The sequence below is a fragment of the Hemiscyllium ocellatum genome, chromosome 17, assembly GCF_020745735.1.
Source record: "Hemiscyllium ocellatum isolate sHemOce1 chromosome 17, sHemOce1.pat.X.cur, whole genome shotgun sequence".
Lineage (NCBI taxonomy): Eukaryota > Metazoa > Chordata > Chondrichthyes > Orectolobiformes > Hemiscylliidae > Hemiscyllium > Hemiscyllium ocellatum.
In genome coordinates, this window is record NC_083417.1 from 39874673 (window position 1) to 39935620 (window position 60948).

At 38.9% G+C, this 60948-nt stretch overlaps 1 protein-coding gene across 3 annotated transcripts; it reads right to left on the bottom strand.

Annotated features, from left to right (window-relative positions):
• Positions 1-26248: 26248 nt before the first annotated feature.
• shcbp1 (SHC SH2-domain binding protein 1) lies at positions 26249-57093 on the bottom strand. Of its 3 annotated transcripts, none has more exons than XM_060837690.1 (13): positions 56885-57093; positions 53662-53805; positions 51072-51187; positions 46225-46433; positions 44781-44873; positions 42134-42373; positions 40087-40261; positions 38821-38941; positions 37687-37725; positions 34408-34526; positions 31379-31465; positions 30311-30458; positions 26250-27588 (listed from the first exon to the last, which is right to left on the bottom strand). In XM_060837690.1, exons 1-13 carry the CDS (start codon positions 56952-56954, stop codon positions 27236-27238), a joined length of 1914 nt encoding a protein of 637 aa, XP_060693673.1. In that variant the 5' UTR covers positions 56955-57093; the 3' UTR covers positions 26250-27235. The 3 variants fall into 3 exon arrangements, with proteins under 3 accessions (XP_060693672.1, XP_060693673.1, XP_060693671.1); XM_060837688.1 differs by having other exon boundaries at positions 26252-27588; positions 37594-37725; XM_060837689.1 differs by lacking the exon at positions 31379-31465 and having other exon boundaries at positions 26249-27588; positions 37594-37725.
• Between the last annotated feature and the right edge of the window lie 3855 nt (positions 57094-60948).

A 60948-nucleotide genomic window follows, 5' to 3' on the forward strand; every position in this document is an offset into this window, starting at 1 on the left:
CATTCATTGCTTTGAGGAACAGAATTCCACAGAAATATCAATCTCTCACCCACAATGTGCCAGCTGTGAACATGGCACAAACACTGCATGTGATTCAACCAAGTGGTTATGTCTCAAAGTTGAGGGAGAGTGGTCTTCAGTTAGACCGAAGAAGACACCCTTCAGTCTGGGGTCCTGTAACGTAACTGAACAAGAAATTTTGCTAGACCTCATGGAGACAAACCCTCCACGTAACTCGACAAAGATGAGACTTTGCTGATTTCTGGTAATATTCAGCATCAAGTCAGAATAAATGGATTATTTTGACATTGGTGAACTTTATGTCATGGAGGGGCACAAGGTTCAGTGTCAGTAATTCATGATTTAGATGAAGTAAAACCAAGCTCATGTGGACAGATTAGTCAGAGCAGAGAAAGCTAAAGGGCAAATGATGGGGTGAAAAGCCACAGGGAGCAGCTGTCGGCTCAGTGAAGCTGAGATATTAGTCTGCTCTGTGAGGTTGGGAGGTGAACACTCTGAATGCTCCACTGAGTTTGAGTGCTGTTGGCTCACCAAGCATGCAGGAAGTGCAAGCCTGTGGGCCACCTAGCTGAATTGGAGCTGCTGCTGTAAAGGGAGATCAGTGGCCACATCTTTGAAAGCAATACAGCACTGAAATTCCTCATGAGAAAGACAAAGATTGAAGGATTTTATACCCCATGGTGATCAGTAAAACCTGATTAGACTGTTCAATTAGTTAGTACACATAGTCCTGTTGTTGATCATAAATGGCTTGTGAATTCCTTGTTATGACTGAGATTGGAGGGGTATCCCTCCTCCACTGAGCACACAAATTGTAAATTTAACCTGGTTAGTAGTGTGACTGATTCAGTATTGTCAAATTCAGTGTTAAGAAAGTCAGCCAGGACTCTTTGGTTAATGACAAATAATTGGTTTATTGACAAAACAAATTTACTCAAACAAAGATTTGAAGATTGTTGACAAACATTTTGGATTGTGCAAATATATATCTACCATTTTTTAAAAATCTAACATTGACATATGTCTGAGGAGAAATAAAGACAGGAACACACTGTTGAATGCTAACTTAAAAGTACCTTGAACAGATAATAGAATGGAACAAAGGATAACTCTCAGATAATCTCAAATGAAGTTCTGATTCTGAAGTTACTCTGCACTGGTATGTCTTTCTGGCTAAATTGCTGGAGATGGAGGTAAGACACCTATGAATCCTTTCCAGGGATCCTAAACAAGTGGCGAAGATGACTTCAGGTGGATATTCACATCATATACTTTGCTGAGAGGATTTGCAAAGGAAGAGAGAGAGACTGAGGGACAGAGGCAGAGAGAGAGTGAGCGACAGACAAGATATAGAGAGAGAGACAGACAAACAGACAAGTGACAGAGAGAGAGAGAGAGAGAGAACAATTGACTGTTGCTTCATGGGTAATTTACAAATTCTCTCTTCCTGTGGCCCAAAATGCAATGGTCTTATCCCAATCTTGAACTGTTGAACTTCTCCCTAAAGGTTCTCCGGATTGTATGACTCCATCTGAGCACTTTGTTGCTGTTGTACTCAGAACAATTTCCTTTGAAAAGTGACATTTATTTAAAAGCTCAAGATAAATTTAAGTGCATCCACATAAACTGTTTAAAAGTTAAAGTTTGGGAGAAGATTTGTAGCTCGGGTGCTCGTTGTTGTGGTTCTGTTCGCCGAGCTGGGAATTTGTGTTGCAGACGTTTTGAAACGGAATGAGGACATGCCACAACCCAAAGGACTAGCCACACTACCATACATCAAGAGCATTTCCGAACTGACAGCCAGACTGCTGCAACCACTAGGACTCATAACAGCACACAAAACAACAGCCACTCTCAGACAACAACTTACCAGGACAAAGGACCCAACATGAGCAAAACCAACGTAGTGTACAAAATCCCATGCAGGACTGCACAAAACACTACATAGGACAAACAGGAAGACAGCTAACGATCCACATCCATGAACACCAACTAGCCACAAAATGACACAACCAGCTATCCTTAGTAGCCACACATGCAGATGACAAGCAACAGGAGTTCGACTGGGACAACTCTACTATTATAGGACAAGCCAAACAGAGAACAGCCAAGGAATTCCTAGAGGCATGACACTCATCCACAGATTCAATCAATAAGCACATCAACCTGGACCCAATATACCGACCACTGTAGCGGACAGCTGGAACTGACAACTGGAAGCAGCAGAGACAAACCATTATAAATGCCGGAGGAAACATCACAGAAGCGGCACAGTGGCACAGTGGTTAGCACTGCTGCCTCACAGCGCCAGAGACCCGAGTTCAATTCCTGCCTCAGGTGACTGATTGCGTGGAGTTTGCACGTTCTCCCCGTGTCTGCGTGGGTTTCCTCCAGGTGCTCCGGTTTCCTCCCACAATCCAAAGATGTGCGGGTCAGGTGAATTGGCCATGCTAAATTGCCCATAGTGTTAGGTAAGGGGCAAATGTATGGGTGGGTTGTGCTTCGGCGGGTCGGTGTGGACTTGTTGGGACAAAGGGCCTGTTTCCACATTGTAAGTAATCTAATCTAAAGCGCTTCACAGGAGGCTCCCAAGCACTGAGGATTTCACCTAGACAGGGGACGAAACATCTGCAACACAAATTCCCAGCTCGGTGAACAGAACCACAACAACTGTTTAAAAATATTTGAATCACATCTCTTGCTAACATTATGTTTGATCCAGTTATTTCTGTATGTTAGATATAGGATAGATAGTATTCAGAATTTATGATGTTGACTCTTGTAAACATTCCTGTTTTAAAACATGGAAATTTGTGTCTTTATTCCTTTAGCAAATAACTGGAATTTCTACACTAAGACAAGTCTACCAAGGTTATATCAAAAGGGATAACATGAATGTGTCAAAATATGGCAGAGTACAATGAGGGAAAATGTGAAGCCATCCACTTTGATGTGCAGAGATGAAAAGTAAAAGATTACTTAAAAGAAGAAAGATGACAGAATTCTACAGTACAGAGGGAATTGGGCATCCTTGTACAAAATCCTATTGAGTGGTTAGCTCATGAAGATAATTCAGTATTTCTCTTGCCCATTAAGGAAGGGAGTAGTGTAGCACATGGTGAATGCCATGGTTCTGACTTCAAGGCTATCTGCTCTGAATCATGAGTGCAGTAGTTTCTATCCTATTGGCCTGCACCATGAGAGAAAATGCAGTTTGTTTACCATGTGCACACTCATCAACCATTTTCTCTTAATGGCACTTTGTCTGAGCCACCTTGTCTTCTAAGGAGCTGATGTCTGTTCTCCTGGCCATGTGGTACTTCTTAAGAAAGGTACAAAAGTAGAGGTCATGTTGAAGTAATGGTGGAGAAAGGAGACCCTGTGCAACTTACAAATGAAAGAAGACCTTATGAGGAGGAGCAAGTGGGTTGCAAGAAAGAGTACATCTATGTAAACAATCATGTTCCCTGCTTTCAAGCCTCCTGCTCAACACAATCTTTTATATAGCCATTCTGATACTGATGGGCACCTTCTCTTTTATATATAAACAGCTGTGTCTGTCCCCCATTGATTAGACGCTGCTCTCTATGGTTGTTTGACAACATATACTCTGTGGTAAAGTGAGAAATGTGTCAGTAACTGTGTCAGTCTGATGTCATGATTAAATGGTTAGCAATATGTGTAGTCTGAGATGCTGGTGTAAGGCTTACAGCATTGTTATGTTTGTAAGAGCGAGCTGCAAACCTAAATGCAAGGTATAGGTTGTGTTGCTAGATATTACTGGTAGGTACATGAAGCTGGGCAACGAATTAAGCCATCTGTGAGTTGGTGAATCATTTATAAGAGTTCAACATTTGAAGATGCCTCACCTCAAACACTCCTGTGAGATCATTGAACTTCGTTGTGCAACGCATCCAAGTTTTCCGAGTTAAACTGGTGACATTGTTTACAATTGACTATGTGCTCCCACAGCCTTCTCAGTTCTACCTGGAGAGCATCCTTGCTTGTAAACATTCCTGTTTTAAAACATGGAATCTTGTGTCTTTATTCCTTTAGCAAATAACTGGAATTTCTACACTAAGACAAGTCTCTACCAAGGTCTAGATAGGGAAACTTTCTACCCTATCCACTGTCTGCATTAAAACTTTTAGTGCCACACTGGAGAAACAGAGTTCCTATCTATCTTATTGCATTCATCCTTAATTACTTTGAGCACCTTCTGCAATGAGAATTTCCCCTTTAAGTAGTTCTAGCTACTTTTAAGGAGTTGATGATTAGTCTGACAACCCTTCAAAGCCTGTGTAGAATTACCCATTAATCTCCCTCTGGAACTCATTCAGTATAAGTTCCCTTGGTAACAGGCAACGGCCTGCTCAGATGGAACTCATCACCTGAGCCCTTTATAAAGCAGACCCAGGGATGGCTCTACTTTGACAATAAATGATGTTCCTTTTAGTCGGTCTTCCAGAATTATTGCGGTGAGCTTACCTCTCTCACACTTGGGTCTCTGCTAAAGCAAGCAGCCGCTCAATGATCCATTTAGCATTAGCTGCACACTACACTCATAGTAATGAGCAGACAACATGAATATAAGAACACTAGCTTCAGTTCATTGAATGAGTCTGGAATAGCTGTGGTGTCAGAAATGCCAAACATGTAACTATTGGATTCACATCTTTAAAAAAAAATCGAATTTACTAATGACTTTTAGGGAAGTAGGTCTTCCATCCATCCATGTGTGTTCTGTGCTATATTTGACTCAGAATTCACAGCAATGACATTGACTCTGAGCCACATTATGACATGGCCTGACAAAGCCAGATAGTTGTCAAGATGACAGATCACCGTCCATTCTTGGGGCAATTAGGGACAAATAAATGATGCTACTAGTGATGTTCACATTGCGTGAATGTTTGAAAGAAGACAAAGTCTTTTTTTCACATTGCTTTATGGATGAGAGTATTGCCGGCACGGTCAGACATTGTCACTTCTCCTTGATTGCTCTTGAGATCAGGAATAAGCCAAATCATCCCACGAGTCTGCTCACTGTTTAAAAAGATCATGCTTGATTTTACAATGCAACTCCATTTTCTCACCCTTCTCCCTTTACCTTGACTGTAATAATATCTTAAAATCAATCACTTTCAGTCTTGAACTTCTACAATAACTGAGCAAACACATAACCCTGTGGGGTGGAGATTCCCACTAATATTGAGAAAAATATTAAGGTTCTATACTTGGGTTGAGTTTTTGATCATCTGTACAACCAATTTTAATGATCTGAACACCCGGAGATATTTTTCACAGGTTTCCTGTTCACAGAAAACTATTAGGCAGAAATTTACCTTAAGATACTAATTATATGAGCCGGGTGCTAGCAGGTGGGATTAGGTTTGGTTGGGATATCCGGTTGGCATGGACAGGTTGGACCGAAGGGTCTGTTTCCGTGCTGTATCTCTCTATGACACTATGGCTGTAATGTGAGATCGCCAACAGGCAAAATTAATCCCTCCCAATTCCTTACTATTTTTCTTTATAGTGAAAGCGATGTTTAAATCTTATCACAACAAATATGCAGATTTGTCTGCTGCAAAAAGTGCCAGAAGGCATTTGTACGAATAGATTTTGTACTATTGTATACTCCTTTTGTTTTGTTATTCCACATTCAGAGTAATAATCATTATACATACAATACGTAAGTCAAAATAAATTTTCTATTGTGAACAATTCTAAGAAAACTTGCCGAGAGCACCCTTCAATATAATAATTCTCAATCTGAATATTTTTTTTCCCGATAGTACTCAGCTTTGTAAATGCAATGTGTCATTTTTGGACTGTGAGCACAAATCTCAAAGGCAGTACAAAATGACATAATTATGAAACAGACCAAAAAGGCTCATATTTGAATAGCTAATGATTGATACTAAGTGAGCTAGTGATTTCACAGCTTATCTACAAGGATCACTATCATTAAATTTCTAAATTTCAACACAAATTAATAACGTGCAACAATCATACATGCCAATATGGCAAACCCCAATTTTCCTTAGGAGTCAATTTCCTTTGATGTGAAGGATATTAATTTGTGATGATTAAAATTAGAAACACTGTTGAAAAAAGGAATGTCCTAAAACTTACATCTACTGATACTTTTTAACATGTCAAGGGCATGCATAACTGCAGAGCTGAAATCCCCTTGCATCCAAAGAACATTGCACCTCAGCCCCATAGGAACTATGTCCATCCCAGCAGGCTGAAGGACTAGATGCCAACTCGAACTGTTTCGATGTGAACTTGTAGCTCACTAGGGAGAATTGTACTGCAGCCTGAGGGCCAACTTGTCCTGGCTGCACTTGTAACATCCTAGAGTCACCATGCCCTTTAACAAAACCTGAAGTAACCCGTAACTTTCCGAGGTACTCACAACACTGAAGTTTCACTTTTTATGAGTGCAGCTTTGGTCTAGTTATTGTGCAATGTGCAATTATGCAACTGTCATAAAATAAGATTTTCTATCAGGCATTTGCTGATTTATTGTAACAATGTGATGTTTTGCAGGGGCACGATGTGCATCAGCAAGCTCCCAATCTTCCCAAATACACGAGAGCATTATGGCTTTATTAATGTTCCATGCTTTAAATTGAGGGGCAAAAGTGCCTTGATCTACTTAATTATTTTTGATGCATTACAAGTTTTAAAAATATTAGCTGCTGTCGAAGTCTGTAGCATCTCTTGGTTTTCCTCCTCCCTTCACTGCAATCTCACTGTTGTGCCTTCTCCTTTAATACCCAAGGAGTCCATGTTATATGAGCAGACAGGTATGAAAGATAAATAGATGGTAGGAAATGATGAAGATGAAACCCATCATTCATTCTCACAGCCATCGGCTTCGATACTAACCCTATACATAATGTGGAGGGGAACACCATTATGGAATCTACACACAATGAGATACCAGTCTGGGGAAAGGGGTAACAATGTATCTCTGAATGAAATTACACAAATTCTGCTACTGAAGGACTTTGAAGAGGCAGCCTACAGAAAAGGATTGACCGGTATACACATGGAAATGCATGGTACCTGTGAAGGACTGCGTGAAAGTCTCCAGTCACTGGGAAGGACCATAGAGGACTGTGGCAGCAAACGTAGACTAGGCTTTGTGTAGTTTGGAACTCATCGTGTCCTGCACAGAAGTTCTGTCCAACCCCATTAGCAAGACATGTGCACTCAAACATGATGTGTTGTCTGATGACATTTGAAGAGCAGGAGTTAGCCAACATATGGGCACTACAGTAATAGCTCCGGCTGAAACCAGGCAATCCAAGCCTGCTGCCCTGAGTACTCGGATTGCAAATACCAGAATGCAAAGAGTCTCACAATATATCCAAAAATCTGTCTTCCATCATGTTTTTGGGGCACTCAGACATGGCCCAGGGAGTGTAAGTAGGAAAACAAGGCCCAAACCTGCGGCCACTGCCAACCCAGACCTCACTCCCTAAGCCGAAATGATACAGCTCAAAGCTGAGTCTTCTAAGGCTAGAGTTGAGGGAGAAGCTCAAAGTTTGTGAGAAGATTTGTAGCTCGGGTGCTCGTTGTGGTTCTGTTCGCCAACCTGGGAATTTGTGTTGCAGATGTTTCGTCCCCTGTCTAGTTGACATCCTCAGTGCTTGGGAGTCTCCTGTGAAGCGATTCTGTGATGTTTCCTCCTGCATTTATAGTGGTTTGAGTCTGCCGCTTCCGGTTGTCAGTTCCAGCTGTCCATTGCAGTGGTCGGTATATTGGGTTCAGGTCGATGTGCTTATTGATTGAATCTGTGGATGAGTGCCATGCCTCTAGGAATTCCCTGGCTGTTCTCTATTTGGCTTGTCCTATAATAGTAGTGTTGTCCCAGTCAAACTCCTGTTGCTTGTCATCTGTGTGTGTGGCTACTAAGGGTAGCTGGTCGTGTCGTTTCATGGCTAGTTGGTGTCCATGGATGTGGATCGTTAGCTGTCTTCCTGTTTGTCCTATGTAGTGTTTTGTGCAGTTCTTGCATGGGATTTTGTACATTACATGTAGTACAAGGTAGCAAAGAGTACAATAGGTGAATGGGGGTGGGGATGAAGGTGATAGGTCAGAGGGGAGGGTGGAGTAGAAAGGTGGGAAGGGAGATTAGCAGGTAGGACAGGTCATGACAGTGCTGAGCTGGAAGGTTGGAATTGGGATAAGGTGGGGGAAATGAGGAAATTGGTGAAGTGCACATTAATACCCTGGGGTTGAAGTGTTCCGAGGCAGAAGATGAGGCGTTCTTCCTCCAGGTGTCGAGTGGTGAGTGACCGGCGGTGGAGGAGGCCCAGAACCTGCATGTCCTCTGCAGAGTGGGGAGGGGGGGAGGGAAGAGTTGAAATGGTGGGCCACAGGGCGGTGTGGTTGATTGGTACGGGTGTCCCAGAGATGTTCCCTAAAGCACTCTGCTAGGAAGCATCCGGTCTCCCCAATGTAGAGGAGACCGCATTGGGAGCAACAGATATAATAAATGATATTGGTGGATGTGCAAGACCCAGGTTGACTAGTTGGTGGTCTTCAGAATATTGGATGGTTTTATTCATAAAATTGTTTTGGAATGTGTTTTTATGGTAGTTTGTATTTCATCCATTGTGGCCAAGAGGATGAAGCACGGCAAGAACTTAGAGAAAAGATTGCATGAGCAGCTGATGGTAAGTAAAAAAAAATGGAGATTGTGCTTACAAGCACCATAATTGATGAGGTGATAACAGACTAACCCCTGTCGGTTGCTCCCTCTGATCATCCTCCTGTTCCATTTCTCCCACTCCTTCTCTTCTTTCACCTTTAGCCCTCTTTGGCAAATTCTCTGCTGCCATCAGGGCTGTGTTCTCACAATGATGGGATTCAGAAAACCATGAAAGGTTATGACACACATACTGGTGAACATCACAGAGCAATCGAGCCTTTGGAAGCATTGCTCAAGTACCCAAAGAGTCTGCTCAGCGGGATGTCTTGTAGGAGCAGGATTCTCACTACATTGTTCTGCCATGTAGGTTTTGGTTATGCATCACAGCAGAGCCAGGGAGAATAATCACGTGGCCTAGTGCTTCTCCTATGTCTGAGTCTCTTAATCTCCCTATCCCCCCAATTAACTCTCCTTCTCATCATGCATGTTTTTCCCCTTTTAAGATTCCCTGATCAATTCACAAAACAACTACAGAAAGCTCCTAATAAAATTACATTCTTGAATGACAAATGGTTATAAATATCATCCAATAAATGCAACATGGTCACTAATATTAGGAACACCAAAAACATAATGTAGTGTTAGTTTGTGTGCACATTATAGATGGTTCCACCATGACTATTAAGCGGAGGATACAAATTTTACTTTAGCAACACTGTGCAATATTATTTATTTGACAAGAAAATATTCTATTAGCTTATATCATTTTGCAGAAGATTTTATTGCCAATGATCTGAAGAAGAGGCAGCAGACTTGAAATTTTAACTCTGCTTTCTCTTTACTAACTTTGCCACACCTGCTGCATTTCTCCAGCAATTTCTGGCTTTGTTTCAGATCTTTAGCATTAAGAATTTTTTTTGTTTTGTTTTAGCCAAATTACCATGTTGTGCACATTGCACCATACGTATGCAGTGGGAGACTGACTGCAACCCAAATAAACTGCACAGGATCTAGAAGATTTCCTCTCGCTGGACTCTTGCTATTTTTCTCTTTGATTACTTCATGTAATGGTGTGACTGGATTTGGTTTTATCAGAAGTCTTACAGGTAGGCAGATAACGGACACCCGAGCAACAAGTGGCAATGATTGTCTAGTGAATATCTTTAAGGTGAAGGACTCAAAACATATTGATGATCTCATTGAATGGGAAAGCAGACTTGACGGGCTGCATGGCCTACTTCTGTTCCTAGGTCTTATAGAGCTCGCCAGTGTCTTTGTATGTTACAAATTGAAAAAAGACGAAACAGTATTATTCACAATTCTATCTGTGTTTTCTTGATCAGGAAGCCTGAAGACTCTACTAAATATTGCTCTCAGGTGTGTATATTATCAATATCTTATCTGCACAATTTTATCCCAATATTTCAATGTCATAATACCTCATTAAAGCACCAACATAGAAAGCAATAATGGGTGAGTAGAAAGGAGAACAAAATTTAAATCAATGGAAAAGACTCTTGGAGAATCTAACACAGTGTAAAAAAGTTGCTGACTCGTTGAGTTGATTATGCACTCCTGTGCTGCATCTCCATTTCATAAAGCCTGGTCTCATTCCAGGTCTTATCCTATGAAGTTTCTCAGCCTATCACTTTTAGTTGTCTCTTTAAATACATGCCAATACACTTTCCTTTCCTGCATCCAGTAAGAGTACTATGGATGGAGAGAATCAACCCTTTTCATCCATTTTGAGCCATCCAACCTCCTTTAGCAAATATCATCAATGTGATTCAAATTTTGTTTTGGATCTGGTTCTCCAGACAACCACACACAAAAATAAGAGTTTGAAGGTGACACTTGTACTACTATGGCTTCTAGGGTAGACAGGTTTAAACATGCTTTTTATAAATGTAACTTTTGTACTCAATAATCAAATATGGTAATACTTAACAGATCCATCTTCTTACTTTGCAAACAACTTGAGTCGTGCAATCCTGTCAAAGTAACCAGTCAGACAAAGTAAGGCTTTAGATGTGCAATCACGATATGTAGCATCCAAATGGAGACTGGGAGAACTGCAGTTCTATTTGGATAATGCTCCCCAGCTGGGACAGAGTGCATTCAGAATACATTCAGCTACACACAGTCATTATTCATTTGTAGACTTCTACTTAATATCCAAGACCCTGGTATCTTCTTTTGTTGCACTGGGAGTTGATTTGATTAATGCTTCAAACGCTGCTGTCGGATGGCTGAACCTTTCCTTACTGCCTTCAAAGGAAAATGCAAGGAAGAAAAGGAAGTAGGTAGTTTTACAAGCCAGCAGTAAAACTATACATACATTTAAACATTTAAAATACTACTTCACTCATCAATTTGAATTAGACAAAGTCACAAGAAATGAACTATATAACACGATAAGTTGTTAAACAACACATTATCCAAACCTTTGATTAAAACCTAAGGATAGGTTTACTGGTATGAATTCAGCTCTTGTGTTTCACCATCATCAATCCACCCTGTAAATAATACAAAGTACCTTACTTACAAAGGAGCTGACACACTGGTTTCATTCTACTTGTAGGATAATGAGAGTCAATCAACAAAATACCCCTTTGACCTCAACTTACAAAATGCACATACAAAAAAATGAATATGCAAAACAAGTCAATTTTAATCAGATACCTTCTTGAATTTAAAGAAGGTAATATATTCATCTTCCCTGTGTGCTTGTAATTTTCACCAAAATTCACATTGTTCTCTATCCTTTGAATTCTGCACCCTTCCAACCTCCAAATCTGGGTCAACTCTCCCACCAAATTCACAGCCACCCTCTTCAGCTTGCAATCTTATGTGGTTTCTCTACAACTGCTACATACAGTCATTGCCCACTGTCTCACCACTTCCCTAAATACTTCATCATCTAGCCAATTACTTCATTGAAACTACTTGCCTCCCCCTTTTGTTTATACCCTCATTTCCCAGACACCACTGGTCTTTGTCAGGACCATGCTCTGAAATACAGAGGAAACTCAATTATCTGAATACCAATTATCCAAAAGTCAGATTATCCAAAGGAGATCTCAAGGTCCCAGTGGAAACATTACATCAAAGACGTGTTTCCAACCGTGATCGCGTCCTTTGTTTACAGGCACCATCTCCAAATGACTGACTGCCTGCCCTCTCTCTCCCCACACTTTCACTGGAGTTCTCCACAGAGGTGTACCCTAAACCCCCTTTCCCCAGATAATCTCTCCAACATTGTCCTATCAGGGCAAAGGTGGAACCTGTCAAAAAGAGTGTGTGTGGTATGTTTTTTTTATTTGGGGACTTACCCACAAAGCGAACTGCTTGTTGTTGGTGTTGAGTCCAGCTGTCCCAGAGAGGGGGCAGGTGGTATTGGACGGGGTTTGGGGCAGGGACAGTGTTGCACAGGGATGGGGACGGGGGCAGTGTTGCACAGTGATGAGGACGGGAGGGCAGTGTTGCACAGGGATGGGGGGCGGGGTTGGGAGCACAGGGAGGTTTTGCACAGGTTTGGGGGGCGGGGGCAGTGTTGGGTGGCCTCGCACGCTGTGTGCTGCTGCAATCTCCTGAACGGGGAGTTGACTTTTAAAAACTCTCAGTCCCAGAGGAAAGACATCTAATCAATTAACCAAATAATTGATTATCCAAACAAAATAGTACCCACCCATCAAGGTTCCCCTGTACTTTGTCTTAATCTCTTCACTGTCGCTCCTTTAATACCTTTGAAGCTTTTTGCTTTCGATAATTTTGGAGCCATCTTCCTAATGTCCATTTTTTGGTTCAATAACTAGTTACTTTCTCTTATGCCTCTGGAGTGCTTTGGAAGGTTGTTCTGGACTTTCTAAATGCAAATTTTCCCAAGACGTTTGAGACAAATAATCAAAATCCTCAGGGGTGACATAATGGTGCCAAAAAAAAACAAAAAAATACAAAATTACTCTGAGGTGATATGGGGAAAAAAAACAAAAGAGGGCTTAACTTGCCTCATCACCATCAACAGAATACCAGGAAATGATGAAGCAATTATTATGATCATGATAAAAATAGAATAATAAAAGCAGTATACGGGGCAATACAGCTCAGCACAAATAGGCAGTTACAAAATCACCGAAACCGAACACTAAATTCAAAATGCTCTACAAATCCTTGTGTCAACATGCAACTCAACAGAAATATACTTGAAAACATTTCTGAGTGAATTAAACTATAGAAATTGTTGACAGATTGCAAAAAGTAATTAGCAAAAATCGACTCAAAGGGAAAAAATCTTAACAGTCATCCAAACACTCGCAGGGACAGGCAATAAATTCTGGCTCGCCAATGACGCCAACACTCTGCTAAATAATGAATAAACAAAACCAAAACCACTTATACATTTGCCAATACCACCAAATCCCTCTTAGATTGTCTGATTTAATACAAACATTGAGGTTCTACTCCAGTAAGGCAATGACTACTTAAACCTTGAAAAAAGAAACTAAATAGAACAGAAGAACAAAATAATCCAGCAATATAAATGAACATATTGTTTACAGCAGCATTACAAGTCAGCAAAATGATACAAAGAACTGGAAGTTGATCTTTGGGTATAGAATTCAAAAGCAATGAAGCCTTTTTTTTAAAAAAAGGAAGTTCTCCATTTGTGGAAAAATCCAAAACGATGAGCCATAAATAGAAGAGTTACTAATACATCCAACAGGGAAGCAAGGTTTTTTAAAAAAATTCTAGGTGTAGTTAGAATGCAGAACTCTCAATAGAAAACTGCTGAGGAAAACAGCTTAGATGCTTTTGAAAGGAAATTTGATGAGTACTTGAGAAATAAAGGGAATAGACACATAAGTTGAAAAGCTGATAGGACACCAATGAAATCGGAAGAATCTCAAGTAGAGTCTTAAACACTAGTATAGACTTGTTGGGCCAAATGCCATATTTCTTTGATGTATAGTTAAATAAAATTTTAAGTAATATTAGAGCAAATCACATTAACTGAAATAGATGTACACCTAAATAGAAAGGAACTTGTGTCGGATCCAACTCCTTCTCGCTCACTTCAAATTATTTACAAGATATTACCAAAAAGTGCCGCTTCAAATGTAAATAAAATATTATTGATCCACACTAAATCATGTGACTTACATCAGGAAGAGAAAATGCATACAGGTTCTAAATCCATACTGAAATAATATTTCAATAACTCTGGCATTACTTGATATATTCCCTTACCAGCCATGCTGAAAGGAGAAGGAATGTAATAAAATAGAAATTAGGTTTCAACATCTGGGTATTCATATTTAAAATCAATTGCAAACCACACTGATTTATCTTCCAAAGATATTTTACAGATCGCTTTTGCACAAATTGGTGAATTTTAAATTTATGAAATACGATGGAAAAAGTGTTTCAAACTTTTCCATGTTAAGAAGCCAGTGTCCATGAAGTACTTCTTTGGAAATTAACAGGACCTGAGAACCACTGCAAATACAGGTTCGTTCTCAAAAATCTTTGGCATCATTTCTAAAAGGCAGCATCGCCTGCCCACAGTAAAATAGTGCTATTTTTGCAGAAAACATCTTTATAATATAGATTACAGATCACACCCTTCTGAGTCTAATGGACACAGGTTAGACCTGGAGGGAAGAGGAGACAGGTCCACACCATATGATTTACTGAAAATTTCTGGACACAGAAAGGCAAAAAGGAAAGATTTCTTCCTGATTTAGCTTTCAGGCATTTAGTGTGGAACCTCCCCAATTGTTATTCTTGCCAGATTACACCAACCATTTAAATTTTGTCTGACATTCCTGTTAGTAAAGTGCACTGACCTCAACTACTTGTCAACATCCAGTACCATAAGGCCCAGGACATCACAAGTTCCTTCCGGTAATGACATAGCTCCAAATTTATTTACTATAAAATTTATGGTTCAGGGTCTCCACTCTGTACGTTGGAGAAAAAGTGTCCCTCGTCTCTGCTGGCAGTTTGTGGACTAAACTAGTTTCTCCTTGACAATGTGAGATTGCTATCAGACTGCAGCAGGTTTTTGCAAACTCTTTCATTTACACTGAAACAAAACACAGAAGGCTGGAGAAACTCAACGTGCCAGGCAGCATCTGTGGAGAGAGAAACAGAGTTAGCATTTCAAGTCCAATTTGATTATTTCATTTACATTGTTGTATACAACACTATTCTCTGTAAGTACCTCTCTCACAAGGACAGACAATTTTTGTCCTTTCTTCACAGTCTCTTGCACATGGTTGATGTCATTGCTGCATCATGACATACATCACCATCTCACGATTGTAGCTTTTCTCATTATACACACAAACATTTTCAACTGCTTCATCAAGTATCCTCACTCTGTTAAAAGGTCAGTAGTGGCCTGTTTGTCGATGATTGTTACACGTTCAGCAACTCCTCAGGTGATGAAGTAGATTCTTCTAACAGGCAAGGTGACCTGCACAACATTCAATGATGCTGGTACCAGATTATTAATAACTTCAATAATAGAAGATCTAACCATCAAATCTTGTCATTCAAAAGACATCATCACTGAATTCCTCCAACATCAACATCCTGACTGTTAGCATTGACTAGAAATTTAACTGGATCAATCATAAGAACTCACTGGATACAGCAGCAAGTCAGTGATTGGGAATTCTGCTGTGTATAACTCACTTCCTATTACCTGTCTGTCTATCATCTAAGAGATAAATCAGGAGTATGGTAGAATATTTCCATCAAAGTCAAAGAAAAAAGAAATTCAACACTATCCATCATAAAGTAATCCATTTAATCGACTTAAACATTTACTTCTTCTACAGCAAGTCGACATGGCAGTGGGCATATTTACATGTTGAAAGTCACCATGACTCCTTCAACAGCACCTTCTAAACCCACAGATTATACTACGTGGAAGAAGAGGGTATCTGTTGCATTAGAACATATCAAGTGCAAGTTGCCCTCCAGGCCCAGTGCATTGACTAACCAGAAATTAGCAGGGAGGTTTAAGCTTCCTCCACCACTAATTATTTTGCATCTGGAACTCTCCCAACTCCTAGTGAGTGTCAAAGACTTTGGTGAGTTCTGACTCATTTGTCTGAAGTTACCCAGCAAACATTACTGGGATGAAAACTTGCACCAACTCTTGTGTCATGATAAAACTGACATCACAGGCTTTCGAAACTCCCTTTGCCTCCAAAATTCCTCTAACCCAACCTGACAAACCTCTTCCAACCCCTACCAACTTGACTTTATCATGTCACACCTATGACCTGACATCCTACACCTTCACCTACTTACCTGGCAATCTTACCCCCTTATCCATCTGGCATCCCTATCCCTTACTCACTTTGACCTTTACCCTGATACCCAGCTAGCACCATTCTCACACATGTATCTTTACACTGAAGCATGTTAAAATGTCTTTGGGACCATCAAACCCAAAATATAGCAGTTATTGCATGACTTGGCCTGCAATGTTGATTCTGCACTGTGCCAAAAGGCTCCCAGATCAAGTATGCTATGCTTGTCAAGAGGCCTGTAGATCCAGTAAAAGGGAACAAAGTGGCCATCCAACTGTGATTGTTGCTGCTTAGAACATTTGGCCCATCACTGATTTCAGGATGCTTCAATAACTGTTTAACTTTTAATTGTCCTTGAATTTTCAAGTTCGACACATAATGGCCATCTGTTATACAGACAAAGTTGGTTACAGACAAAAAAAACTTCAGATGCTGGAATCCAAAGTAGACTTCAGGAGGCTGGAAGAACACAACAAGCCAGGCAGCATTAGGAGGTGGAGAAGTCGATGTTTCGAGTGCAGCCCCCCCTACACCTGCCCCCAGTCCTGAAAGGTTACACCCAAAACGTCAACTGCTCCACCTCCTGTGCTGCCTGGCTTGCTGTGTTCTTTCAGCCTCCTGCCTGTCTAATTTGTTATACAGACAACAAACCATTTCTAAAGCAAAAAGTCATGGTAGTAAGTGTGGGAAGGGACTATTTTTAATTCTATTCCTGCTTTTACTATTAAAAGCAGAATTAAAATACTTCAATATGTCAAAACAAAGAATTAATGGGAATGAGAGTTTGAAATTTGCGTGTGGTCTTGAAGATCCATGTACCCATGTAGGAAAAGGTTTGGCACCTGAACTTGAGGATGCCTTCATCCTTATTAAAACTAAAAGTTGTAACATGTGATTTTCCCCTATGCAGGCTCATTCTAGATTCTTTAATACAGCAAAAAAGAGAACAAACTGATACAAAAGCAAAAATACCTGAAAATGCAAATACAAGAATTATCTACCAGATTTAAAATACATATATGCATAGCAATGTGGATAGAGATTATCATTCTTGTCGTTTTCCATTCTGCTCTCATTTCCTTTCCTGCTGATGGTATTTTATTTTGCTTGTTTTGCTGTTCTTTGTCTTATCACCACTCTCGGTCTATAGTCAAATCACCTTCATTAAACTTTCCTACTAACAACCTCTAATTTATGTTGGTCATTTTAATTTTTGATGGTGTAATTTTGGTTTTATTTAATAAACAAGAAAGCAGAAATTACTACAGCAAGGCATTCCTACTATCAGTGGTTACAGATATGCTTGGTAAGTAAGGTCAATTAGTTTCGCCCCTACATTGCCTTCTCTTTCCTTCTCCTCCCCATAATACAATATTAACTGAGAACAATCAGAACCCAGCCAGCCAATGTAACTGACCTTTAGTGATAGACAACTCAGAACTTCTGACATGCAATATTTCATCTGTAAGTCAAGGGCTCTGTTTTTTAAGAAATGTCAGGATGTGTTGAACCAAATACCTTTGTTTTCTAAAGTCATTCAAATTTAAAGAATCGTCACCCAGAAACGAGTTTAAAAATGCCTTTCTTATTTTCCATTCCAAAGGATTGTCGATAGAAGTTCAGGCAGCTGCTGGACCCTTCACAGTTGGCCAGAATACTGTTTGTTCTTTATTTAATTATCCAAGCTTCAAAATAAGATAGCTTGTACGGCTGCATAAATTACAGACTCAAAAGCAAAATATGATAATGCCAGAAAACTGGAGCAAAAACAGAACATTCTGAAATCACTCAAGAAGTTAGGCAGCATCTATGGTGACGGGTTGAGATGTAAGATGACTGGCAGACGTGCCACTGACCTACAGTACAATTGAACCACAATAGTATCCAAAAACTGGCCTTTTCCCATCTCTCTGGGCATTTCACTGAGAGCAGGAAATCTACTGCAACATGGGGGAGACCCAGCAGTTTCCCATTGGACTCCGTAAGGGAGCATTCCATAGACCCTTCGAAGGCACCCTGTGGTAGAAATGGCCACACTGCTGGCAATGCCACCACTTTTATAACCCCCCTGAACCCTGGCCTCAGCTCATCCACCTTTGATGCTGCAACTAACAGCCTGCAGATACTGCCATTGCAACGGCCACCACTAGTGATGTTGCTGCTGGGGCCGTTGAGTTGAAAGTGTTATGGACTAGGCCAGACCACTCAAAACATTCTTAAGCAGGCAATCCAGACTTTAATTTTGTAATTTGTTTCGGTAAACGTACAGTGAAAATTACCCGGAGTGAGGTAGCTAGGTTGACTACCAGGTGTTAAAACAGAAAAATTTATTCACAAAATTACGCAATGAAACACAAAAAAAAAGAACCCCTACAGAACTCAATCTATCCAATTTAGACTCAATTGTGCTGTTCCGAATATACACAACAGTCCTAATAATCAAAGCCCCTTATTAAAACAGTAAAAAAAAGGAACAAATGCTTACAAGTTAAAGTTAGAAGGAGAGAGTTTCACAGCCTGTTTCCACATAGCTGAACTCCTAACTAGTTCTGGACTGAACTATTCAGCTAGAGAGCTGACCGCTCCCCTTCCATTATAGAGGTCACTTCTAAAACATGGCCTGAAGTCTCATCTGTTTACATATAAACAAAGGGCCACTCAAAATCTTTTTTCATCTCTGTATCAAACTGGCCACCTCAGAGCCAGGAGAGTTTTATGACCGCTTTGAAAAAAATCAAGGACACAATGTCCTTGAGAAAAGGAGCAGCTTTTGGAAAAAAAAGGGATCAGTTTTGTGACAATAGTCCCCTCTGATTGAGTGAGCGGATAGGGAAGGGATATTTGATCAATTAGGCCTATATTCACTAGAGTTTTATAATAAAGGGGGAGAGTGGTGAAGTCTCATATAAACCTATAGAATTCTAACAGGACTAAACAGGGTAAATGCAAGAAGGATGTTCCCGATGACCAGGGATTTCAGAGTCAGGGGACAGACTATAGTTACAGGGTAGGCCATTTAGGACTCTGATAAGAGATTTCTTCACCTAGACCGTGTGGAAATCTTTGTCACAGAAAGCAATTGAGGCGAGAACATTAAGTACCTCAAGAAGTTAGACATCGCTTATAGGGTTAAAGGGATCCAACAATATGGGGCAAAAGTAAAAATCCGGTTGAAAGAACCTATGGGGATGCAGTTGCAGAAATGTATGAGAGTTGAGGTGGTTATACATCTTCTGTACCATTATGAGCTTCAGATACCACTAATAACTCCTTCAGAAAGATTGAAGTAATCTACACTTAGCTTGATCCGCATCATATGAAGCTAGTTTCCCTCAATTATTCACTTGTTCTTAAATATTATTTTCCAAGGCATGAATGTACATATTGGATGGGGAAATCATTTAATCTGAGGTTTAATCCAGAAGCTATTCAAAATCTTGGAAATCGTTCTTTCCACAAGCAGCAATTTGACAATCTAATAAATTAATCTGAAAGTTTACACTTGCTTTTTGCATGGAAAGGTGGCATAGCTAAATTTTGACCACTGCTAAATTGTTGATATGCATTTAAATATCAGCATGGTGATCAGCACTGCTGCCTTACAGTGCCAGGGACACGGGTTGGATTCCAGCCTCTGGTGATTGTCTTTGTGGAGTTTGTACATTCTCCCCATGTCGGTGTGGCTTTCTTCTGGGTGCTCAAGTCTTCCCCCACAATCCAAAGATGTGCAGGTTAGGTGAATTGGCCATACTAAATTCCTGATAGCATTCAGGGAGATGTAAGTTAGGTGTATTAGTCAGAGAGAAATGTAGAGTAATAGGGAATAGATTTGGGTGGGATACTCTCAGAGGGTTGTTATGGAGTTGTTGGGCCAAAGGACCTGGTTCCATACGAGACGATTCTATAATCTAAATACTGATTGGTTTCTTGATTTGCACTGTATTCTTTGTTGATTAAAGTTGTTGTGGAATCTATGCTATTTTAAAAGTTGCAGTACAAACATAAAGTGGTTAGTTTCTGCTTATTTAAATGCTGTTGTTTTCCTTGACCAATATGGTGTCTTCAGAAAGGAAAAGAATATCGTTTTTCAAAATGTGGAAAATTTTCCCAAAGATCTGTGGGGAGATATTTCTCAAGATGTCTTCACTCATTGTTAGTTTTAAAAAAAAGTGAACGTTAATATTTTGTCACTCCATATGGAGTTGTGGAATCTAATGCACTTTGAGATACTTTTGTAACAAATTCGATATCACGTGATCAGATCGATTCACACTTTATCCAACTGCTTTTACATAAATTTTATTGATAAAATACTTTTGCCCAATGTAACTTTAAACAACAGATTCAGTTAAAGCAATCAAGATTTCATGAACTCCACTGTTAGAGATCTATTTCAAATTGCAATTTGCTTTGTTTACTCCCAAGATTTTTCCCAATCAATATTTTTTAAGCGTGTATCTGAAGAATTATCTTGGCTACCTGACAACTTTATCATCTAATAAATAATTCAGGAATTTGTTAATTCACTGGTAGAAGTCATAAGCCATGCCCTTCATCTTAGCTTTGAGCAAAAACTAAACTTTTATGCTCCGTCCCTCAAGGGAGCAAATTTGTACACGCATGTGCCTTTGGAAATCTGCCTCGTCTCAGGTATTAGATTCAGATTTGATCCCCTTATCAGCCAGTTGGCATTTACAGTTTTTTCTATTTTCTAAAGGCGTGTTTGTCCTTTTATTGCCTGTAAGGGCTTTTATTTTGAAACATTGTTCTGGGGACTTCTCTGGAAGAGTTTCTGTTTAAAGATATTTCCATCATAGCTGCTGACAAAAGGTACTTTCCTCTGTTACAAATATTTTATTACATAATGGTTAAGACAGGTTAATTATAGTTACACTGGGTAAGATGCATGATTACCTCCTCAGAGATACTCCAGATCAAAACATGGCTCTAGACAGTCAAACTGACTAACGACAATCTTGAACATCTTGTCAGGGACAGACAGGCAAGCCAAATGCCTTATTACAACCAGTCCAGTTTATATTTACAGAAATCTTTCCCAATCTCTTGCCTTTAAAAATAAACATTAAAAAGATTACTTTGATTTCAGCTGGCTTCTAGAAAACTGCGTTGTTCTAAATCAAAAATACCCATTCACGCTAATACATACAGGTATTATGAACATTTTTTGCTTGACAAGGGTATAGATAGATGGGTACATTTACACACATTAATCCATATATCTAAAACATTTCATGAAACTCAGTCAACCACAAGATGTTTCAGCATGAGGAAAAATACATTTCTGATAATATAAACTATCCCAATAAAAATTGTTGGGATCACCAAGATAGAAACCTGCTAATTATTTGTTGTTGAATGCACAGTCAATTCATGCTTTCACTTTCCATTGTAAATATAGACTTCATCATACTTAAACTGTCTGAATAGTGTCAGACAATCTTATTTTATGACAGACACTAATAAAGATAAGAATATAAGTCACAAATTTCTGTCTGTTTCATTCCCTGATAGTATCAGCGTCTTTTCTACATGAAATTTTAAGAGATTCTGAAATAAAAAAACCTAGCCACACCTTCAGAAAAACTAGGAAAAATATGCTATTTAACAATTTTGGAAGATCTGTCCACAGAGATGGACATAAACCTTTGTATCTGTGCCATATTGTACAATTTCTAAAGGTCAAGGACACAGAATATCGTGTTGGTGGGTCACCCACTGGAGTCATCTGAAAGACCAGATTTCATCATCATAATTTCAGCTGGTATCAGCATTCAACAGGCACTAACCCAAGGTGGGTTAGGCAAGGTAACAGATAAGTCTTCACAGAGCCACAAATATTCCTTTTAACATGGGGGGTACCAAACATCAGTGAATGGAAAGTATTCTTCCTTGACTTGGCACATTAACATAATGACACTGCTTCCTTGTTACCTTAAGGGAAACATGGATGAAGCTAATAGATGTCCAAAATACACTGCATTCTTTGCAATGTGAAACTATAATGCTCTACAAACAGCATGGAACCCAGGCAGCAGCTTCACCTTTTCTTCAAACTCTCAAAGTGCACTATTTTCTTTTTTAAAATGCAACATTCATCAACTTGTCAGCAAAGTTTAATCCCTTGGAATAAGAAGGATGATGATTGCCTGGCCACAGAGTAGGCTAAGTGACAGGAAACAGAGAGCTACACTGAACAGTTATTTATTGGACTGGAAGGAGGAAGGGGTCTATTCAACAGTCTGCAAAGAATCCCTGGAGAGCACTGTCAAGAACTTTGTTTTTCTTGATGGGCAGAAGTGCCAAAGGTGACGTGAGTAAAAATGCATTATGTAGGGACTGGTTACAATCAGAATCTACTGCCTCGCAGTGTGATTGAGGTCGATTCAATTGCAGTTCTCAAAAGGAAACTGGACAAATAACTGAAGAGAAAAATAGTCCAGGGACAAATGAAAACAGCAAGGAAGTGAGAGCTAACATGACACAATGTGCCAAATAAACTGCTATAACCATTGTTGGTTATCTATCAACCATCATTGCTTTGATTCAAATTCATAGCTGCATTTAATTATGTTCCAATTTTTATGAGTTTGACCAAACTAATTCACGCAATGGTTCATAAATTATCTATGCAACAGATGTCCTCATTCAATGTTGCGCCCATAGCTGCAGAATTTCCAGCATAACTTCGGTGAATTTTCAACCAATACTCCCAATTTTTAGAATAAGATTCAGCTGTGGGTATTCTCGGTCTTGTATTATCAATTTTTCTTGCATTTCTTTTCCATTATGATCTGATATTACAAGCAGGAATATTTGTAACAACAGACCTCCTGTTATGAGTTCTAGCTATTGAAGTGATAATGGAACAAATCACCTGAGTTAATAATATGGCAGTAGGACAGGAGACAACCATGAGGAAAGGAAACTAGCATTACAGAAAACGTATAAATGTGATAAAGCATTTGCGCTAAAATGGCAAAACCTTTTCCAATCATTCTAGTGTTCCTCAACATATTCTTAATTCTTCATTCACTGTTCCCCATTCCCATCTGACAAGAGTAAGCTGGTGAGAAGCCAGAGAATCTCTCAGTCTCAACTTATTCCCTCCCAAACTTGCTTCCAATTCCTTGCCCTCAAGTTCTTTTTTTAAATAAAGAACTAAAATTAGAATAAGGAAAGTTACTCTGTCAACTGAAGGCGGGTCACTGGGTTTGAAATGTTAACTCAATGCTTTTCACAGAAGCTGTTAGAACTGGAGTTTTTCTCCAGCAATTTCTATTTTTTCATTTGGACTTTGTCCACTTGTCTCTATCTGCTACACAAGGGTGTTAAAAATTAAATTCTTTACCTTAAGATGCAATCCATGAGGACATCTTTCCTAACTGAACAAAACTATAGCTGAAATAATTAATCAGCTTCACAATTCGCTGCATTTTGTTTTGAAATATGAATCAGTGTCCATGTAAAAAGGCAGCTTCGTGTATTCAAAAAGGTAAATGAAAACTATTACAGGCACATAATCCATGCATTAACTTGTTTTCACATATTCTTAACAAACAGGTAAAAAATCAAATTGAATAAAACTTATAAAATATGGTTTAACTCAGACAACGTGAAAAGGAAACAGATGAAAGTATTGGCATATAAAAGAAAATGATGGGCAGACTCTTACAGGGGTCTGAGAGACAACGGTTGTAGCAAGATGTATGGGAGGATCAGGCAACATATGCAACAAGGCCAGTCTTGACATCAGCAGCAACTCATACCATGCAGATTCTCACTTTGTAGAAATAAATTGCTAATTGATGGGGATTATTGCTTGTTAAATACCTTGTTTACAGTTGAACTCACCTCATTAATATGCAGCCTTGCAACTTAAACTCACCAAACATGCTTGATGTTGGGAAGACTCACCAAGGAAACCACAATGAGCACCTGTTGGATCCAGATTGGTACTTGCTTTGAATGATCTCCATGTTGGAAGCTGAACACCAACATCTCAGGCATGTTCCATGGGCATTGGCCACACGTTCCCCACATCAATGACATCAGTATCTGACAAGTGCCAGATTCTAACAACCTTTGTGGTGTTTTTCCTCCTCAAAAGATACCACTTAGTTACTATTTAACAAAGCCAGGAAGCTTGCCAGAACTGTCAGCAGGCCTCAGTAAGATCAAGGGAGATATCCTTTGTTCGGCAGTTCCTCAAACAGTAAAATGCAGCCTGTAACATCAGTCCATGCTCTGCTTGAGGTGGTCAGTCAGGAACTTGTCCTTGTAAGGGTGAGGAGCTGAATACAGTACCCATCTTGACTCTTTTTGCCCTATTGCCCCTGGAATGAGACAGGGCAGGTATTAAGGAAAAAAGTGACTGGTACAGACTTTACTGTTGATCGGGGGGAGGGGTCATAGTCAGTGTCATAGAGATGTACAGCACGGAAAGAGACCCTTTGGTCCAACCCATCCATGCCAACCTAGATATCCCAACCCAATCTAGTTCCACCTGCTAGCAACTGACAAATATCCCTCCAAACCCTTCCTATTCATATACCCATCCAAATGACTTAAATGCTGCAATTGTACCAGCCTCCACCACTTCCTCTGGCAGTTCATTCCATACACGAGAAAAGGTTGCCCGTTAGGTCTCTTTTATATCTTTCCCCTCTCACCCTAAACCTATGCCCTCTAGTTCTGGACTCCCTGGCCCCAGGAAAAAAAAATTGGTCTATTTATCCTATCCATGCCCCTCAAAATTTTGTAAACCTCGATAAGGCCACCCCTCAGCCTCCGACGCTCCAGGGAAAACAATCACAGCCTGTTTTTCCGAGTAAGCATGCAGCACAGAGAGTATGCATGGTTAGTGGTGTCGGGGCTGGGATTGGTGAGAGCAAGGAGACCTCATGGGGTCCAGAGTTGAGAAGGCTCAGGACCAATGTCTTCTACTATGATTTTTCAATACCTTCTGAAAAATGCACATCTATTGTGTTCCCTTGTATAACATTTAGAAAATCTGCCTTCTGCACCATGTCACCCATTAATTTTAATTGAAAATGTCAGACAAAATGTTCAACGAACAACAGAGAGGTTGAAGGAAAACTTTATAAAATGGGAGACAGGTGTTAAGGAGTAAGACTACATACTGAAAGAAAATCTATTCTCTTACGTATCATGAACAACTGGTTGCCATTGGATGCAAAATGGAAAGGTATGGTTTCTGAATAGAATGCACAGTTTTCACAACCAACATATCATCTTATTCTGGTTCTGTAAATATGAATCTATGCTTGGTTACAAAGACAAAAAGTACTTTGAATGAAAGACTTCCAAGAAAATAGTGTAATGGCTTTTACAACAATAACAAATTTAGCTGGCAACAATAAAGATCGAACGATTCAGTGATTATTAAGGTTCCTCTGACAAATTTAGAAGATTGATATTACATGGGCAGTCCACCTCTGCTCTATTCTGAGGATGCAGCCGACGTACCTCTTCTTTATACCACTGCACAGATTCCAGTTTCTTGGCCAGTGGAATGTTAATACACAATTAAAGCATCTGGAAACTTATAGAGACTCATTATGGAACCAATTGTTCTAATCTCAAGAACAAGTCATTACTCATAACTTGCATGGAAACAGAAGAAAAGATTACATCCTCTATAGTTCTCAACTCTAAGTTCAATAAATAAATCTGATTCATACATTGCCCAAAGGTTTTATAACATATAGTCTTCTCATGTCACATTTATTCTACACAATGTATTTGAAATGATTATATGTACTCATGTGATATAGCAACTAGTCATCCACCCTGAAATTACAGCCTCAAATATTAATGAGACAAAAATAGAAATTGCTGGAAAAGCTCAACAGGTTTGGCAGCATTTGTGCAGAGATATCAGAGTTAACATTTTGTGTCGAGTAACCCAAAAGGTGAACTCTGATCTCTCCAGATGCTGCCAGACCTGAACTTTTCCAGCAATGCAATTCTTTCAGTTTTTAATCAAATGTTAAATGATCTGTTAAACTCACATTTAAAGTGACGTTCATCACAAAAAAAACACTAACGTAAACAAATTTACATTAATTAGATATTTAATTTAAAAATGTAACTAAGTTTTGCTCGGAATAAGGACTTCAGTAATGAAATCAATAAAAGTTTATCATTAATTACAACAGGGCTGTGGCAAGACCTGAAAAAAATTGAAAATTTACTGCTGAAGAAAGTTAAAGTTGTATTAACAATACAAATTAAATAAGGTCCATTTGCAGATACACATAGCATAAATATTTAGCACATTTATCCCAACTTTACTTCTCAATAAAAAACTTCAAATGTTGCAAAACGGTTATAGGTTCAATGTTAATGCAAAGTTACATGATTTCATCTCGTGAAATTATCAAGTTTAAATTCAACAAACAAAGCGTGTTGGCATTAAGTACATTAAAGCAGCATTTTCATATATAATGGGGAGTTATTTATTTTCCATTGAAGATAGCTGTTCTGATTGAAATGAAACCAGAAATGAATATAGTTCAGCGTACATAATGATGCAAATAAATGGAGAAATATCAATGAAGATGTATAAGAGATTGTATCTGCAAATATTTCATTAAGTCTTGACTGCTTGATTATATCAGGACAATCGGATGGGCTGGGGTGGGGGGTGGGAAAGATCAGGAACAGGCAGAACAGTGCCAAGTAAGAGATTCCTGAAATAAGCACAATAGTTTAATACTTTACAATCAATAGCTCCAAATAATGGTATGGAAAAAATGATTAATACTACACACAACCCCAAAATATCTTGCATTTAAATGTTATATTTTATACAGCTAATTGAATTGCAACAAATTAAGTCTCTTTCTGTAGTTTATGGAAAATGTATTCTTAAATCATCAATACCACACAATTCATTGGCAATAAATCAGCTAAAATTGCAATGCATTTGAACACACAGGTCCAGAGTTGGATGAATGACAAACGTGATTATATACACCAACTAGTGAGAACACCTTTAGAAGATAGAATTATCGAAAAAGAAATTTCATCAATTCTTCCTATCATTTGCCAAGCATTGTGATTTTCCCATTTTACATACACAACTTTAAGCTGATGAAAAATGCTGTTATACAGTTGCTTCAAAAATTATGTACAAATGTATTTCATACATAAGGGTTTATATCTTACATTGGATTTAGGAGTACACAATTCCAAAGCTTCCTTTCCCATTTTTCTTAAAATGATTACTGACGATGGATAGAAACATTTCCTGTGACATCATATCAATCATCCCAGCATCTAGCGTCTCATTTAATCTGCTTCTGGATTGCTCCCTCTTTGTTGCAGAAGTAGAAATTAGTTCATTTGTTATAACTTCATCACATTCAGCAGCATCAGAAGGATTCAATGCCACAGCTTGTTCACATTTGTTAGAACTACACTCAATTAATAAAGGTGATACATTTTGCATTTCACAGGAGTCAGAATTTAACTCTGAATTATTTTCATCGATGCTGTTCTGTGGATTCTGTTTTTGTTCTGCATCACCTAAAAAATGTTTTTAAAAAAGTCATGAGATAGACATTCAAATTTTGTTTTTGTTTTGGCATAATTTTCTGTTTTCAATAATATGATATTAATTTAATGCAATTTTACTGAGCTGCCTTTCATTGTTAAGACTGCCTTAGTAATACTTCAACCTATTTTTCCAGATAAAAGTAGATTTTTTTCCAGAAACAATTTCCACAAAAACAACTTGGCATTGGGGAAAAGGGGAAAATCTCACTAAAGTACAATGAAATAAAATTTCAAACTCTCAAATATTCTGTAAACATGTACTATTGTAATGGAATAATTTATGATTGCATAATAACTCAGTAAACCCTCAATTGAGACAAATTTGTTTAAAATATATATTTATATTAAGGTGTAGGTAACGGTAACATTAGCCATTGGTGCTCCCAAAAGACAGTGGAGAGCCACCTTAAAACTCTTGTAGCTGGACGTAGGTTTGCTCGCTGAGCTGGAAGAATAATTTCCAGACAAGAAAATGCAGCACCTTCTGGTTTGTGTGGACCACCATTATAACCCACGATTACAGTGCAATGGCAACAGATGCCATTGTTGAAAAACAACAATAGCACTCAACTGCTTTGTGAAAGGCGCTTGGCACAGATAATGAATTATAATGATGGTCCACACCAACCAGAAGGTGCTGTATTTTCTTGTCTGGATATGAACCTTCCAGTTCAGCGAGCAAACCTCCATCGTCAACCTGAGCTACAAATCTTCTCAATACTCTTGTAGCTCTTGTGATGTTCCTAAAATACTGTTCTAGTCAAGGGCCATATGACAAATATCAGTTTGAAAATACAGAGAGTCAGGCCAAATGCAAAATCAAAGAGGTAAGAAAAACAATTGGTGACAAACCGTCAATACAAGTACAGATTGGCAGCTAATAGAAAAGTAAATCTAAATCTTCAAATAAGCATATTAACAGCAAAAAAGACTGACATAGACCAAAATGGATATTTATTGATGGAGACTAAATGAGTTATTTGCATCTGCAGCCATCAAGGAAAGGATATTAATAAAGCTACTGTACACAAGGAAGTTGCCAGGCTGCTGGGATTAGATTTTAGAAAATAGACAAAATGTAACAACTTGAAAGGCCTGCAGCCCATAAAGTGAATACACCTTCCAGTTTGGACACATTCTCAATTGATGGGGAAAAAAAGAATGGTTAGAGATTGTAGAGGTGCTGACCACAATCTTCAAATTCTCCTTAGATAGCAGATAGAGTCAAAGAACTGGAGTATTGCAAATTTTTTAACCTTATTCAAAATACAACCACTTGTTCAGTTACAGGCCTGTCCATTTCGACACAAAGAAATAAAATTAACAGCCTTTTTCGCAAACATACACAAAGAAACAAGACAGAAAGATTTATTAAGAGTAAATAAATGTTGGAAAACTAGATTTGAGTTTTTTGATGAGGGAACAGAATGGAGAGAAGAAGACAAAGCAGTTCATATGCAGGTAGTGCAGTCAATGTACTCATGTATTTTCAAATGGTTTTGACAGAGTACTATATATTAAGCTTGCTAGTTAAAGGTTTGAGGGGTAAAACACTCTTGCCACAAGGGTGAGGAAATTACCATTACCGATGAGGGAATCAATTATCTCCCTTGAAGTTCAATGATATTATAATTACTGACCCCACCCACAATCAACATCTTGGAGTTTACCATTGCCCAGAAACTGAACTGAATGAGCCAAGTGAACACAATGGCTACAAGAGCATATCAGAGGCTAGCAAGTCTGGAACAAATAACTCATCTGGACGAGTGCAGTTTCAACGGCAAAAAGCTCGACAACATCCAGGACAATGCAGCCCACTTGACTGGCAGCCTTGCATTTTAAAAATTCATACCCACCAATACACAGTGGTAAGTGTGTTTCACCTACAAGATGCACTAACTCATCAAAACTCCTTAGATGGAACCTTCCAAGCACATGAGCACTCATCTAGAAGGACAAGGGCAGCAGATACACAGGAGCACAATATGTGCAAGATCCAATAGCAAGTTTACAAAACGTGAAGAGAAAGCAAAGAGGTGAATGAATGTTCTTCAAACAGGTGGGAGGAATACTGGAGTGCTTCAAGTTCAAAACTAAATCATCTGCTGTTTGTGACATATAGTCATGTTTGGAATGAAGGTGAGAGGGTGCAAATATAGCATCAGACAGTAAAATGATCTCTCGTCTGCTTTTGGTAGCCATTGTTTATAAGCGTGTGATTCATTTTACAGATGGTAGACAAGTTCCCTTCATCAAGATGGCCATTACTTAGCATTAATATATGAATGTTATTTATGATTTATCAGTCTAAGTTGAGAGATTATCTTAGTACTGCTGTACCTAGATCAGGCTTGTTTCATAATCAGAGTGTGAATGGAGCATGAACAGAAAACCTAACAGGTCTTTTCCTGAACATATAAAGAAGGGAAATCCTCCAACTTTTCCACATTTTCTTGGTAATAAAATGCATGTCATACTTTAAAAATATTCCACATTGATAGCACAAAGATGATTCATTGTAGATTGATAGTGTACAAATTACATAGTATTAAATGGCAGTGGTCCAGGGCAGTGCTTATATTCCACTTGAACTTCCTCCCATCATTTAACTCCATCAGCACTTTTCTTTTTTCTGATTCAGATCACAAGTGACAAAACAAGTTAATCAATTTACAAGATTTTCACTTACTTGTTTGTGTTGCAACTGCAGAGGAAATTTTCTTTTTTGGTAAGGGTATGGCAAATTTGGCCATTGTGATACCGTAGTCTTCATTGTTATGAATCAGATTGTTCATCATTGTTATTTTTGGTACATCATAAAGTTCCTCCATAAAATTCTGCAATAAATATCAAATACAAATGACATGGCATTCTATTGCAAATTTACAACTAGTTCCAAGACACTTTCATACTCATTGTGAATTTTTTTTAAATCAAACACAATATGGATAGGTAGCATCTCTTATTCCATCCTCCACAAAATTATTCAAAAGATCAACTAACAGTCACAGAGATTGCAATGTAGCTACTCTACACCCAATGGAAATGATGCAGACATATGAACCTTTATGCTACCTGCCAGATCATCTCCATGCATATCGCATGTTTAGCATTAAAAATGTCAATGGTTGTATGTTCAGCAGTGGATCTCACTTACATGAAGTTCATCACAAATAAAGCTAGTGACACATAACAGGAAGCAATATCAGCAAAGCATTAGAGAAAGGCATGGGGGTTTCAATGCATGGAGGATACAGTGCTCGATATTATTGGCATGGCAGTCACTGACACCAGGATAACTGATGTCATAGAAGTTAAAAATCACACAACACCAAGTTATAGTCCAACAGGTTTATTTGGAAGCACTAGCTCCTTCATCAGGTAGCTGATGAAGGAGCAATGCTCTGAAAGCTAGTTTTTCCAAATAAACCTGTTGGACTATAACCTGGTGTTGTAATTTTTAAACTTTCTCCACCCCAGTCCAACACCAGCTCCTCCATATCATGTATGCCATAAAAGCAATCCATGGATCACTACACTCCAGCCTATGGACATTCTCAAATTGGATTTTACCTTCATCGTGCAAACGACCATGATGTACAAGCTGCAGATACTTTGGGCCACCTTTGTTGGCTCGGCTTTTGTTTTATCTACTTATTCAAGAATTACATTGCAATTTATTTTCCAAAGAAGGCATTACATAAATGAAAGCTGCTCTTGTTGGGTTACTAACTTTCTTAAATGCATTTGGGTTTACCTTAATACGTATTCCCTCCTTGCAGTGATGTATGTCATTTCCAAACAACTCACATGTGCTGCTTGGATAAATTTCAAGTCCTGCCCCCTGTTAAATAACACAACATTTTAATCTTTTTCCTCGTAAATCTTCCGTGCAGATCAGTGTTTTCCCCCCCCTTAATCCTCTCTCAAGAAAGATATTTTCAAAACAATAAGAGACTTCCGACATTGTGCATTGAAGATCTGGTTGCAGCCATTCATTTTCCCAAATTTCTAAGTTTAGATCTTTAAGATTCACTACACAATTTTTGTGACATCTAAATACATCAGCCTCAATGAATATTGCTAGCTAAATGGTTCATTTTCTTCATTCTCATTTACATCTTCCAACTTCTTTGTTTGTTTAATTTTGTTAGAAAAATATTTCCATAACCTTGTGTGCTATTCTGCTTTTGGTCTTTCGTCTAACCATTGAAGTAAAACTATGTTCTCAATATTTGGTTTTTACTAGAGTTAAATTAGAAGGGGAAGAACTGCTGTAAATTTCCAGAATTTCTCTCAGGCTTCTCAGATTCAAAAAACCTGAAAAGAAAATCTAGTAATTAGGCTGTGCCAAATAGAATTGGGGCCCACAAAGACTTTTCATTTATAATTTCAAACATACCCATTCCCTCCTACATGGTTATTAAAATTAGATAGAAAGTAGTTCGCTTTATGGACAAAAATAATGATGCCAGGAGCCAAAGTATTTTTGTGACAACCTATGGTTAAATGGTGATTTCTTGTGAAAATCTGTAAAGTACAAATGATCTTAATTATTTCAAAAGATACTGTTCACAGGATCATGATTAATGCTTTGTGGCTTGATAAAGCAATACTTATTTTTCTGGGACAATCCTTCAATTTTAGTACCTCTGCAAAGATGTGCTAAATAAATGTCCCTCTAATTTAAGGTTAAACTTAAATCTTTCTTTGGAAGTTATGTTTTGCATGAGAGCTTTCATTACTGCTGACTTAAGTGTTCAGTTTCATCATGTCAAACACATTATGATTATTTCTTCATTGAAAATCATTACTGAGTTAGTCAGTCAGTAATGTTTGTGCAACTTGCATGTATCAAGCTGATATCTATAGCTAGAAAAACGGTCTTAAGATTTTTCCCAGGAAACGCAATAATCATCAGAAATTTAATCCTTTTTGTTTATCCTGGAAGAAGCTGCCAAAACATACAAGTGTAATGAATGACAATATAGTTAGAGGGAAAGATGATATTTCCACTTAAAAGTAAAGCTGCAAGATAGACCTGGTTATGTTATGATTTTCAGGAATTTCCTGTAATACTGAATGGATTTTTTTTGTCTCCGAGGAAAAAGTATGATCAAGAGTGGGATACTTGTGTATGCAATTAAGCCAAGAATGGAATTGGCAGGCACGAAGGACTTGATGATCTTCACAGATTAAAAATTCTAGCTTGAGAAATACACTGGTACTCACACAGTGCCATAAAAAAAATGACATGCACTTTGCTCAATGTAATTTAGCATTATCTAAAAAAATTAAAGATTAAAATTACTATTTTAAATTAAATATCTTCTGATACTTTACCAAGTGAAAAGTACATATTATATTGCATTTCTTTAAAGTAACCAACATTAAAGATTATATTCAGCACAAAATACACAATGCAGTTACAAAACTGGTTTCTTTCGCAATAATTCAACCCCAGAGAAAATAAAACCATGTCTTTTCAAAGGTACTTGCCTCTTATTGAGGAATATTTCCTGAAGTGCTCTCATCTTTAAACTGCACAGTTAAATCAATTAGTCAATGTTCATTTTGAATGCCTTCAGGAAAGCTGTGACAATTTCTGTTTCTATTCAAAACATGTCACATCTGGAATAAACTTTTTTTTGTTCTTGCCAAAGTATAAATTAAAAGCAACTAGGATCTAGACGTAAATTAAGAAACTATTTTAAGCTAATCTGCTATTGGTTATTGATCAGCAATTCAAAGAATAGGCTACAAAACAGATCAAATGTTGTGCTGAATTTCTTATGGAGCATGAATGGGTCACATTAATTATGTGATGTTTTACTTTGATCAAATTTAACTAGAGCAGGGATAATTAAGTATACCTACATTTTAGTCATTTTATGGTCCTGTATTGGTACTGTAACACCTTATGGCAATAATATAAGTAATTAAAAATGAAATAAAAACAAAGGACAGACCATAACATCATTGCATGATAAAGAATTTCTGGGAAATAGTATTGACAAAACACAGTTCCACTGTACATTTTAAGAATAACTCAGAAAAGAACATTTTAATCTTTTCTCTACTCAAAGCTTAGATTGTTAATTGATGAAAAAATATCAATCATCTACACTGTATTTCCTCTCACTTAGCAACACTAATTAAATTCAATGTTAATTGCATTTTCAAGAAGCAAGTAAACTCCAATTGCTGACTGGCTCTACTTCTTAGAAAAGTATGCATATATTTTAAAACCAAATCTTTAATAAAAATGGCCACGAGAATACAATTCACATATTTAAGTCATCCCATATAATTTTAATACCAAAAAAAAGGCAATATTATTCCTTAGCATTCATCAGCTCTGATAACAGCCAATGGAAAGTTCACAATTATATTATTTGATGATACAAACGAGAGGGAAGGAAGAAAATCTATCTACAACACATCTGGATATATCTTACTAGCCACAGCAAGTTGACTACACCCTCTTAGATCATGTCCAGTTTGTGTAACAGTGTAACTAAGTATGCTAAAAAGGAAAAGCAGACAATTCTTGGAAAAGCACAAAAAGTATATATCCTGATCAATTACATGGTATTCGCATATAATTTAAACTAGGTTGTTATGGAAACTGATGGATTCAGCTCAAATTCAGAGCAAAATTGTGTTCTTCCGTCATGCTTAAATTAGACATTCTGGCATGTCATTTCTCAAAAAAAAATCCATAAAATTAAAAGAGATCATCATTCCAGTATTTTTGTAGTTCTGCAGATGTGGCATTAACTATACCTTTGCTCCATACAGGTCACAATTTTTCATGTGTAATTTTGCTGTGGTTCTCAACACAACTCCTGTAGTGTCACACTGGAATACACAATTCTCCAGAATAACCTGACCCTTACGAATACCTAAAAGAGTTTTTAAAAATGTAATCAAAAGAATGGAACATGTTTTCCCATTTTATTCCATTGGCTAAATAAAGGAACAAATAATTGATTAGACAGCAGTGACTGTTTGAAGTTAGTTTGTTTATAAAACAAATTAGACTAATGAAAAAAAATTCATAACTTGTCAGCAGAAAAATTTAGATCCTAAGCATGCAGCAAAGATTGTACAAAAACAAGACAGATGCTCTTCCAATATTTAATTTTCAAAACTTAATGTTATAGACTTAATTTGAGCCTAAATGCAATAACCTGACACCCAAAGTAAGTGTTAATTTTTGATGTGTTGGTCAGGAAAAAAGAAAGTCATCTTGTAGAATAATAGAACCTTAGAATATCATGCCTCTGTTGGCTCTTTGATAAAAGCTGTCTGCTCTCATCTCATAACCCAGCATTTTACCTATAACTCTGCAAATTATTTATTTTCATCTAATATGTAGGTTTTATTTGAACACATGGGAACACATCTGAACAGATGGAAATGGTAATCAACCCTCAACACTATACGTATACCTGAAAATCACCTCTGCACATCTAACTTTGACATCAATACTTCAGAACACAGCACAATGAATTCTCACGAATATGTCCATATATACAGAATGATATACAAAAACAAAGATCTTAGGGATAAAAGACGTGATAAGATACTTGTAATTGTCTACTAATGCATGCTGAATTTATTTTCTAAGAAAGCAATTATCAGTACAGCAATTTATTGCAATATTATGTATGAACAATAATAATTGGCATGACTCTATAAACAACAATATAACCATACAAGTTGTTCATGTACTGGTGGCTGATAGAGCTTTGGTTCTCAAGTGCTATAATCACCCAAGATAAGTGGTCAGCAAGGATACTTTTGTGTCAGCTGCCAAGTACAAAGTTGTTTGATTATCTCTCCACGCAAAACCATTAATCAATGCCCAAATTACTGAGCACACTAAAAACTTTGTAACCTGATTGTTCTCGGAGTCTCTCTCATTATTTGGGTACTTAAAAATTAAAGAGGAAATTGTTAATACTATGAATAATCAGCACTTACATTGTGTCACCTTACCAGACCATAGGGTTGCTCTCTCATTAAGGAGACAAAGACTACTGGTGATTTAACCGGAGGGCACCCATACATCAGGTGAAGGGAGAGATTGAGAAGGAGAATCCATCATGGTAACCTCGGGCAGTGAGGGGAATTGAACCACAGTGAGCATTGCACTGCTTTGCAAACCAATAAACAGTAAATCAATAGTGAAAACTCTCTGGTATGGTTTATATGAAAAAGTTTGAGTTTTAAAATCTAAATTTAATTCAGGCAAAAATGTAATGCTTTTCAATAATAGAAACTGATTGTTTTTATGAATACCCATTAGTCATAAGCTCAAACGTTGGTAATTTTCATTTAAAGAATTGGGAATATTGAAGAAGGACAAATGTTTAACTATGCCAGAGACATGGCCACCTCCAAAACAAAAAATGTCTAATTATCGCAGATTGCATTATCATTGCAGAATCCCTAATCAACAACATTTTGGTTGTATTTCTAGCCAATATCCACAATGAGTATAAGGGCAGATCAGCTATCAGGAATTTTGCAATAATAATCTCCTAACTCTCCAAAGACTGGCCACCATATAAAGTATACATATATGAACAAGTTAAATGAGTCTGCAACAAGGTAGATAGCGCATGCAGGAGTTATTTGCTTTCCAATAATAGAAAATAATTTTTTGAAGTTGCAAAACTTTTAATTATGGATGTTCATTGTAACTTTGTTCCCTGTACAAGTACATCAAAGTTAGGATACTGGCACAGCAAGCAATTAAGGAGGCAAGTGGCGCATCGGCTTCTATTGTTAGGGACTGGGGTCCAGGTCTTGTTTAATTAATTGGACATTGATGAGCACTGGATTTCAGATAGCCTGTAGGATGATTGAGTAAAGGTTGACTCTGTCTTATGTTTACTTCAAATAAAACATCACCAGCACACAGCTCCTAACTCAATCACGCAATTTTATCAAATGTCTTTCTATAAAGGAACAGGAGTTTATAACTAGATTATCCCAATTGAATAAAATTGATTAGTGATAGTCCCTTGAAACAGCACTGTAACTGACCAAAATTTTAAAGAAAAACTTAAAATTAAAGTTGAAGTGATATCTTGGGAAGAGTTAATGCACCTCAACTCCTAGGATGCCAAACATTGTGGAAGGCTTTAAGAATGCCTATGGGCACCAAATATTCCCATCTCCAGGGACACACACTTACAGATTTAACAATAGAAGAGGGGTAGGCAGTTGGATCTTGCAAACACTAATAGCCTGCAACTCGACCTACCAATGGCCAGCTTGGCAAAGTGCAGGCACAGACTTGCAAGGATTCTCAACTTACCCACCCCTTCAAATGTTTTTTTTTTAAAAAGTATTTTTTAATCCATGTGCTTGTACATTCTGTAACTTGAAGCTGGATCTTCTGGCCCAGAGATGGACGCAATCACTGCAGTACAACAGCCTTAATTCAATCTCCTTTATATTTACACAGCCGTTCTCAGATCGCAGCTGAATCCTTGCTATACTGACACTGCTTCAGATTGGACAGAAGATGCCTGTTCGGTTTATACTAGTTGTATTCTTTATTGCTACTGCATAACTGACCTTCTGAAATATGTGGACAGCATGGATAAACAACAGAGATCACCAAATATACTCACTGTCTAGCACTTATTTATATACTATGGAGATAATATACATTTAAAGCACCATTGAGATGAGTTTGTGTACAAAAGAAAATACTTGCACTATCAACCTGGTGTATGTCAAGGTACTGAAGGCATGAGAACAGAGAAATTTATAGTAAAGTACAAGAAGGCATGACAAATAAACAATGTATAACTAAGCAGGATTGTAGTAAAGTGGTTTCTAACAATAATTGATCAAAATTTATAAAAGCATAGGAATTTAAAGATTTGAAAATCTCATGCTCACAGGTTTCTGTATCTTTGCCAGTGTAGCAGACTTACATATTGTACTTACATAGAATACCCTCTGTAGCACCATGCTGAATAAGTTTCAAATTGGATATTTTTAAACAACCGGCGGTGCAAGCAACAAAGGTATCTCCTTTACCTTCCTTTTCCAGTACAACGTCATCAGGAAGCCCATACCCTAGTCAGAGGAAGAAAGCATATAATGATTTTGTGGACAATAAGCTGCAGACTTGTAGGATATTAACAGTCTCTACCAGGCAATGCACAAAATGATTTCAATTTCTACAGTAACAAAGTGGTGGAAGTCTAAATCCTCTGCAGATCACAATATTCCTTAAATCTAATATTTCAAAACTCTAAGTCACTTTGCTCCTTTTCTCTCAACAACCGGGCTAAACATCCTCTTCAGGTCCTTCCTTGCCCCCTAAACTTATTTTTTTTTACAACATGGAGCCCAGAACGGATCACAAAATGTAGTCTAATCAAAATTCTATACACACACATAATTTCTTCATACTTATGTTTATGACTAACGTTCACGAAAAATACAAAATTTAAGAGTGTGTGCGTGTATGGAAAGTTAAAGAATGTTAAATACCAGAATAGAGTTTCCAGCAGATCCCTAAACTTCATAACCCAACAGAAAAACCATCATTAACTCTCTTCAGTTGCCCAACATGTACCATTCCCAATCATAAGTTCAGACAGGAGCTCTCACATTTTTTCTTTCCAAAGTTCTGCTCTTTATTTCAATTTTCAAAATCCAACTGAAAGAATTTATGCTTTCCCTTTCCCTCATGGTTTGATTATTTTAATTAAAACTCCATCTCATTGTACAGTCACATGCATGTTGGCTCCAAATTCATTGCTCTGCTTCTTCTAACTTCGGCCAGCAATAATTAGTACTTCTGTCTCTAATTTCTACCCTCTCAATATTACTCATATTTGATTGTGGTTGTTGAATGAAAGTAGCAAAAATATAAACTTGAGCATTTCAAATGAATTACTATCAGACAGTTGGCAAGAGATTTAACAAAGTACGATATATTACAATTCTTTTGCATCTTCAGAACTCTATTCTATAGCATCCTGAATTTTCATTTGATAAGCAAAGAAATGAATAATTCATAAAGTTGTTTATAAACATATACCACTAGATTAAAAATAGTTGGTAAATGGAGCCTTGCATTGATAGATCACCCTTCACCAAGTTTACAGATAAGAAAGCAGGCATAAATGATGTAAAATATACATTTTGCCCTAAAGTACCTACCTTCAACTCGAATGGAATCAGCAATGCTGAAGTAGCCATTCACATAGTAATGGCCAGGACAGATAACAACAACATCTCCTTCAAAGCAGGCATTTACTGCTAGAAGTGGATCACTGTGAAACTAAAACAAAAAGTAGCTAAATAAAACATTTGTTCCTACTTTAAAGATAAACATTTCATGTAAAATAACTTCTTGTAGAGGAAAATCTTCGGACTCGAGTTGAAAAAATGACCATAATTGTACACTACTTCATTTCAATGTTAACCATTCCAAGTCTAATTTGCACCGCCTTCCTAACCTGCAATCTTCTTCCTGACCTCTCTGCCCCCACCCCCACTCTGACCTCCTTCCACCTATCACATTTCCAACACCCCTCTCCCAAGTCCCTCCTCCCTACATTTTATCTTAGCCTGCTGGACACACTTTCCTCATTCCTGAAGAAGGGCTCATGCCCGAAACGTCGACTCTCCTGGTCCTTGGATGCTGCCTGACCTGCTGCGCTTTTCCAACAACACATTTTCAGCTCTAATTTGCACATATCCCCTGAATTATATAATTCCAAATAATGATCAAAGGAACCTTCATTGAAAGCTTGTCAAATATTTCATGCAAAGAGTTAACTGCATATTTCCTGGAAAATAATTGTCAGGTTCAAGTTTAGAAACAGTGCTAGTTTTAACACGAAGGTTTCCTACATCTTAAACTGTCTTGATATGATGCCACATTAACAAATTTTATATCGCAAACGCTTACATGAAAACTAGAGAATAGCCACCACAAATCTCAATCAGATTAGCTCCTTTTGGAGCATTAACCAGAAATTTGCAGGTTGAATTCAATTACACAAAGCTCAAAATCTAGTTGACATTCCATTGTAGGACACATTATCAGAAATACCCTTTTCACATGTTAAAACACAAATCCAATCAACTCATTCTAAGGTTTCAGTTGATCCATGGAGTGCAATGCTTTGTTTAAAAAAAAAGAGGATCACCCTGCCCTAGCAAAGGTTAGACCTCACTGAACAAGCACAGCGATTACTCAACACAAGCATCATGCACAGTAACAAGCCACTGCACATCTAAAAGGAATTAAGTCTGTGAATACAATAGCTAATCTTTCATCATGCCAAAACATTTTGCAAAATGATTACAAATTGGTCCACTCTACAATCCTCATTCTGATAGTTCTGATTGTGTTAAGAACTGAAAGTAATGGCTTTAGTTAACTAATATTTCACACGTTGATGTCTTAAGAATCATTACCTTAAGCACATGCTCCTGAGTAACACAGTCCGGGTTTAGTTTCTCCCTCAGCAGAGATTGTAGCAGAGTGATGGTCATAGAATTTGAAACTACATGAATAACATTTTCACCTGAAGGACGAAGTCCTTTAGCCTGCTTTGCTGGAAATCCATAGCCATCCTGACATAGCACATACCTAAAAAATAATGTTTTTAAAAGTTATTGATGCTCATAGTTAGGATTAGAGTTTCAGATTTTTAAAATAAATGTAACTAAATTTCTCCCAATCGTAAATCATCTCAGTCCAGGACAGTAACATAGGAGATCCACCAGGTAATATTTTAATCCCACTGAACTTCAGCTGTTGCAATGACACTTTCCCCTATTATATTCTCAAATAGAGATGTCTACCGTTAGTGTTCAGTTCAAATCACAGCTCCTCAAACAATGAAGCAATTCGTGCTCACATGCAACACAAAGCAGACAAAATTTAGTCAGTAGAAAGTAACTAGTAAGACACAAATATCCATCTCCAACAAGAAAGAATCTGATCATTTTTGCTTGATGTTCGAATTCATTGCCATCACTGAATATAGAGGTTCTCATTGATCTTTTCAAAAAGGCAATTTACCACTTTCTCAGGTGCAATTAAAAAATGGGCAATGAATGCTAACCTTAAATGACTCAGAGCAAAAAAGATGCTCCATGCATTTTAAAGTATTGAAATCGAAGATCACTTCAGACTTATGTTTTAAGCCACACTCTCTACAGAATACATGTCTATATACCTGTTCTATTTAAACAAATCCATATGGTACCAGATGTATCCAAAGGAAAAGTCTAAATCTCATGACGGTAAGTGGTGAAACTATCAGCCTTGACATCATGAATACAGAAAAACCGATAATTTCAGGAAACTGCACATGCACGGATATAGATTTTTTTTGGTTTATCCACGGCTGTGGATGTAACTAATCATTTCTAAAGCCCTCGAAATAGTGTTGGTGAGTTAGCTTCTTAAAACTATTGCTATCCATATGATATAGGTACACTCAGTACTATCAAAGAGGGGGAACGTGTAGGAACAACAAAATGTTTTAAAGTCAGAATGACAGACTTAGAAGGAAACTTGTAGGTGATGATGTTTCTTTGCATCTGGTGCCACTCTTCTGAATGATAGAGGTCACAGTTTTGACAAATGCTATGGGAGCAGCCTTGGGATGTTGCTACAATGCATTTTGCAAATACTGCCAAAGTGTAACAATGGTGGTGGAAATAAATGTTTATGGTGATGGATGGGTGCCAATCAAGTGGGTTGCTTTTTAACTTCATGCGAGTTACTGGAGCAGCAGTCATTCATAAAGCGGAGAGTGTATCATCACAAAAGAAACTCTGCATTTGAGGTCTGGAATCTCTCAGCAATCAACATGAAAAATTTCACTATAACACAGTCTAACTACAAAATCATTTGAAAAAGTTACACCTTGTTTAATGAACTACAACTGGGGTATTAACTGCATACTAACTTCAAAATGACCACTCAATATCCTTGCAAATAGAAATCGTTAAGTTTATACTGGCAGTAAATAATTTCTCAATGAGGAATAAAATTTCTACGTATTTTTATTAATTCTTTTAAAGTTTACATGGGTGTTTTAGCTTCTAAATCCAATCATTTATTTTGTACGGCAATTTAAATTAAGTGAAGGATGAAATGTTTTTAAAATTCCAGATTTGCCGTCTGAGAATATGCCAAATGATTGTTTGCTTACTGTAAACCTGGAGCTCCAACGTATTTAGCATCAGATTTAAACCATCATCTGGAAAGGGAATGACTGCACCAGTGCTAAATCTTTGTCAGCAAACTTTCTTACAGGTTGTGGCATGTCCTGCTGCTTCACTTAATGGCTGCAAAAACTAGCCCTTTGCTATAAAAGTATTGAATTGTGGTTAAAAAGAAAGTAAATAGCTGATTTATAACAAATGTAATCTTCCATTAATTTTAATATATAACAGGAAAGGTGCAAGGCATTGGTTGTAAACAGAAGTGAAACCAAGTATCAATTACCTATAAAGTGGGGCCTCCATTATTCGAAGTTTATATTTAAGCTTCTCCAATTGTTCACAAAGTTTAACTCCTTCCACCATGGAAACATTATTCAGTTCAGATTCTGCCGCTGAATCACTAATAGATATATTTTCTCTCACTTTTACAAATTCTTTATAAGTCTCCTCACACTGCGTTAACAGCCGATTATATTCAGCAACAAGATCAGCAGGAACACGATCTTCAAGAATATCATAGTACCTGAATATAAAAACAAAATTGGATGCTTTCTCCAATAAAAGCATAGCATTAATTTCATAACCAGCACAGTTGCACTCCCCTTTATACGATTTATAAAGGTACTGTTGAACTCGTATTCCAATTTGTTTATGGCAATTATGGATGATTTTGACAGCATGAAAATATTTCAGGATATGGATTCATTCAGTCCCAATTCTGGTGTAATGTCTGAAACCTAATTAGTTAAGTGAAAATTAAAATATGAATCCAACACTTCTTAATTTGATGAAGGGTTCTATGTTTCATTGGTCAAAATCTACATTCAGGTGTCAACTTCCACAGCACTGCTTAAAAATAAATCACCATTCCATAATCCATATAGATAAATAAAAAATCCAATCTTCAGTCCATTCAGTTCGCCAACTTTTGTCAGAGCAGTTAGGGGAGCATAATGATTAACCTCAGAACCACTGTGGAAAGGACTCATATATACAGGAGCTATAAACCAAACTGCTACCCAGGAACTGCTATTGAATACTGGCCAATGACAGGATCAAACTTGTCCACCTTGTCCCTCCACAGGGAAATTGCCTGTCAATATACCACAGCTCTAACACATTTAAAAAAAGGGCAAAATATTAAGAGAACACATCCCAACAAGAAATGAAAGCTTTCAACAGAGGGGGAAGAATTATTAGAGAATGAGAAACTATTTTTAGCGAGTTGAGAAGATTTGAGGTTCTAGATGTAAGTTTGCTCACTGAGCTAGAAGATTCGTTTTCAGACGTTTATTACCATATGGGGTAACATCATCAGTGAGCCTCCAGATGAAGCACTGGTGGTGCGGCCCACTTTCTATTTATATGTTTAGATTTCCTTGGGTAGGTGATGTCATTTCCTATTCTTTTTCTCAGGTGGTGATAGATGGGGTCTAACTCGATGCGTTTGTTGACAAGAGTTCCAGTTGCAATGCCATGATTCTTGGAATTCTCGTGCATCTTTGTTTGGCTTATCTGAGGATGGATGCGCTGTCCCAGTCAAAGTGGTGTCCTTCCTCATCTGTCTGTAAGTACACCATTTTGGCTGGGACAGCGCATCCATCCTAGGACAAGTCAACAGAGGTACACGCGAGAAATCCTAGAAGCATGGCATTCCAACTGGACCTCTTATCAACAAACACGTCGAGCTAGACCCCATCTACCACTCCCTGAGAAAAAGAACAGGAAATAACATCACCTACCCAAGGAAACCTAAACACAAATAGAAAGCGGGTCATACCACCAGTGCTTCATCCGGAGGCTCATTGATGATGTTACCTAGTATGGTGACAAAACGTCTGAAAACGAACCTTCCAACTCAGTGAACAAATCTGCATCAAGAAACAATTTTGCATTCTAGAACATTATCGCAATCCAATCGTCGATAAATTATCCAGTTCAATTCACATTTAAACCAATTTAGTACTCTTGTTAAGCCAAGATCAAATTTCAGTTTGCTTAGAGCACCATCTAGTGTCATGAATCAAATACTGCTATCTCATTATTTCACATTATTTTCAGTGCTCAAAGAATTACAGCCAGCCTTGGGCAGGATGAGAATTAGGCTAAAAGTTGAGGAAGATTTCATAAATGATTGAATTCAGTTATAAAATTCATTTGGTGACAATTCTCTGGAGCGTCTAATTTCATTGACAGTTGCAATTTAATTAAAATTGAATAAGATTTGAAACATGAAGCAGACAAGGGCTATCAGCAACATTCACGCTAACTTGCAGTTCTGGTGATTTGTGCACAGCAGTTATGCAGATGACACCAAAATTAATGGGAATGTAGCTACCAGTAATATTTTAAAAATGCAAAAGCAAAGTACTGTGGATTTGAGAGATCTGAAATTAAATGATGCTGGAAATACTCAGCAGATCAGGCACCATCTACTGAGAGAGAAACCAAGTTAACATTTCAGGTTCATGACTTGCTGACTATTTCCAGCAATTTTTGGTCTTAAACATTTATGCACTTCATCTCATTATATAATTTAAAATAAGTAATGCATGGAATTTCTACAGAATGTTTATGTCAACTGTGTCTTTAAAATTTGCTCCATGCTTTTAACTGACCACTACAGCTGCGGTTTTAAAAGTTCATAAGGCTATTTTCTGACATCATGATATTCTGACATGTTGATATCAGGACAGAAGGGAAGTTATCGAACATGCAGAGATTTACATATTTAAACATAGTTAGCTTATTATTTCCGCTAATTCAATGGCAGGCCTTACAGAAGTGTCACTGCATTTCTAGGAAACACTACTAAATTCATCACCCGAGTAATGAAAAATTACATTAACTCTAGAAATTCTGAATGAATTCTAAATATTCTGAAAATGTTCAACATTTGACTGTGTCAAACCTTGGCAAGTCATACTAACAGTTTTAATCTTGGTTCACAACATCTGACAAAATAATCAAAATCATCTTCATCATCTTCATCCCATCTTCTCCAAATGTGAAGAAAGAAAAATCTACAAAACATGAATGTCAAGCAATTTATACTAACTGTAACCAATGGCAATAAATAGCAAAACATACAAATGAATTTATTTGTATCAGAGAAGTACTGAAAACGTACAATTTATCATTTATAGCAGCCTGTAAAATCAAAGACTCAACTAAGTATTGGATAAAGGAGCTTTGGAAAGGTTCTAGGAAAAAGCTTTATGATTAAGTTTTCTTCAGTCGTGACACTTCTGCTTTGAACAAGTTTAACAGAAAAGCTGGTGCACCTGCTTTGAATTGATCGATCGTTTCTAACATATCAAAAACCAAATAAAAGCCATTGTAAAATGAAAGTTACAAATCAATTAGCTATTTTAAGCCCTGCATTTATTTAGAGTTGAGAACTTGGAAAATGCATTAACAAGCTTCATCCACTCGATGCAATTTTATAAAATAAATAACATAATCAATAATGTTCCACATCTTTAAGTTACTACTTCCGCAATGTAGAACTGAACAGAAACTTCAATTTTTACAGGGCACCAATGCAATAAAGACCATTTGCAGCATAAATTATCAGTTTTACGTTTTGGCCTGAATACTGGGACTAAGCAGTAGACTGATAAAGCACCAAACCGGTCAGTACCCCCATTGGAATTTATTGCATTTTCTGGAGTTTGCACATAAGTTGAATAAAGTGGAAATGTAGAGGTTCTACTTGTGATTCTACACTTTTCCAAAGGATGCATTGTTGATGCAGTGTGCTGACCAGAATGCAACCCAAAACTTTGTAGAATGAGGTTTAGTTAGATTCTTAAATAGCATACTAGCTTCATAACGACTGCAGAATACTTCACTAGCCTTGAAAAATTATTTTTCTATTTATAGAAAACTTGTAGAAAGTGAGTTTATATGAGCGTCTGAATCCAATCACTTATTTTGTTAATTAAAAGTTTTTTTAAATGAAGGATGTGAAATCTTCCTGATTTAATGCAGATAAATACTAGTATCACTGCCATAGGATGCCAAAATATCTCATTGTGGCATTTTAAAATCAAGGAAAGGATAAGATCATACCGGCATGCTTATCTGTCCACTTTCTCAGTTTCAACCCTGCCTCTACTAGAGCACCAGGTTTTCATTCTGCTGTTTGATTTTTGCTTCCTGCATCCTTAAAGAACCATGCTTCATAACTGAACTAATACTCAAACAAATTAAAATCGTGCCTGTGTTCCAGATCAAAAAACTACAGTTTATGTCTAATAGTTTAGTGGTAACAACGCAAACAAAAAGAAAGTTATCAAACATATTCATTGGGCTGAATTCTTTCATGATTTTAGGAAAGGTCAAAAAACAGTCTATTATCAAATTTATTACCGAAGATGCTCGACGGCAAGAGCAGTTTGGTCAAACTCTCCTGACTCATCGTTCACCACGTATAGTTCTTGCAATGGCACCAAGTGCTTTTTTGCCTCAAGAAAACTTTCCATTGCTTCTGCATCAAGAGGATAGGTTTCAGACTCATAAAGGAATGGCTCGCTTAACTTTACCACAGCCTTGTGGCTTGAAGTCTCCACATCAGTCACCTGAAATTATAAACAGTTCACTTTTCAAAAATACAACAAACTCAACGTATGACCTCATTTTCAGTTTAATTAACACAGAATTGTGTTGCCTTTTTGAAGCATACTTGCTGCAAAACTCTAGTATCTCTTAAGCAATTTTGCTTAAGATTACTGCTGCCAGAACAAAATGATAGACAGGCTGAGTATTGGTAGCTGTTTGGGGGAGTGGATATTTATACCGATGGAGTAGGAGACTACTTTTTGTGACAGGGACACATTGAGGTAGAATAGATAATCTCATCCAGGAGACCATAGTAATTAAAATTATTTTGTTTTTATAAGTTTAATATGAATTTAACCAAATTATTTTAAACATCAGCAGCTTTGCATACAAGATGTCTGAAAAAATTTTGATTGAATGTGAATTTCTACACAAGTTCTTAATTAATGCAAATTGCTAATTTTAGTCAAAAAAGATAGGAGTATGTTACATAAAATTAATTTATGAATTTATCGTTCTTGGGTATAAAACCAATGCACTTAGTGGGTGACAGACAAGCAAGACAAGACATAAAAGGATATATTTTACGCTGGCAAAAGTCCTGAGATGGAACTATACCTGCTGCAAATCAGCTGAATTAAACAGAAAAGTATGGACGGCATATAAAAATGCTTTTTCAATATGGAATCAATTGACGAGCTCTTATAAAGGACATACTCAAATGTAAAACTTGCCTTATGATTCCTAGACAATTGTCATGTCCTTTCAAGCAGTCATCCAGTGAATACAATACTTCAAAGATCGTTTCCACATAGAGAAGAATAGATGTATTGGCTGGGAATTTGACAGCCTCCATGCACAATTCACCAAGCTGAGGGTCAATATTCACATCTAATCTGCACTTCTAACTATTTCTTTATTTTTCTACTTTATACTAAAAAGAACTGTACTGATGAACTTATTACTTTATTTTTCTATTTTTGTACCTCAGATGTTGTTGGGAATGGCAGTACACTTGATAATAAAACATAAACGTAAATCACTTTCTTGTAACTGCAGCTTCAAGGGGATAAAACTAGGCAGATTTTACAATGGAAGCACACAATCTGCCAAATTTAAAATGGCTACCTGTATTTCTACAAACTTAGGCAGAAGGTTGCAAAAAGTACAGATCGTAGTTGTGGGTACGTTCACAAAGCTGGGAAGTTGATTTGTAGCATTTTGTCCCTTGTCTAGGTGACATTTTCAGTGCTTCATAGGGACCAAGAGACATCTGAGAAAAAGGGATCTGAAATTGCTGAATACGTTTCTAGACTTAATATCATATCATGAAGTGTCTAATGGAAAGGAGATGCAGTTCCTCTAGCTTACGTTGAGCTCCATTGTTCATAAGTAGGAGGCAAAGGACAAAATTGGGCTGAGAATTAAAACAACAAGTAGCTAGAAACTCGGTCATGATTATGGTCTGAATGATTGCACAAAGTGGTCACCAAGCTGTGTTTGCCTTCACAAATATCAAGGAAACCACATGTATACTAAAGCTGAAGGAAATACAAAGCAATTGTTGTTTCATCTGAAAACATTGTTTAGGGACTAGGTGGGGAAGGATTGCATAAAAAAGTAAATATTGCATCTTTTAAGCATGCAAAGTAAAAAGTGTTGTGGATAGTAATGTCCAATTATGGTCATGTTGGTGATAGAAAGCTGTACACATTCATGTTGGTAAACATCAATAACTCTTCATTGAGCATAACCATGTGCAAGAAATGTAAGAAAAGACATCTCTGGAACACTATAGATGAGACAGAATACATGAAAGAGAGTGTGTGTTTGGTAGCATGGTGTAAAGTTAACATTCTCTCCCACAGTGGCAGCAAAATTAAGAAGCTGATCATCGATTTCGTGAAGAAAGGAGGGGGGCATGCGCCGAGCTATATCAATGGTGATGAGGTGAAGATAGTCAAGAGCATCAAGTTCCTAGGAGTGATGATCATCAACAACAATCTGTCCTGGTCCACCAACATTGATGCAATGGCCAAGAAGGGACAATGCTGCCTCTTCCTCCTCAGGAGACTAAGGACATTTAGCATCCTCACCAACTTTTATAGATGCATCATCCTGTCTGGATGCACCATGGCTTAGTACGGCAACTGCTCTGCCCAGGACCACAAGAAACTACTCAAAGTGGTGAACACAGCCCAGAGGACCATGTAAGCCAACCTTCCATCCAGTGACTCCAATGACTTCAATTTCTCAGAAAGGCAGCCAACAACAAAAGCTGCTCTCACCCCAGCTACAATCTCTTCCAACCTCTTCTGTAAGGCAGAGCATACAAAAGCTTAAACACATGTACCAACAGGTTCAAGAACAGCTTCTTCCCCACTTATTAGATTCCTGAATGGATCTCTCAAATCTCCAGTTGACCTTCTTTGCAATTGTAACTTTGTATTCGTCACCTTGTTCGATCACCCTATGATCTTTCTAGGTTATGATGTGCGTATTGCACAAAACAAACCTTTCACCATACTTAATTACGTGACAATAATAAATAAAATCAAGATTCAGCTCCCATCTCATCTGATATCATTATGAAATAGATCACTGTTTAATTACCTCTTGATTAGCTGTTTTAGGTTTGAAGTTTCCTGTGAATGCATCAAGTTCATCTTGAAGTTCTTAAAACTATTATAAGGATGCATTGCATACAGCTGATTTCTGCTAATACAAGTAGAGTACTACTGAAGCTTGTAGAGTAGAGTACTATTCAAGTACAACTTCCTGAAGCTTGAATGTTTATGAATCTGTTGAAACTATGTGGCCTCAGTCAAGATCAATTTCTAACTCCACAGTCCAAGGCTTCTTGAATATTGTGGTTACCTGATTGTTTAGAAATCTCTGACACTTCACTTGTGTTCATTTGTGATTGAACTAGTGTATGATCCTCTTCAGGTTCCATAACATGATATTGATTAGTTTTTTTTAAAAATTGGATTCCCTACAGTATGGAAACAGGCTTTTCGGCCCAACAAGTCCACACCATTCTTCACCTCAGCTGAATTTCCTTTCCTTCTGTGTTTCAAACTTCAAAAGATAAGAACTTCCACATTTATTTGTGACTGCTGCTGGTCAAATGGATTAAGCATACACATTTATCTTCTTGTTACCTACTTCAACAAAATCTTCTCAAAAAACGACAGCAGACTTCACAAACCTCGTTGATCCGACCAAACATGTTCGGTAAATCCACAGCGCAAATAGCAACATTGGTTTCTGCCCTTCTGTCCTGAATGAAGCAACTAAGATCAAGAATGTACTGTTGTGGCTAATCAACTTTGGCCTTGTTGCTTTTCTTCCTTCTATTCAGAAAAGGCCCTAAATGCCTTCTTGATACAAGTTTGGCATCCAATCAAGAGCTGAAAAGGTGTTGCTGGAAAAGCGCAGCAGGTCAGGCAGCATCCAAGAAGCAGGAGAATCGACGTTTCGGGCATGAGCCCTTCTTCAGGAATCGAGGAGGTTGAACAGTTCATCCAAAAAATAAATTCTCCTATCCAATCAACAGCGCCAAGAGTAAACCAAAAGCAGAACACTGAAAGCAAGAGCTCTTTGAAAGGGCAAGTGACAACTATGATCGGGCTTGTCATTGATGAAGACCTTGCAGCAAGAAGTGTCCTGGACTGACACATACAGGCAGCTATAAACAGCGTCAACTTTTCAGATATATCGAGCATTTGCAGAGATTAGTGATATCCAGAACACACATTTTCTGTCACCACCCTCACCAGGAGAATCCCTCTGCTGAAGCTGCTCCAGTTAGCAACAGACTAACATGCACACATTTCCACTCCCACAATTACTACTCATCTGTTCACCAGGACTTCCCCTGCCATTCCCTGCTGCAAGCTGGCATCCCTTTCAGGATTCTACTGCTGCCATTGATAATACAAATATCTCAAAGCAGCTATGGCAAAATATTGCACAAGAATTCCTACTTTTAAATGAATTGGCCAGCCTGTGTATGAGACCTCACGACTCCCCAGTATGCATGCCAGCTGAATCCAGACCTATCCAAGACAGTGTCCCCTGTGCATGCCAAAGGAAAGTTCAAAGCTACTCCTTGGAAGCTAATTAATGAACTCAGAATGCTTAAATGGAGATATTCAGGTTCTGGATGCATCACTACCTCTTCTCTTCATGAAATCGCCCCCCTTTAAAATTATATTGTGTTCTGCTACCTTCTAGGAATACAATATTCAAGTTATGCCTGCACTCATTCCCATCCCAACTGGCATTTGGAAATCCAACCATGGAGTCTCAGGAGAGGAAATAGTGAACCAGTGATTTGAAAAATTAAGACAAGTTTCTTTCGTGCCTGAAGAACGCTTAAATGACAAAGATCGCACTGAAGTATCAAGGAATGAAATGTAAAATTGACAATGGCTCAAAGATCTGAATCAGTGAAATTGGAGAAATCATTAAAAAAACTTGTACTTTTCTCAAGGCACATCCAAAACATCTCACCTCATCAGCATAACCAAGGGGTTGAAGCCCAATAGATCTTGTAGAACACGTGCTATAATGTGTTTGTGCAGCACTGCAAGCAGAAGTGCAAAATGCAGTAGTTAGCATTCACCATATGCATTAATTTAATAGACATTTACCTCAACAAGCACCTCAAACATATCATTGGACCAGAGTGCTTGCCATCCGTATGGTTCGAGGACCTTCTCCAAGTATTCTGCAATGAAATCTTTCACTTCTGATGGTTTAGTATCACCTGTTCGTTAAAATCATGAACAGTGAATCCTCAATTACTTTAATATAAAACCTCAATCAAGAATTTTACATAATATTCTGCAAAGAGTTCAACACAAAAATATGCAATGAGAATAAAATGATAGATGCCATGGTAAATTATTTCTATGGATATTGTATAATTATAGAAATCACCCAACTTAAGTGTCTGAAGTGAAGAATTTTGAAGTTAATTCCTGAAATCTAACAAGGCAAGCAAAAGAAAAAGCTTTGTGATATTTTTTCTTGGACTAAACACCCAAATATCAATTTTACCTTACAATCTCATGCAGCTTATGCAGTCACTTTCCATTAGTATAGGTGTCTTGCTGTTCTACAGAATATTTGATAACTAACGATCGAACAGTACAATTTCTTTTTGGAAGGGCTGACAAACTGTTCTGATATTTAATCAAATATTTAAGGGCTGAATGGTGGAGCTAGCCAAAGATCACAGCACATTGACAGGGAGGTGGATCTTCTTTTTTGCATGTGAATAATCAATACCTATACACACAATCTTCCAGTGACAACAGCAATCAGTACTGGGATGGGGCTGAACTGACCATAGAACAAAGAAGTAAGAAGAGAGAAAGTGGTAGCAACATTAGGTGACACTGCAGCAGCTGCTGGCACCCAAAAGGCTGTCAGCATATCTAATGGGGCCTGTCTGCCTGTCAGGATAGCTAACAAGCATTAGGAATTCAACAGCCATACTTCACAGAGAACCACATTCTGTAGAACATTGAGTGGATACTTGAATGAGAATGCAAGTTTGAGGTTGGTGTTTGCATGATTTTCATGCTGGATGTGTATTATAGATGTAACTTACAAGGGAGAAAGACTAGCTTCTCTGCTTTCTGGGAATACTTTCTGGCTGCTCCTGGAGTGAACAGTGGCTCCAGCCCCTCTGCCACTGACACCAGTGTTTATACCAGCTGCAAGGATTGGGAAGGGTCCACAATCTAGACAGAAATGCCTAACTATGACAAGGCCCTCAAAGTCTTGGACAGCTGGAGGCCTCCCCTGGCCTAGAAGCCTCAGGTCAGCAGCAAGCACATAGGGTATACTAAGTAGAATTCAAAGAGAACAATTAGCTCAAATTGAAGTGCACAGGTGAATAAAACATCTGAATGTTAAGCCTTGCATTGACTGTGCACTTAAAGGAAAACACAACATCTTTCGATTCTTGCTGCATTTGGTATTTCAAAACGAAGTCCTCTCTCAAGAGGCAGGATGTGACAGACAGTGCCATTGCACTAAATGCTTCATCCATGATAACTGGGCTGAAGAAAGGTAAAATTTTAGACCCAGATTGCAAGAGTCAAACTCCTCAAACACATTTTATTTCACATTACTGGTGTCCCTGGAGTCCTGCACCTCGCAATAGAGAAACTGCAATCCATGAGACGCTCTTTGTTCAAAACTTTGCCCCTTTTCCAGCAGCTTTTGTACAGTGGACAAAGGACCACCACAACATGTAAAACTTGCAATAGGACATTCTGGAAAGTTCCACCAAATATCAGAGCATCTAAATCACTTCTTTTGAAGCCCATTTGATGTTCATTCTAGTTGCCCTCTTTCCTCAGCATCCATGTGTGGTTCCACATCTGTGTAAGTTGCCATGTCCCAGCTTCCATCCTGGAAGGGATGCAGGGACCAGAAAAGCTATGGGGATCTGAGGGTGATGATTGTGGTTGCAGCGATTGCTTCCCACGAAACATGCACACATTTTACAACGATTCTTTTACAATGATCATAGTATTACAATTGAGAGGTTAGAAGCCTTCATGTAAAAAAGACAGCTTGCTGCTTGAAAGGAGCCTTCAGCATCACTTACACACAATCACCCACACTCTACAACCAGAGATATACAGCAATGGTCTCTCAGCTTGACTGTCTGGACTGGTGTGGAAGCTGTCCTCTCAAAAGTGCTTTGGTGATCATCCTGATGCATTGATGCGTGACAGAGTGCAAGAATTTACACCAATCTCTTGTCGATCACTGGAATGACCTGGTAGCACAAACATATTTGTCTGCTCCAGTGCCACAATCATGATGGGATGCCTCCACAATGCTGGATCTTTTTCTTTGTTTTGGTTTTGTATGCTACTGCCCTCGCTGCTCCAGCCTCCCTGTTACACCATGCTGGCTCTTGCAATGATTGCAATATGAAGCCTATGCCAAATTCCTACCAGCTTGTTACCTGTTTTTAACCAGTTAACACTTTGAAGCCTCAGTGTACTGTTATTAAATTGCTTGTGAAAAATCATTTTACATCTCTAGTCTGGCTTGAATCCCTTTTTATGCCATTACCAAAGTTAAATATTGTTGTGCATCAACACTATCTATATTTCTCATTATCAACATCTGAACTTGTGTTACAACGCATTTGCATTCTATACTACATATAGAAATTCATAATGTCATTTAGAAACATTATAAAAAATAACTAACCCAAGATGTAATCCTGGTAGGCCCTGTATCGCTCATAATAGGTAAGCTGAGTTGTCTCAATAACTTCTGGAAACTTCGTTGCTCCTGGAGGCAACAGATTTTCCTTTTTGGGACTGTCATGATTGCCTCTAATTTCCACTTGATCTTGAAATACAGTTAGATATAAAATGAATAAAATTTGTTGTCAAGCACAATTCTTTAGACAGTTAAAATAGAAGCTAATCACAATTTTAGATACAAAATTATTGCTCTCATGGTATTTAGCTACAGAACTTGCAACAAATCAGATGGGGAAATAATGTTGAAGAACAACAGACTAAACCCTGCAAGATCAGCTGGCAGAGTGCTACAGCACATAATTTTTGAGAGGCAAGTTCAATACTTACAAGTAAATACATGACTAATAGATCAATGAGGGTTGTGAACAACAATGTCCATTGAAGGAAATTGTTGAGTTTCAGTTAATGAGAGCTTTAGCAAGAATAGAATAATGTAATTGGGAAAAAAAATCAAAATACACAGTTATTTATAATTTTATTATTTATATTTAGTATTCCTACAGTTATTATTGCAGAAGATATGGAGTCAAAGATGTACAGCACAGAAACAGACCCTTCAGTCCAACTCGTCCATGTCAACCAGATATCCCAACCCAACCTAGCCTTATCTGCCAGCACCCAGCCCACATCCCTCTAAACCCTTCCTATTCACATACCCATCCAGATGCCTCTTAAATGTTGCAATTGTACCAGCCTCTACCACTTCCTCTAGCAGCTCATTCCATACACGTAATACCGTCAGTGAAAAAGTTGCTCCTTACGTCTCTTTATATATCTTTCCCCTCTCACCCTAAACCTATGCCCTCTAGTTCCGGAACTCCCACCCCACAGAAGACACTTTGTCTATTTATCTTATCCATGCCCCTCATGATTTTATAAACCTCTATAAGGTCACCCCTCAGCTGCCGATACTCCAGGGAAATTAGCCCTAGCCTATTCAACCTCTCCCTAAAGCTCAAATCCTCAACTCTGGCAGCATCCTTGTAAATCTTGTCTGAACCTTTTCAAGTTTCACAATATCTTTCCAATAGGAAGGAGACCAGAATTGTACGCAAATTCCAACAGTGGCCTAACCAATGTCCTGTACGCTGCAACATGACCTCCCAGCTCCTGGACTCAGTACACTGACCAATAAAGGAAAGCATACCAAGTGACTTCTTCACTATGCTATCTACCTGTGAGTCCACTTTCAAGGATCTATGAACCTGCATTCCAAGGTCTTTTTGCTCAGCAACACACCCAAGAACCTTACAATTAAGTGTATCTGTCCAGCTAAGATTTGCTTTCCCACAATGCAGCACCTCGCATTCATCTAAATTAATCTCCATCTGCCACTTCAGCCCATTAGCCCATCTGATCAATATGCCATTGTAATCTGAGGTAATCTTCTTCGCTGTCCACTACACTCCAATTTTGGTGTCATCAGGATATGGCAGGTTACAGCGGGATATAGATAAGCTGCAGCGCTGGGCAGAAAGGTGGCAAATGGAGTTCAATGTAGCTAAGTGTGAAGTGATTCATTTTGGTAAGAGCAACAAAAAGATGGAGTACTGGGCTAATGGTCAGATACTTGGTAGTGTGGATGAGCAGAGGGATCTTGGTGTCCATGTACACAGATCTCTGAAAGTTGCCACCCAGGTAAATAGTGCTGTGAAGAAGGCATTAGGCATATTGGCTTTTATTGGTAGAGGAATTGAGTTCCGGAGTCCTGAGGTCATATTGCAGTTGTATAAGACTCTGGTGCGGCCGCATCTGGAGTATTGTGTGCAGTTTTGGTCGCCATACTATAGGAAGGATGTGGAGGCACTGGAACGGGTGCAGAGGAGGTTTACCAGGATGTTGCCTGGTATGGTAGGAAGATCGTATGAGGAAAGGCTGAGGCACTTGGGGCTGTTTTCTTTGGAGAAAAGAAGGTTTAGGGGTCACTTGATAGAGGTGTACAAGATGATTAGCGATTTAGATAGGGTTGACCATTAGAACCTTTTTCCACGTATGGAGTCAGCTATTACGAGGGGGCATAGCTTTAAATTAAGGGGATGTAGGTATAGGACAGATGCTAGGGGTAGATTCTTTACTCAGCGAGTCGTGAGTTCATGGAATGCCCTGCCAGTAGCAGTGGTGGACTCTCCCTCTTTATGGGCATTTAAATGAGCATTGGATAGGCATATGGAGGATAGTGGGCTAGTGTAGGTTAGGTGGGCTTGGATCGGCGCAACATCGAGGGCCACAGGGCCTGTACTGCGCTGTATTTTTCTATGTTTCTATGTTACTAACTATACCTCTTATGCTCATATATAGCTATGGTTTTCTTGTGATTACAGAATCTACCATTGAGCTGTTGTCAGTTCAAATCCTACTAGACAAGTTATAAACTTGAATTTTGAAAATGTAGCAATTTAGAGGCTAGCACCAGATATTGACCACGAAATCTACAGGGTTTTATAAATATTGAGACCCAACCCTGCTTCGACGTCAATACAGTGTCAATCCACGCAGTTTTCTCCTTAGGATGTTTAGGCATGGGAATAAATACATTCACTTCAATAACACCAGCAGCCTCAAATCCAACAAGAAAATGGAAAACTGATTACTGTAGTGGCCATAACGAGATGTGTCACACAGAGGAAAATGTTGCAAATAACTCTGACTCTCAACAAACGGGGTTTTCACCAGGTTGCTCTGCTGATCAGGAAGCCAGGTAGATGTCAGGGGAAATGCACAGACCTACAGATTGATGGAGTTCAATGAAGATGTCGGTTTCTGTGCTGCAGAGATCATGTCACACCAAAGTTCCTCCTGCCAGGCTCACGGTCACGATTAGAGATTATTGTTACGTCAAGTTCACAAATGTATCCGGGATTGTCAAGTTATTATTCAGGAGATTAAAATTACATTATAAACATTACCGATACAGGGTGGGGACAGTACTGTTAATCTCTGATGGGGTGGTGGGTGAGAGGTGCCGTGCGGCTGGAGCCTCTCGGTATTTTTGAGGATAATTCACACCAAGGCACGGAGAAAGCAGCAGCTGAGCTTTCCCCGCTGGGTATGGGGCTCCTTCCCCCCGCCCCTCCCGGAGCAGACAGCCCGGGTACGGAGCACCTTCCCCCCGCCCTTCCCGGAGCAGACGGCCCGGGTGTGGGGCTCCCTCCTCCCGGACTCACCTTCTCCGGGCACCGCCAGCTCGGGCAGCATCGGATCCGTCAGCGCTGGCACTATTGCTGCCTCCACCATCCCGTGTGTCGAGCCTGTCTCCCCGAGAGGGCGATGCTGATGGCGACCCGATCCCCGCCTCTCCTCCGGCCGTTACAACGGGCTCCCAATTCAAATTCTGCCGCTTGTTTGCCTTAATTGTCCGGACTGGCAGCAAGAGCGGCGACTGCGCTGAAGTGACCTAGAGCGGCAGCACACTGCCCCCAGGAGGCCAGGAAGAATATGAGCGCGTCGCAACCAGGACAAGGGGCGGACCCCACAAAGCCAGAACGACTGACAGCGCCCCCACGGCCAGGAGGAGTGGCAGCACCCCAAAAGTCAGGAGCAGTGACAGCGCCCCAATAGCCAGCAGAAGTGAGTGAACTACAACAAAGTAAGCCACAGCTACTAGTAAAGATGGAATCGACTGACTCTTCTCTCCTCAGTTTAGAAGAATGCAATGTGAACTCATTAACATTTCAAATAACGTTTCATAGAGGTTTGATAAGGTAGAGGCTGACAGGATCCTTTTCCCACCCTACCTCTTGCAAAAATGCCATCCTGTATTCCCAATTCCTCCGCCTCCACCGTATCTGCTTCCAGGAGGACCAGTTCCACCATAAAACACACCAGATGGCCTCCTTCTTTAGAGACCGCAATTTCCCTTCCCACGTGGTTAAAGATGCCCTCCAGCGCATCTCGTCCACATTCCGCACCTCCGCCCTCAGACCCCACCCCTCCAACCGTAACAAGGACAGAACGCCCCTGGTGCTCACCTTCCACCCTACAAACCTTCGCATAAATCAAATCATCCGCCGACATTTCTGCCACCTCCAAAAAGACCCCACCACCAGGGATATATTTCCCTCCCCACCCCTTTCCACCTTCCGCAAAGACCGTTCCCTCCGTGACTACCTGGTCAGGTCCACGTCCCCCTACAACCCACCCTCCCATCCTGGCACTTTTCCCTGCCACCGCAGGAACTGTAAAACCTGTGCCCACACCTCCTCCCTCACCTCTATCTAAGGCTCTAAAGGAGCCTTCCGCATTCATCAAAGTTTTACCTGCACATCCACTAATATCATTTATTGTATCCGTTGCTCCCGACGCGACCTCCTCTACATTGGGGGAGACTGGGCGCCTCCTAGCAGAGCGCTTTAGGGAACATCTCTGGGACACCCGCACCAATCAACCACACTGCCCCGTGGCCCAACATTTCAACTCCCCCTCCCACTCTGCCGAGGACATGGAGATCCTGAGCCTCCTTCACCGCCGCTCCCTCACCACCAGACGCCTGGAGGAAGTACGCCTCATCTTCCGCCTCGGAACACTTCAACCCCAGGGCATCAATGTGGACTTCAACAGTTTCCTCATTTTCCCTTCCCCCACCTCATCCCAGTTCCAAACTTCCAGCTCAGCACTGTCCCTGTGACTTGTCCAGACTTGTCCTACCTGCCTGTCTCCTTTCCCACCTATCCACTCCACCCTCTCCTCCCTGACCTGTCACCTTCATCCCCTCCCCCACTCACCCATTGTACTCTATGCTACTTTCTCCCCACCCCCACCCTCCTCTAGCTTATCTCTCCACGCTTCAGACTCACTGCCTTTATTCTTGATGAAGGGCTTTTGCCCGAAACATCGATTTCGCTGCACTTTGGGTGCTGCCTGAACTGCTGTGCTCTTCCAGCACCACTAATCCAGGATATTGTAGATTTTGAGAGGATATTGTTCTGAATTTAGAATCTGTAACTGGAGGTTGAAATCTCAGAATAAAGGAGCAGATGGAATACCACTCAGAGCTGTGAATCTTGGGAATTCCAGACAGACGACTGCTAAGAATTATGGAGTCATAGAGATGTACAGCATGGAAACAGACCCTTCAGTCCAACCCATCTGTGCCGACCAGATATCCCAACCCAGTCTAGTCCCACCTACCAGCACCCAGCCCATCTTCCTCCAAACTCTTCCTATTCATATACCCATCCAAATGCCTTTTAAACGTTGCAATTGTATCAGCCTCCACCACTTTCTCTGGCAGCTCATTCCATACACATACCACCCTCTGCGTGAAAAAGTTGCACCTTACGTCCCTTTTATATCTTTCCTCTCACTCTAAACCTATGCCCTCTGGTTCTGGAATCCTCCACCCCAGGGAAAAGACTTTGTCTATTTACCCTGTCCATGCCTCTCATAATTTTTTGGAGATGCCAGTGTTGGACTGGGGTGTACAAAGTTAAAAATCACACAACACCAAGTTATCGTCCAACAGGTTTATTTGGAAGCATACTAGCTTTCGGAGCGTTGCTCCTTCATCAGGTGGTAGTCGCGATACTCCGAAAGCTAGTGTGCCCCATAAGGTGCAAACCTCTAAAAGGTCACCCTTCAGCCTCCGATGCTCCAGGGAAAACAGCTTCTGCCTATTCAGCCTCTCCCCATAGCTCAAATCCTCCAACCCTGGCAACATCCTTGTAAATCTTTTCTGAATCCTTTCAAGTTTCACAACATCTTTCCAGAAGGAAGGAGATGAGAATTGCACGCAATATTCCAACAGTGGCCTAATCAATGTCCTGTACAGCCACAACCAATAAAAGAAAGCATACCAAACACCTCCTTCACTATCCTATCTACCTGCGACTCCACTTTCAAAGAGCTATGAACCTGCACTCCAAGGTCTCTTTGTTCAGCAACACTCTCTAGGACATTACAATTAAGTGTATAAGTCCTGCTAAGATTTGCTTTCCCAAAATGCAGCACCCTGCATTTATTTGAATTAAACTCCATCTGCCACTTCTCAGGTCATTAGCCCATCTGATCAAGATCCTCTTGTAATCTGAGATAACCCTCTTCACAGTCCACTACAACTCCAATTTTGGTGTCATCCACAAACTTACTAACTGTACCTCTTATGGTCGCATCCAAATCATTTATGTAAATGACAAAAAGTAGAGGACCCAGCACCGATCCTTGTGGCGCTCCACTAGTCACAGGCTTCCAGTCTGAAAATCAACCCTCTATCTTCTGCCTTTGAGTCACTTCTGTATCCAAATGGCTAGTTCTCCCTTTATTCCATGAGATCTAACCTTGCTAACCAGTCTCCCATGGGGAACCTTGTTGAACGCCTTACTGAAGTCCATATAGATCACATCTACCGCTCTGCCCTCATCAATCCTCTTTGTTACTTCTTCAAAAAACTCAATCAAGTTTGAGAGACATGATTCCCCACACAAAGCCATGTTGACTATCCCTAAACAGTCCTTGCCTTTCCAAATACATGAACATCCTGTCCCTCAGGATTCCCTCCAACAACTTGCCCACCACCGACATCAGGCTTACTGGTCTATAGTTCCCTGGCTTGTCCTTACTATCCTTCTTAAAGAGTGACACCAGTTAGCCAACCTCCAGTCTTCCAGCACTTCACCTGTGACTATCGATGATATAATTTTTTCAGCAAGAGGCCCAGCAATCACTCCTCTAGCTTCCCACAGAGTTCTAGGCTACACTTGATCAGGTCCTGGGGATTAATTCATCTTTATGCATTTCAAGACATCAAGTACTTCCTCCTCTGTAATATATGATTTGGAGATGCCGGGACCTTAGGTTCATGTCACATTACAGGTGACCATCATTGCACTATACACACACACACAGATACTCCTACGCACACAGACTCTCACACACACACACACAGACACTCCTATACACACATACACACGGACACACATACAGAGGCGCACACAGACACCCCCACACACCCTTATAGACACACACCCTCCTACAGTCACACATTCACCCCCTTATAGACTTAAGACACTCTGCACTCACTACACACACACACACATACACTTTCTCGCACTCACAACTCCAACCGAGACAGACACACACACACAGACAGACAAAGACCCACATGCACACATATATTTTGTAGGGTGAATTTGTACTTGCAGAGTTACATTGTACTTTGCTCAAAAACTGCATGCATTCATGTGGAACTCTAAGCTCAAAAACTGCATGAATTTATGTAAAACTCTGTTATCTC

Bases quoted from the DNA above. Each gene is read 5' to 3' on its own strand.
- shcbp1 (XM_060837688.1), bottom strand. From the start codon at position 56,954: ATGGTGGAGGCAGCAATAGTGCCAGCGCTGACGGATCCGATGCTGCCC. The intron at 42,374-44,780 runs GTTAGTATGACT...TTTTATATTCAG, and splicing joins TGTGAACCAAGATTAAAACT to GTACTATGATATTCTTGAAG. The intron at 38,942-40,086 runs GTAATGATTCTT...TTTTTGTTTTAG, and splicing joins CTCAGGAGCATGTGCTTAAG to TTTCACAGTGATCCACTTCT.